General features: G+C 46.1%; 5 non-coding genes and 2 pseudogenes across 5 annotated transcripts; all 7 read left to right on the top strand.

Annotated features, from left to right (window-relative positions):
* The first annotated feature begins 12,886 nt into the window (after positions 1 to 12,886).
* LOC115161546 (uncharacterized) lies at positions 12,887 to 13,066 on the top strand (annotated as a pseudogene).
* A 639-nt stretch (positions 13,067 to 13,705) lies between these two features.
* Positions 13,706 to 13,822, top strand: LOC115161663 (U5 spliceosomal RNA). Its single transcript, XR_003869359.1, has one exon. It is a non-coding gene; the product is annotated as a U5 spliceosomal RNA (small nuclear RNA).
* Positions 13,823 to 19,541: 5,719 nt separating this feature from the next.
* LOC115161585 (uncharacterized) lies at positions 19,542 to 19,709 on the top strand (annotated as a pseudogene).
* A 797-nt stretch (positions 19,710 to 20,506) lies between these two features.
* Positions 20,507 to 20,623, top strand: LOC115161662 (U5 spliceosomal RNA). The gene has a single exon (XR_003869358.1). It is a non-coding gene; the product is annotated as a U5 spliceosomal RNA (small nuclear RNA).
* A 7,108-nt stretch (positions 20,624 to 27,731) lies between these two features.
* LOC115161595 (U2 spliceosomal RNA) lies at positions 27,732 to 27,916 on the top strand. Its single transcript, XR_003869304.1, has one exon. It is a non-coding gene; the product is annotated as a U2 spliceosomal RNA (small nuclear RNA).
* Positions 27,917 to 28,512: 596 nt separating this feature from the next.
* On the top strand, positions 28,513 to 28,629 carry LOC115161660 (U5 spliceosomal RNA). Its single transcript, XR_003869356.1, has one exon. It is a non-coding gene; the product is annotated as a U5 spliceosomal RNA (small nuclear RNA).
* A 6,804-nt stretch (positions 28,630 to 35,433) lies between these two features.
* On the top strand, positions 35,434 to 35,618 carry LOC115161574 (U2 spliceosomal RNA). The gene has a single exon (XR_003869295.1). It is a non-coding gene; the product is annotated as a U2 spliceosomal RNA (small nuclear RNA).
* The last annotated feature ends 21,722 nt before the right edge of the window (positions 35,619 to 57,340 follow it).

Raw genomic sequence — 57,340 nt, 5'->3', positions numbered from 1 at the left:
TAGAGGGTCCCTCGATCAGATGGAACCTACAGTTGATCAGGGACTCCATCGCTTGGGTAGAAGATAGGGGGCTGCCTTTAATGGTAGCAGCGCTAGATCAGGCGAAAGCCTTTGATCGCGTGAATAGATCCTTTCTATTCAGGGTGTTAGGTAGGTTAGGATTTGGGGAGAAGTTTATAGGATGGATCCGTACATTATATGTCGGAGCGGCGTGCCGAGTTAGCGTAAACAGTCACTTAGGTGACGTTTTTGACCTCTCGTCTGGGGTCAGGCAGGGATGCCCGCTCTCGGCTCTCCTCTTCGTTCTGTACATGGAGCCTCTGGGGGCTGCCATTAGGGCAGACACAGGGGTGGAGGGCTTGCTGATCCCTGGAAGTGGCGGTCTCCGTGTCAAGTTGACACAGTACGCCGACGACACATCCTTGCTGCTTTGCAAGGACTCGTGCCTGACAAGGTCCCTTGCATACATGAAGGGACGTCGCGTGCGCCATCCGTATGGTTAGTGAGAAAGTCCATGTTGCAAATGTACCCTCCCTTACTAGACGTCCGACCACGTCCGATAAATCCGCGGACGGCGTCGGGCCGATCGCGGGGGCCGGATCTTCCAGGAAGTCATCGAACGGAGTCTCTCGGACCTTCGGTTTCCGTTTAATTAAATTTTCAAATTTTGGTCATTTTCTTGCAGTCCCGGATTATTCCACGAGAGGGCGTATGGAATCATATTGCAAATGTAACATATATCACCAAATGCGACACGGCTTTTTCTCCTAAACCGAAGACAATTCGAAGACGAAACTCGGTCTGCGTGGGTTTGGCATAATGGGCAGTTGGCCCCGAACAGGATGGAGTCGAGGCCTCGACGCTTTTCGAGTTAAGGCTATTTTTCTGGGATTGAAAGTCAAACAGGAAAATAGAGTGCTGATTTGACCACTTCACATCAAACTACATGAGCCTACGGTGTCAGGAGAAAAGGAACCATGCATTTACCAATGTTCATTTCAGAGAAATTGTACAATGACACATTGGTGATATTCAACAACAAGAGGTTTTTTTTTCAAAAAAGTTACATATCCAGTTGCAGCGTGTTCAGATGAGTCCGTTAAGGCAGGTTTCGGAGCTCTGCGAGATTTCTGTGATTTTCTGTGATTTTCTGAAACAACACACACTTGTTCAACCCTCTGTAAATAAGTCAGTTCTTAACAGAAACACTTAAAACTCAATATTCTATAAGAGCCTAACGTTCAGATTCCTGTGTCAACCAGAAATGCCTTATAATGGTGTCATAGGGGCTGCTTTGAAGGGTTAAAAAGGTCAGATCTTTCCACAACTTCATATGTGTGACTAGGCAACCCTCATGAACTGTAAATCAGTCATTTATCCCATCAGATGTCAAAGAAAAGCTCTCTCAAACACACACACAGCAAGGACGGAGTGACACAGAGCGGTGCTTAAAGACACAAAGAGCCTGCAATGGCATTACCATTATCTCTAGGCTGAGACGAGTTCAATGAGACGCCCCGCTTGACCGTAGCTTGCTCGGTATGAGCGCAGCGACCGTGAGAAAACTAGGCCCAAAATGAGGCCTGCACCAATATGTCAAGTGCTTATGGGTGACAGTGAGAGAACCATTAGGGTTAGAAGCACAATTCAACCTCAGGAGCGTTCCTGAGGTCCTCCCGATCTGTGCAAGCCTAACCTTGACCCTGTGGCATTAACCCTTCACAGTGAAAAGAAGGTGTTTAGATCAAACTGTGTGCAATGACTTCTCTCCCCATAGGAATACATTGACAATTCTCCTAAATTCAACCTGAAGTCTATGTGGGTTATGAATGCCTTATGAACCTGTCTTCTATAACAATCCATCAGGCTACTGTGAGGTCTACCTGTGTCGATTCTAAGGTTCCTGGAGCAACCGGAAAATGTTAAAATCACCCTAGAGCTATTGTCATATAAGCAACCTGCAGATAGTGAAAATCACGCAACTCAACCATCTGTCATTCAGTCAATTCTTAAGGTAGAGACTTCATATTCAGGATTCTGTTTATGTCTACCCCAAAGACAACGTGTGTGAAGCAAGAGCTTCCTGTGACAACCGGAAGTTGTTAAAAACAGCCAAGAGCTATTGTCATATGGTCAACCGGCATATAGTGAAAATCACGCAACTCAACCATCTGTTATTCAGTCAATTCTTAAGGTAGAGACTTCATATTCAGGATTCTGTTTATGTCTAACCCAAAGACAACATGTGTTGAGTAAGAGCTTCCTGTGACAACCGGAAGTTGTTAAAAACAGCAAAGAGCTATTGTCATATGGTCAACCAGCATATAGTGAAAATCACGCAACTCAACCCTATGTCATCCAGCCAATTCTTTAGGTAGAGACTTCATATTGAGGATTCTGTATATGCCTACCCCAAAGACAACGTGTGTCTATTCTTTTTGCAAAAAAAACAAAAACACACACACACAATTTGGCCATAGGGACATAGTGTGGGGCTTAGAGTCTTATACCGCCTTCAATAGTTACTTTTGTTGAAACGATTCAAGAACCGTCAGACCTAGAGCTCCGAAATTTTAGAAACCTGTTCTAGAGCTCAAGTCGATAGTGCACGGTGATTTATGGGGCTCTAGAAGGTTCTCTGACCGAGAAACCACCTCGTACATTTGCAATATTTTCAATTCATTTTCAATATCACGGACATGGCGACATTTAGAAATGTCCCAGAGTCGCAAGACTAGGTGCATTGAAACCGCCTCGGCCCGTAGAGACGGACCCCAATGTCTCTGTCCGATAGCTCATTCAGGGACCCCGTAGTAACGCCCTGAAAAAGTGGATTTTCAGCACCAATTAAGGCCATTGCTTGGGCACCAAATGACCTATCGAGCCGAAACTTAGGATTCGGGGTCGCCTCACATAGGCCTACACATAATGTCAGAACTGGACCCGCAGCTATAACGTAACTATGTGTTTTAGGTTTTTTTATGGTTAAAATTGAAAGCACTGTGAATTATGGGCCTTCTCTGACATATGTGATAGTTGGCTTCTATACGAGTTGGAAAAAGTGGATTTGGTGTCAGATGCTATCAGTTTGGTGTCAGAATGACAACTAATTGACTGATGGACGCTGACTGCTGGGTGACGAGCAATGGAGATTAACCACAGTCACTGCCCGGCCATCCCGAGTTCATCGGGCCAGTCAATTATGCATTTCTGCAGTATTTTTGAGCATGCCTAAATTTGTGATGCTAAATGCCCATTAAATCATATTGCAAACGTAACGCGCTATATTGCAAACGTAACGTGCGTTTGCAATATGATTCAACAGCAGAAAATATCACCAAAGTTGACATGATGAAATCAACACAATGAGCGACAGAGAGGAACCACAGTCACTGCCCGGCCATCCCCAGTTCATCAGGCCAGTCAATTATGCATTTCTGCAGTATTTTTGAGCATGCCACATTTGTGATACTAAATGCCCATTAAATCATATTGCAAACGTAACGCGCTATATTGCAAACGTAACGTGCGTTTGCAATATGACTCAACAGCAAAAATATCACCAAAGTTGACATGATGAAATCAACACAATGAGCGATAGAGAGGAACCACAGTCACTGCCCGGCCATCCCCAGTTCATCGGGACAGTCAATTTTGCATATCTTTAGTGTTTTTGAGCATGCCAAATTCGTGATGTTGAGGCCCATTGAATCATATTGTAAATGCGCATCAGTGCACATGGTGACCCGAAATGGGTTACCAGGAGTAATTTTTTAGAAGGGTTTTAAATGCCTTTAGAGGGTGCAAGGGGTGCACGGTTGGGTAGGGAGCACCTTCCATCAGTGCCCATCCAGTATGGGGCGCCCCTAGTCATTTTGGACATTTTTCAAAAAAATTGCTAAAAAACGACAATCCCACTTCTCTCATGTCACCATCAAGCCATTGAGAGGAACCACAGTCACTGCCCGGCCATCCCCAGTTCATCGGGACAGTCAATTTTGCATATCTTTAGTGTTTTTGAGCATGCCAAATTCGTGATGTTGAGGCCCATTGAATCATATTGCAAATGCGCATCAGTGCACATGGTGACCCGAAATGGGTTACCAGGAGTAATTTTTTAGAATGGTTTTAAATGCCTTTAGAGGGTGCAAGGGGTGCACGGTTGGGTAGGGAGCACCTTCCATCAGTGCCCATCCAGTATGGGGCGCCCCTAGTCATTTTGGACATTTTTCAAAAAAAATTGCTAAAAAACAACAATCCCACTTCTCTCATGTCACCATCAAGCCATGGAGAGGAACCACAGTCACTGCCCGGCCATCACCAGTTCATCGGGACAGTTAATTTTGCATTTCTGCAGTGTTTTTAAGCATGCCAAATTCGTGATGTTGAGGCCCATTGAATCATATTGCAAATGCGCATCAGTGCACATGGTGACCCGAAATGGGTTACCAGGAGTAATTTTTTAGAATGGTTTTAAATGCCTTTAGGGTGGTGCAAGGGGTGCACGGTTGGGTAGTGAGCACCTTCCATCAGTGCCCATCCAGTATGGGGCGCACCTAGTCATTTTGGACATTTTTCAAAAAAATTGCTAAAAAACGACAATCCCACTTCTCTCATGTCACCATCAAGCCATGGAGAGGAACCACAGTCACTGCCCGGCCATCACCAGTTCATCGGGACAGTCAATTATGCATTTCTGCAGTGGTTTTGAGCATGCCAAAGTTGTGATGCTAAATGCCCATTGCATCATATTGCAAACGTAACACGCAATATTGCAAATGTAACGCGCATTTGCAACATGATTCAACAGAAAAAAATATCACCAAAGTTGACATGATGAAATCAACACAACGAGCGATCGAGAGGAACCACAGTCACTGCACGGCCATCCCCAGTTCATCGGGACAGTCAATTATGCATTTCTGCAGTGGTTTTGAGCATGCCACATTTGTGATGCTAAATGCCCATTGAATCATATTGCAAACGTAACATGGAATATTGCAAATGTAATGCGCATTTGCAACATGATTCAACAGCAAAAAACATCACCAAAGTTGACATGATGAAATCAACACAACGAGCGATGGAGAGGAACCACAGTCACTGCACGGCCATCCCCAGTTCATCGGGACAGTCAATTATGCATTTCTGCAGTGGTTTTGAGCATGCCACATTTGTGATGCTAAATGCCCATTGAATCATATTGCAAACGTAACATGGAATATTGCAAATGTAACGCGCATTTGCAACATGATTCAACAGCAAAAAACATCACCAAAGTTGACATGATGAAATCAACACAACGAGCGATGGAGAGGAACCACAGTCACTGCACGGCCATCCCCAGTTCATCGGGACAGTCAATTATGCATTTCTGCAGTGGTTTTGAGCATGCCACATTTGTGATGCTAAATGCCCATTGAATCATATTGCAAACGTAACATGGAATATTGCAAATGTAACGCGCATTTGCAACATGATTCAACAGCAAAAAACATCACCAAAGTTGACATGATGAAATCAACACAACGAGCGATGGAGAGGAACCACAGTCACTGCACGGCCATCCCCAGTTCATCGGGACAGTCAATTATGCATTTCTGCAGTGGTTTTGAGCATGCCAAAGTTGTGATGCTAAATGCCAATTGAATCATATTGCAAATGCGCATCCGTGTATTTGCAATATGATTCAACAGCAAAAAATGTCACCAAAGGTGACATGATGAAATCAACACAACGAGCGATGGAGAGGAACCAGGAGCGTTCCTGAGGTCCTCCCGATCTGTGCAAGCCAACCTTGACCCTGTGGCATTAACCCTTCACAGTGAAAAGAAGGTGTTTAGATCAAACTGTGTGCAATGACTTCTCTCCCCATAGGAACACATAGACTATTCTCCAAAATTCAACCTGAAGCCTATGTGGGTTATGAATGCCTTATGAACCTGTCTTCTACAACAATCCATCAGGCTACTGTGAGGTCTACCTGTGTCGATTCTAAGGTTCCTGTGACAACTGGAAGTGGTTAAAAACACCCAAGAGCTATTGTCATATTAAGTGCGCATAGTGAAAATCACGCAACTCAACCATCTGTTACTCAGTCAATTCTTAAGGTAGAGACTTCTTATTCAGGATTCTGTTTATGTCTACCCCAAAGACAACGTGTGTGAAGCAACAGCTTCCTGTGACAACCGGAAGTGGTTAAAAACACCCAAGAGCTATTGTCATATTGCCACCTGCAGATAGTGAAAATCACGCAACTCAACCATCTGTTACTCAGTCAATTTTTAAGGTAGAGACTTCTTATTCAGGATTCTGTTTATATGTACCCCAAAGACAACGTGTGTGAAGCAAGAGCTTCCTGTGACAACCGGAAGTGGTTAAAATCACCCAAGAGCCATTGTCATATTACGTGCGCATAGTGAAAATCACGCAACTCAACCATCTGTTACTCAGTCAATTCTTAAGGTAGAGACTTCTTATTCAGGATTCTGTTTATATGTACCCCAAGGACAACGTGTGTGAAGCAATAGCTTCCTGTGACAACGGGAAGTGGTTAAAACAGCCTAGAGCTATTGTCATATGGTCAACCTGCATATAGTGAAAATCACGCAACTCAACCATCTGTTTCTCAGTCAATTCTTAAGGTAGAGACTTCTTATTCAGGATTCTGTTTATGTCTACCCCAAAGACAACGTGTGTGAAGCAACAGCTTCCTGTGACAACCGGAAGTGGTTAAAAACACCCAAGAGCTATTGTCATATTGCCACCTGCAGATAGTGAAAATCACGCAACTCAACCATCTTTTACTCAGTCAATTCTTAAGGTAGAGACTTCTTATTCAGGATTCTGTTTATGTCTACCCCAAAGACAACGTGTGTGAAGTAAGAGCTTCCTGTGACAACCGGAAGTTGTTAAAAACAGCCAAGAGCTATTGTCATATGGTCAACCTGCATATAGTGAAAATCACGCAACTCAACCATCTGTTACTCAGTCAATTCTTAAGGTAGAGACTTCTTATTCAGGATTCTGTTTATGTCTACCCCAAAGACAACGTGTGTGAAGTAAGAGCTTCCTGTGACAACCGGAAGTTGTTAAAAACAGCCAAGAGCTATTGTCATATGGTCAACCTGCATATAGTGAAAATCACGCAACTCAACCATCTGTTACTCAGTCAATTCTTAAGGTAGAGACTTCTTATTCAGGATTCTGTTTATGTCTACCCCAAAGACAACGTGTGTTGAGTAAGAACTTCCTGTGACAACGGGAAGTGGTTAAAACAGCCTAGAGCCATTGTCATTTGGTCAACCTGCATATAGTGAAAATCACGCAACTCAACCATCTGTTACTCAGTCAATTCTTAAGGTAGAGACTTCTTATTCATGATTCTGTTTATGTGTACCCCAAAGACAACGTGTGTGAAGCAAGAGCTTCCTGTGACAACCGGAAGTGGTTAAAATCACCCAAGTGCTATTGTCATATTACGTGCGCATAGTGAAAATCATGCAACTCAACCATCTGTTTCTCAGTCAATTCTTAAGGTAGAGACTTCTTATTCAGGATTCTGTTTCTGTCTACCCCAAAGACAACGTGTGTTGAGTAAGAACTTCCTGTGACAACGGGAAGTGGTTAAAACAGCCTAGAGCTATTGTCATATGGACAACCTGCATATAGTGAAAATCACGCAACTCAACCATCTGTTACTCAGTCAATTCTTAAGGTAGAGACTTCTTATTCAGGATTCTGTTTATGTCTACCCCAAAGACAACGTGTGTGAAGCAACAGCTTCCTGTGACAACCGGAAGTGGTTAAAAACACCCAAGAGCTATTGTCATATTGCCACCTGCAGATAGTGAAAATCACGCAACTCAACCATCTGTTTCTCAGTCAATTCTTAAGGTAGAGACTTCTTATTCAGGATTCTGTTTATGTCTACCCCAAAGACAACGTGTGTTGAGTAAGAACTTCCTGTGACAACGGGAAGTGGTTAAAACAGCCTAGAGCTATTGTCATATGGACAACCTGCATATAGTGAAAATCACGCAACTCAACCATCTGTTACTCAGTCAATTCTTAAGGTAGAGACTTCTTATTCAGGATTCCGTTTATGTCTACCCCAAAGACAACGTGTGTGAAGCAAGAGCTTCCTGTGACAACCGGAAGTGGTTAAAATCACCCAAGAGCTATTGTCATATTACGTGCGCATAGTGAAAATCACGCAACTCAACCGTCTGTTTCTCAGTCAATTCTTAAGGTAGAGACTTCTTATTCAGGATTCCGTTTATGTCTACCCCAAAGACAACGTGTGTGAAGCAAGAGCTTCCTGTGACAACCGGAAGTGGTTAAAATCACCCAAGAGCTATTGTCATATTACGTGCGCATAGTGAAAATCACGCAACTCAACCGTCTGTTTCTCAGTCAATTCTTAAGGTAGAGACTTCTTATTCAGGATTCCGTTTATGTCTACCCCAAAGACAACGTGTGTGAAGCAAGAGCTTCCTGTGACAACCGGAAGTGGTTAAAATCACCCAAGAGCTATTGTCATATTACGTGCGCATAGTGAAAATCACGCAACTCAACCGTCTGTTTCTCAGTCAATTCTTAAGGTAGAGACTTCTTATTCAGGATTCCGTTTATGTCTACCCCAAAGACAACGTGTGTGAAGCAAGAGCTTCCTGTGACAACCGGAAGTGGTTTAAAATAGCCTAGAGCTATTGTCATATTGCCACCTGCAGATAGTGAAAATCACGCAACTCAACCATCTGTTTCTCAGTCAATTCTTAAGGTAGAGACTTCTTATTCAGGATTCTGTTTCTGTCTACCCCAACGACAACGTGTGTGAAGCAAGAGCTTCCTGTGACAACCGGAAGTGGTTAAAAACACCCAAGAGCTATTGTCATATTACGTGCGCATAGTGAAAATCATGCAACTCAACCATCTGTTTCTCAGTCAATTCTTAAGGTAGAGACTTCTTATTCAGGATTCTGTTTATTTCTACCCCAAAGACAACGTGTGTGAAGCAACAGCTTCCTGTGACAACCGGAAGTGGTTAAAAACACCCAAGAGCTATTGTCATATTGCCACCTGCAGATAGTGAAAATCACGCAACTCAACCATCTGTTTCTCAGTCAATTCTTAAGGTAGAGACTTCATATTCAGGATTCTGTATATGCCTACCCCAAAGACAACGTGTGTCTATTCTTTTTGCAAAAAAAACAAAAACACACACACAATTTGGCCATAGGTACATAGTATGGGGCTTAGAGGCTTATACCGCCTTCAATAGTTACTTTCGTTCAAACGATTCAAGAACCGTCAGACCTAGAGCTCCGAAATTTTAGAAACCTGTTCTAGAGCTCAAGTCGATAGTGCACGGTGATTTATGGGGCTCTAGAAGGTTCTCTGACCGAGAAACCGCCTCGTACATTTGCAATATTTTCAATTCATTTTGAATATCACGGACATGGCGACATGTAGAAATGTCCCAGAGTCGCAAGACTAGGTGCATTGAAACCGCCTCGGCCCATAGAGACGGACCCCAATGTCTCTGTCCGATAGCTCATTCAGGGGCCCCGTAGTAACGCCCTGAAAAAGTGGATTTTCAGCACCAATTAGGCCATTGCTCGGGCACCGAATGACCTATCGAGCCGAAACTTGGGATTCGGGGTCGCCTCACATAGGCCTACACATAATGTCAGAGCTGGACCCGCAGCTATAACGTAACTATGTGTTTTAGGTTTTTTTATGGTTAAAATTGAAAGCACTGTGAATTATGGGCCTTCTCTGACATATGTGATAGTTGGCTTCTATACGAGTTGGAAAAAGTGGATTTGGTGTCAGATGCTATCAGTTTGGTGTCAAAATGACATCTAATTGACTGATGGACGCTGACTGCTGGGTGACGAGCAATGGAGAGGAACCACAGTCACTGCCCGGCCATCCCGAGTTCATCGAGCCAGTCAATAATGCATTTCTGCAGTATTTTTGAGCATGCCTAAATTTGTGATGCTAAATGCCCATTGAATCATATTGCAAACGTAACGCGCAATATTGCAAATGTAACGCGCATTTGCAAGATGATTCAACAGCAAAAAATATCACCAAAGTTGACATGATGAAATCAACACAACGAGCGATGGAGAGGAACCACAGTCACTGCACGGCCATCCCGAGATCATCGGGCCAGTCAATTATGCATTCTGAGCATGTCAAATTCGTTAAAAATGTTAAAAGCAACAGAGTCCCACTTCTCCCTCATCATACATGACAAGTAGACCATCTGCGTTGATTGATGGCTCAACATAGGGATATATATCATTTGGGCAGTATAAATGCCATTTGGAACATGGTTCACTGACTTTTGGGTTTGGAAACCGACTTCCTATGATCGTACATGGCAAACGGACAAACATACTGATTTGGCACATTCAATACTTTCATACATGTATAATTGACAAAAAAAGAATTGGACATTTAATTTGCACATTTCTAATGGCATTTGGCAAAAAATATAAATATGTGACTTTTGACTTCCTATGAAATCATATTCCAAATGCACAAATCATATGCCTTATGCACAAGCAAATATGTCACTTTTGACTTCCTATGAAATCATATTCCAAATGCACAAAACATATTCCAAATGCCTTATGCACAAGCAAAAACAACCCAAAAAATTATGTCAATAAAATATGTCAAAAGTATGTCCATACAGCTCTTATACATGTGTAATTGACATAAAAATCAAAAAGAATTCGAAAAACGGTCCAGAAACCACTTTTTTAGGGTTGAAAAGTTTTCAAAAAATATGTCATTTTTTCAAAATTTGACACTTGGGACTTGAATTGTGTTACATTTGCAATATGAAAATTCACTGCGGAGAGCTCTAGCTATCTTTTGGATATTTGCTGTAATTTGGCACTTGCAATACTTCCACAAGTGACAAAAAAAAGCATTGGATATGTCATTTTGCAAAAAAAATGAAAAAAAAAAAGTCACTTTTTTCCTATGAAATCATATTCAAAATGCACAAATCATATGCCTTGCGCACAAGCAAAAGCAACCCAAAAAACGACATCAATAAAAAACGTCAGAAGCATGTTCATACAGCTCTTATACATGTGTAATTGACATAACAATCGAAAAAATTTCGAAAAACGGTCCAGAAACCACTTTTTTACAAGATACTACGTTTTCAAAAAAAATATCATTTTATCAAAATCTGAGACTTGGGTAAGAATTGGGTATCATTTGCTGTATGAAAAACCAAGGTGGAGCACGCTCGCCATCTAAAGGAAATTTGGGGTGTTACAATTGGCAATTGCCATCGGAAAATTGCCATATGATTGGCCCGGAGATGGGCCGATTTGGGTGGTTATTTCAATCGTGTGTATGATTCGTGCTATGCCAATATGTTGCCATGTTATTTTGTCCAAATCAGGGGGGTAATCCCTTACCATTATTGGGGACTTCACCCGAGCGTCGGGGGCAGTACTTAACCACGCGAAGTCTTCCGTTAAGTTTTTCGGAAGATGGAGTGGTAGGACGGATGTGCCCGGAGGGTTATCTCTCTGTAACGGGGCCCTGAGGATTCTCGGGGTCCATTTTGAGAACTCCGGCTCAGCGACGCTGAACTGGAACATGGGCATCGCAGTGGTACAGAGGAAGCTAGCGATGTGGAAGGCTAGGTCTTTGTCCTTTTTGGGCAAGGTCCTGGTTCTCAAGGTGGATGTATTGCCATCTCTATTGTACTTGGCGTACATCTACCCATTGCCGGCTTGTATGAGGAGGCATCTAGTGAGGCTGGTGTTTCAGTTCATGTGGGGTGGCAGGTACGAGTGGGTCGCCAGGGCACGCATGATCTGTCCCATCGGGGAGGGAGGTAGGGGGGTACCACATCTCCCCCTCAAGCTGGATGCAATTTTTGTTTCTTTTCTGTTGACGGAGCTTGCTCAGCCAGTACTACACCCGTCCGGTTACCTCCTGCGGGTGTTCTTCTCGTATCAGGCGAGAAGCGTAATGGTGTGGTCTAACACGGGTCCTCGGGCGGAACAGCTGCCGTGGCACTTTGGCCATGCGGCCAAGTGGTTGCGTGCGCACCCCGAGGTTGAAATTGCCCGAGTAGGTTTAGATCACAGGCACCTGTACGAGGAGGTCAGACGGGCAGTAAGTCCGGCACCTGTGGTGGGCATCCCGGCAGTGGTCTGGGAAGGAGTGCAGGCGCGGGGTCTAGACAACAGGCTCAAGGACCTGAATTGGTTGAGCCTCCACAAGTGTTTGCCGGTGCGCTCCACCATGTACCGGCATAGCTTGGCGCGATCCCCCACCTGCCCAAGACCTTCTTGTGGCAGGGAGGAGACTGTGCGTCATGTCTTTTGGGACTGTGCCATTGCCGGAGTAGTATGGGCGAAGGCACGGGTGTTGTTAGGAAGGGTTAGAGGTGATTTTGTATTGACATGGGCTAGGCTAGAGAGAGGAGTAGGGAGAGCGAGGGGGACGGATAGGGATAGGTTTCTGCTCTGGCTTCTCATGAGCCTCTTTAAGCGGGGGCTGTGGGAAGCCAGGCAGAACATGGTCACGACAGGGAGAGATTGGGGGGTGGAAGGAATAGTGAGGAGGGTGGAAGGAGATTTGAGAGGGAGGATGAAGAGGGAGGAGACGAAGTGGGGGCAGCATGCTGCCCGGGAGAGATGGAAGGGGGGATTAGGGCTGGGGTTATTTTAGATTAGGGAAGGGGAGATAGGGAAAGTTAGTGTGTAGGATGACGGGGAGGGACGATGCTCCCCTGAGTTTTTTGTTTTGGATTACATTATAATTTAAAAATGCCAGTATGATTTGAATTTGAATGAATGTATGATTTTGTAAGAATGAATGGCATTGAATGTAATAAATTATTTTTTCTAAAAAAAAAAAAAAATCTGTTCTTATCAGTTTAATATCTGATATGTCCCCCATCGGGGGACTACATATTAAATGGATTTTTCGAACAGGGAGTCGGAAATGGGGCTTGCTCCGTCCGCTCCACGCATCGACCCGGTATTGCAGTACCTCCGGGAACGGTGCAACACTTTTCTCTCATTGTCAAGGAAAAAGAAATACACAAAGCTATGTAAAACAGCTAGCAGAAGAAGAGAAGGAATGAAAAAAGAAGAATCATCCAAACTGAAACAAGGGCGAAGCCCCCTTCATGGGGTCCCCCGTTTTCCCGCCATTTTACTAAAAAAAAAAAAAAAAAAAAACATTGGCCAGGATTGTGTGTGTGTGTGTGTGTGTGTGTGTGTGTGTCTCTGTGTGTGTGTGTGTCTGTCTGTCTGTCTCTGTTTTTGACCCCCCCAAAAAATACAATCACTTCACCAGGATTGTCTGTCTGTCTGTCTGTCTGTCTGTCTCTCTCTGTTTTTGACCCCCCAAAAAATACAATCACTTCACCAGGATTGTCTGTCTGTCTCTCTCTGTTTTTGACCCCCCAAAAAATACAATCACTTCACCAGGATTGTCTGTCTGTCTGTCTGTCTGTCTGTCTGTCTGTCTGTCTGTCTCTGTTTTTGACCCCCCCAAAAAATACAATCACTTCACCAGGATTGTCTGTCTGTCTGTGAATTTTTACCCACAGCCCTCAAACTTGGAAGAGTGGGTTCGGGAACCACCCGCGGGCACCCGGCCTAGAGTGCACAGTGTGTGTCTCGGGCCCCGACCTCTGACTTCCATACGACTCTGGTTTCTCTTCATTACGCACAAGCCTTTCGCCTTTTACTAAAGACTTCCGTGGAGAGGAACACTTACGAGTTCAACATATTTTTGGAAGGGCTTTGCTTCTGGCAGAGCCCGGTATCTTGTTTCAAGAGAAATTGACAGAGATGACGGCGAGACTTTTTGCTCAGGCGTTTGACTTGAAGCCGGCTGACCGACCGACCGACCGACCGGCGTATTTTTCCACTCAAAGTAGTCGCTCGGGCAATTGAGTTCAAGCCCGACGACGACTGACGTGTTTTCCGGGCTTTGAACAAATAGTCGCACTAGGCTTAAAGAGCTAGTGACTTAAAGACGCATTAGCGACTTGTTAAAAAAAAACACCCGCCTGTCACCAGGGAAGCGTCGGGTGGGGAGGAGACAACTTTTGCCAAACCGCTGAGGTCTGCCGAGACCCCCGGGGGCCCGGCGGGTGCAGGGGTCAATTTGTGGGTTATCGCTTCTCGGCCTTTTGGCTCAGATCAAGCTTGGTACCGAGGTGCCCCAAAGCCCGCTGAGCCAGAAGGTCGAAGGAAGGCAGGAGGGAGGAGAATTTTTTTCACACCAGGATTGGGTTTTTTTTCCCGATTTTCTTTTTTGTTGTTTGGCTTCTTTGTGAAGAGAGCTTTTTCCAAGATGGCCCAGCAAAAGCAGACCAGGTCGGTGCCGGGGATTGGTATGGCAAATACCTTGAGATTTGCCTGGAAGGACAAGGACGTGGAGCCATGGGGGAGAGAAACTTTCGGGAGGACCATACTGATGGGGTGCCTCAAGATTGAGGTGAAAGATGTTCTCTGCCTCCAAGGGAATCCGATGGAGAGGGCGTACGACGTGACGTTCCACAAGGAGGAAAAACATGATGGAATTATTAAGAAGGTAAAGGAAGCGGAAGGAACAATACCCCTGTGCCATTACGAGGTGACCAGCCTGGCAAAGAACAATTTCAGGGTGGTCACCGTCACCATGTATAACCCGCATGTGAAGGATGAGGAGGTGAGGGCCTTTCTGGGGAGATATGTGGACAACGTCTCCTCAGTAAGGCACCTCAGGGACTCCCTGGGATTCTGGAACGGGAGGAGAGGGTTCCAGGTCCTTCTCAGGGAGGACCCGAAGGGTTTGGGTGGCTACCTCCATCCTCCGGCGATGTTCTCCCTGGGGGCTGACAGGGGGACATTGTTTTATGCCCGTCAGCTCCGTTCTGCAGGCGTTGTATGGCCTACGGTCATATCCTGGCCTCGTGCAACACCAGAAAATGCAAGTTCTGTGGGTCGGGAGAGCACGAGGCCAAGGATTGTGACGAGCCCAAGGCTTGCCACGGGTGTGGCTCGTCAGCACACCTGTGGCGTGAGTGCCCGGCTCGTCAGAGGTCATACGCGTCTGCAGCTGGAGGGGGAACGGGGGATGGGGGGAGAAAGGAAAGTAAGGGCCCGGATGAAGGTAATGGCACAGGGGAAAAGACTGCACGGAAGGAGAAGGACGGGAGGAAGGAGGCGGCGAGAGGTGAGAGGCAAGGACAAAAGAAGGCTGGAACAAAAGGAGAGGAGGGGAAGGAGGTGGAAGGAGGTGAAGGAGAGGAGAAGAAGGAGACTGGGACAGTAGAGAGAGCGGAGGTGGAGGAGGGAACGGTGACGGAAATGGAGGAGATGGGACCAGAAGAAGGAGCAGAGAAGAGAGGAGGAGTGAAGGAGTGGGGGGACTGTATGTCGAGCGCCCTCATTGAAGAGATGAGGGGGATGGTGGAGGAGCTGGCGGGGAGGGGGAGTGGTGTCTCTCCGCTGCCTCCAACGCCTTCAACGACAAAGAAGAAAGGGAAGAGGGGGGGCCCGGAATGCAGTGAGAGGGAGGGGGGTGTGGAGGGGATGGCCAAGCGTGTGATGGGGGAGGGAGGAAAGGCCTTGTCCTCGCTGTTTTCCTCGGACCCTCAACGTCTGGTGGAGGGTGACTCCCAGGACGTGGCGCTGGGCTGGGAGTCTGAGGGGGGATCTCAACTCCTGCTTGGGGAGATGGGGTCCCCTGCTCTCGACCTCAGTCCAGAAGCCTACAGGGAGAGAGGAACGGAGGGTGTTGGTGGGGAACCCAGGATGCAGGGCACTCCAAGGCCTAACACCATGCCTGCATACTGGGTTGGAGAGATGGAGGACGGGGGGACGTCAGGAGAGGAGAAGACGTCCCCTCCGGATGAGAAGAAGCAGGGGAGCATCGGGTGAGTCTCCTGTTGTTTTGTTATTTTGGGGTTTCAATTCGTTGATGTAGGGTTTTAATTTTAAATGACATTTTCTGTTAATATTTTTAGTTTAAATGTAAGGGGTTTGAGGGATTTTGTTAAGAGGAGGGCGGTTTTTAGTTTTTTGGAGGGGGTGGGTTTTGATGTTTGCTTTTTACAGGAGGTTCACCTGAGGGATGGAGGGGATGTCATCAGGTTTAGTAGGGAGTGGGATAAGGGGGAGTCAGTTTGGGGTATAGGTGGGGTGCATTCTACAGGGGTGGGGATTTTGTTTGGGAATAGGGAGGTGAAGGTGGAGGGATCCTTTGTTGTAATGCAGGGGAGGGTGTTGGGGGTGGATGTCACTTTTAGGGATAGTAGGTATAGGTTAGTGGTGGTGTATGGGCCACAGGTGGCGGCAGACAGGAGGGAGATGGTGGACTGTCTGGCGCCCCTGTGTGTTACAAATAGGCACTTGGTGATAGGTGGGGATTTTAACATAGATTTAGGGTTAGTGAGGGATAGTAGTGCAGGCTCCATCACCGGGCTAATGGCTTGCCATGGTCTGGTTGATGGAGGCCTGCACACTACTCCGACAATGGCTGGTCCCACATGGCGCAACTCCCGGGGGGTTGCGCGGAGGCTCGACTACATTTTTGTATCCAGGTCTTTGGGTCAGTTGTCTGGGCGGCTGTTGCCTGTGTTCTTTTCAGATCACGACGGGGTGCTCCTGCAGGTGGGGTCGCCAGTCTGCCTCTTCGGTAGGGGGTACTGGAAATTAGATCGGGATGTGCTGGAGGAGCAAGCTTTCGTTGACACCTTTTTTGGTTTCTTTCGGGGGCTTGAAGGCCTCCGGTCCATGTGTGAGGGGGTGTTAGAGTGGTGGGATTTAGTTAAGGTAAGGATTAGGGCCTTTATAATAGGATATTGCAGGAGGAAAAAAAGGGAGGAAAGGAGGGAGGTGGATCGTATCCAAAGGTTGCTCGAACTCGAGTACGAGGCAGGCAACCTCGGCGGGTCGATTGACTGGGAGAGATCCACTGACCTGAAGGCGCAGCTCAGGGAGCTGCAGGAGCGGAAGGCTCGAGCTTTCCTGGAGCGGGCGCATAATGGCTTTCTAGAACATAATGAGACTTGTTCCGCTATGTTCTTTAAGTCGGTTAAGGGCAGACAGAGTAGGAAGATAATGCATGGGGTGAGGAAAGAAGATGGTAGCATAGTTAGAAAACCGGAGGAAATGGTCAGGGTAACAACTGATCATTACCGAGGTTTATTTAAAGAGAGGGTAATAGATGTAGAGCAGGGAAATGTGTTTTTAGAACACTTGTCCCGGCGATTGCCGGAGGACATTAGAGATGTGATGGAGGCTCAGATCTCCCTCGAGGAGGTTGAGAGCGCTCTCAGGAGGATGGGAAAAGGGAAGGTGCCTGGGATGGATGGGCTGCCGGCCGAGTTTTACCTCAAGTTTTGGGGTATACTTGGACCAGTGGTCCTCGAAGCCTTGAAGGCCATCCTTGAGACGGGGGTCCCGGGGGGATCAATGGTTGTCGGGGTGCTGTCACTTCTTTATAAGAAGGGGGAAGCAACTGACCTTGGCAACTGGCGGCCGTTGACCATGCTGTGCGTAGATTACAAGCTACTTGCAAAGGTTTTAGCAGACCGGTTGCGCACAGCCCTTCCCTACGTCGTCCATGAGGATCAGACGTGCGGGGTAGAGGGTCGCTCGATCAGATGGAACCTACAGTTGATCAGGGACTCCATCGCTTGGGTAGAAGATAGGGGGCTGCCTTTAATGGTAGCAGCGCTAGATCAGGCGAAAGCCTTTGATCGCGTGAATAGATCCTTTCTATTCAGGGTGTTAGGTAGGTTAGGATTTGGGGAGAAGTTTATAGGATGGATCCGTACATTATATGTCGGAGCGGGGTGCCGAGTTAGCGTAAACAGTCACTTAGGTGACGTTTTTGACCTCTCGTCTGGGGTCAGGCAGGGATGCCCGCTCTCGGCTCTCCTCTTCGTTCTGTACATGGAGCCTCTGGGGGCTGCCATTAGGGCAGACACAGGGGTGGAGGGCTTGCTGATCCCTGGAAGTGGCGGTCTCCGTGTCAAGTTGACACAGTACGCCGACGACACATCCTTGCTGCTTTGCAAGGACTCGTGCCTGACAAGGTCCCTTGCCATTATTGGGGATTTCACCCGAGCGTCGGGGGCGGTTCTTAACCACGCGAAGTCTTCCGTTAAATTTTTCGGAAGATGGAGTGGTAGGACGGATGTGCCCGGAGGGTTATCCCTCTGTAACGGGGCCCTGAGGATACTCGGGGTCCATTTTGAGACCTCCGGCTCAGCGACGCTGAACTGGAACATGGGCATCGCAGTGGTACAGAAGAAGCTGGCGATGTGGAGGGCTAGGTCGTTGTCCTTTTTAGGCAAGGTCCTGGTTCTCAAGGTGGATGTATTGCCATCTCTATTGTACTTGGCGTACATCTATCCATTGCCGGCTTGTCTGAGGAGGCATCTAGTGAGGCTGGTGTTTCAGTTCATGTGGGGTGGCAGGTACGAGTGGGTCGCCAGGGCACGCATGATCTGTCCCATCGGGGAGGGAGGTAGGGGGGTACCACATCTCCCCCTCAAGCTGGACGCCATTTTTGTTTCGTTTCTGTTGACGGAGCTTGCTCAGCCAGTACTACACCCGTCCGGTTACCTCCTGCGGGTGTTCTTCTCGTATCAGGCGAGAAGCGTAATGGTGTGGTCTAACACGGGTCCTCGGGCGGAACAGCTGCCGTGGCACTTTGGCCATGCGGCCAAGTGGCTGCGTGCGCACCCCGAGGTTGAAGTTGCCCGAGTAGGTTTAGATCACAGGCACCTGTACGAGGAGGTCAGACGGGCAGTAAGTCCGGCACCTGTAGTGGGCATCCCGGCGGTGGTCTGGGAAGGAGTGCAGGCGCGGGGTCTAGACAACAGGCTCAAGGACCTGAATTGGTTGAGCCTCCACAAGTGTTTGCCGGTACGCTCCACCATGTACCGGCATAGCTTGGCGCGATCCCCCACCTGCCCAAGACCTTCTTGTGGCAGGGAGGAGACTGTGCGTCATGTCTTTTGGGACTGTGCCATTGCCGGAGTAGTATGGGCAAAGGCACGGGTGTTGTTAGGAAGGGTAAGAGGGGATTTTGTATTGACGTGGGCTAGGCTAGAGAGAGGTGTAGGGAGAGCGAGGGGGACGGATAGGGATAGGTTTCTGCTCTGGCTTCTCATGAGCCTCTTTAAGCGGGGGCTGTGTGAAGCCAGGCAGAACATGGTTAAGACAGGGAGAGATTGTGGGGTGGAAGGCATAGTGAGGAGGGTGGAAGGAGATCTGAGGGGGAGGATGAAGAGGGAGGAGAGGAAGTGGGGGCAGCATGCTGCCCGGGAGAGATGGAAGGGGGGATTAGGGCTGGGGTTATTTTAGATTAGGGACGGGGAGATAGGGAAAGTTAGAGTGTAGGATGACGGGGAGGGATGATGCTCCCCTGAGTTTTGTTTTGGGGTTTTTGTTGTGTTTTATAAATCAAAATACCATTATTTGAGTTTGAAAGGAAAATATGATTTTGTAAAGTATGAATGGTATTGAACGTAATAAATTATTTTTTCTAAATCTGTTCTTATCAGTTTAATATCTGATATGTCCCCCATCGGGGGACTACATATTAAATGGATTTTTCGAACAGGGAGTCGGAAATGGGGCTTGCTCCATCCGCTCCACGCATCGACCCGGTATTGCAGTACCTCCGGGAACGGTGCAACACTTTTCTCTCATTGTCAAGGAAAAAGAAATACACAAAGCTATGTAAAACAGCTAGCAGAAGAAGAGAAGGAATGAAAAAAGAAGAATCATCCAAACTGAAACAAGGGCGAAGCCCCCTTCATGGGGTCCCCCGTTTTCCCGCCATTTTACTTAAAAAAAAAAAAAAAAAACATTGGCCAGGATTGTGTGTGTGTGTGTGTGTGTGTCTGTGTGTGTCTGTGTGTGTGTGTCTCTGTCTGTGTGTGTGTGTGTGTGTGTGTGTGTCTGTGTGTGTGTGTGTGTGTCTCTGTGTGTGTGTGTGTGTGTGTGTGTGTGTGTGTCTGTGTGTGTGTGTGTGTCTGTCTGTCTGTCTCTGTTTTTGACCCCCCCAAAAAATACAATCACTTCACCAGGATTGTCTGTCTGTCTGTCTGTCTGTCTGTCTGTCTGTCTGTCTGTCTGTCTGTCTGTCTGTCTGTCTGTCTCTCTCTGTTTTTGACCCTCCAAAAAATACAATCACTTCACCAGGATTGTCTGTCTGTCTGTCTCTCTCTGTTTTTGACCCCCCAAAAAATACAATCACTTCACCAGGATTGTCTGTCTGTCTGTCTGTCTGTCTGTCTGTCTGTCTGTCTGTCTGTCTGTCTGTCTCTGTTTTTGACCCCCCCAAAAAATACAATCACTTCACCAGGATTGTCTGTCTGTCTGTGAATTTTTACCCACAGCCCTCAAACTTGGAAGAGTGGGTTCGGGAACCACCCGCGGGCACCCGGCCTAGAGTGCACAGTGTGTGTCTCGGGCCCCGACCTCTGACTTCCATACGACTCTGGTTTCTCTTCATTACGCACAAGCCTTTCGCCTTTTACTAAAGACTTCCGTGGAGAGGAACACTTACGAGTTCAACATATTTTTGGAAGGGCTTTGCTTCTGGCAGAGCCCGGTATCTTGTTTCAAGAGAAATTGACAGAGATGACGCCGAGACTTTTTGCTCAGGCGTTTGACTTGAAGCCGGCTGACCGACCGACCGACCGGCGTATTTTTCCACTCAAAGTAGTCGCTCGGGCAATTGAGTTCAAGCCCGACGACGACTGACGTGTTTTCCGGGCTTTGAACAAATAGTCGCACTAGGCTTAAAGAGCTAGTGACTTAAAGACGCATTAGCGACTTGTTAAAAAAAACACCCGCCTGTCACCAGGGAAGCGTCGGGTGGGGAGGAGACAACTTTTGCCAAACCGCTGAGGTCTGCCGAGACCCCCGGGGGCCCGGCGGGTGCAGGGGTCAATTTGTGGGTTATCGCTTCTCGGCCTTTTGGCTCAGATCAAGCTTGGTACCGAGGTGCCCCAGAGCTCGCTGAGTCAAAAGGTCGGAGGTAGGAGGGCGATAAGTTTTTGTTTGGAAATTTTTTTCAAACTTTTTTTTGAAAACACAAGTATCCAAGAGAAGATGGCGCACATTTCATCGAGCAGATCAGTCCCAGGGATGGGACTGGCGAATACTATTCGGTTTGCATGGAGAGACAAGGAGAAGGAGCCGTCTGGGAGAGAGACCTTTGGAAGAACAATCCTAATGGGAGTGTTGAAGCTGTCAGTAAAGGGCGTTTTTTGCCTCCAGGGGAACCCGATGGAAGGAGCATTTGACGTGACCTTCTACACAGAGTTGAAACATGACGAGGTCTTGAAGAGGGTGAGAGAAGTGGGAGGAGATAAACCGATGGCCCATTATGAAGTTTCCAGCCTTGCAAGGAGCAACTTCAGGGTGGTGACAGTAAACATCTACAACCCGCATGTGAAGGATGAGGAGGTGAGGGCATTCCTCGGGAGGTATATGGACAAGGTGTCCTCAGCAAGGCTCCTCAGGGACTCCCTGGGCTTCTGGAATGGGAGGAGGGGATTCCAGGCTTTGCTCAGGGAGGACCCTAAGGGTTTGGGTGGCTTCCTCCATCCTCCTGCAATGTTCTCCCTGGGGGCTGACAGGGGGACGTTATTTTACGCCCGTCAGCCTCCTTTCTGCAGGCGCTGTATGGCCTACGGTCATACCGTGGCCTCGTGCAGCACTAGGAAGTGCAGATTCTGCGGATCGGGTGAGCACGAGGCCAGGGACTGTGACGAGCCCAAGGCGTGCCACGGGTGTGGCTCGTCTGCGCACCTTTGGCGGGAATGCCCGGCTCGTCACAGGTCATACGCGTCTGCAGCTGGAGGGAGAGCAGGGGATGGGGGAAGAGGAGGAAAAGAAAACCAGGAAACCGGAGCGTGCCCAGATGGACAGACACCAAGGGAGGAGACGGCGGCCCCGAGAGGAGAGGGGCAGAGGAGAGAGAAGGTCGGAGAAGATGGGGAGAAGGGGAAGGAAGAGGACGGAGTCAAGGGAGCGGCGAGGAAGGAGACGGCGACAGCAGTGGGAGAGGAGGTGGAGAAGGACAAGAAGGAAGGCCCAGAGGGGGATTTGGAGAGGGGGGAAGGTGGGAAGGAGTGGGGGGACAGTGAAATGTCGAGTGCCCTGGTGGAGTAGATGAGGGGCATGGTAGAGAAGCTGGCGGGGAGGGGGGGCGATGTCTCTCTTTTGCCGCCAACACCGAAGAGGAAAGCGAAGAGGAGCTACAAGGAAGGCAAGAAGGAGAGCGGGGGGGAGGGTGAGGCCAAGAGAGCAATGGGGGAAAAGGGGGGTAAGGCGGGAGATGCCCCAGAAACCTCATTGGCTTCCCTGGACTCTGGTCTGCTGGGGGAACTGGATAACCCAGGTGGGGCTCAGGAGAGGCCGCCTGGGGAGTCGCAGCCCCCTTTCAGTGATACAGGGCCCCTTTTTTTCTGCCCAGTAAGCAGTGGGGAAGGGGAAATGGAGGAGTTGGGTGACCAATCCGGGGTGCAGGGCACTCGGGTGCCCAACACCATTCCCGCATCCTGGATTGGGGAGATGGAGGAAGAGGGGGCGACGCCAGGAGAGGAGAGGACGTCCCCGCTGGATGAGATAGAGCAGGGGAGCATCGGGTGAGCCTCCTCTTTTATTTTTGTGTTTTGGGGGTGAAGGTTTCTTTGTTTTTATTTTATAATGAATATTTCTGTTACTTTTCTTAGTTTAAATGTAAGGGGTTTAAGGGATTTTGTTAAAAGGAGGGCGGTTTTTAGTTATTTAGAGGGTGTGGGGTTTGATTTCTGTTTTTTACAGGAGGTTCACCTGAGGGATGGAGGGGACGTAAATAGATTTAGGAAGGAGTGGGATAAGGGAGAATCGTATTGGGGTATAGGCGGGGTGCACTCAACAGGAGTAGGGATTTTGTGTGGTAATAGGGAGGTTAAAATAGAGAGCACTTTTTGCATAATGCAAGGGAGGGCGTTGGGGTTAGATGTAACATATAGGGAGGGTAGATATAGATTAATTGGGGTGTATGGGCCACAGGTGGCGGCAGACAGGAGGGAGATGGTGGACTGTCTGGCGCCTCTGTGTGTCACAAATAGGCACTTGGTGATAGGAGGGGATTTCAATATAGATTTAGGGTTAGTGGGTGATAGTAGTGCAGGCGCCATCACCGGGCTAATGGCTTGCCATGGTCTGGTTGATGGAGGTCTGCACTCTACTCCGACAATGGCTGGTCCCACATGGCGCAACTCTCGGGGGGTTGCGCGGAGGCTCGACTATATTTTCCTATCTAGGTCTTTGGGTCAGTTGTCTGGGCGGCTGTTGCCTGTGTTCTTCTCAGATCACGACGGGGTGCTCCTGCAGGTGGGGTCGCCAGTTTGCCTCTTCGGTAGGGGGTACTGGAAATTAGATAGGGATGTGCTGGAGGAGCAAGCTTTCGTCGCCGCCTTTTTTGGTTTCTTTCGGGGGCTTGAAGGCCTCCGGTCCATGTGCGAGGGGGTGTTAGAGTGGTGGGATTTAGTTAAAGTAAGGATTAGGGCCTTTATAATAGGATATTGTAAGAGGACTAAAAGGGAGGAAAGGAGGGAGGTGGATCGTATCCAAAGGTTGATTGAACTCGAGTACGAGGCAGGCAACCTCGGCGGGTCGATTGACTGGGAGAGATCCACAGCCCTGAAGGCACAGCTCAGGGAGCTGCAGGAGCGGAAGGCTCGAGCTTTCCTGGAGCGTTCGCATAATGGCTTTTTAGAACATAATGAGACTTGTTCCGCTATGTTCTTTAAGTCGGTTAGGGCCAGACAGAGTAGGAAGATAATGAACGGGGTGAGGAAAGAAGATGGTAGTATAGTGAGAAAACCGGAGGAAATGGTCAGGGTGACAACTGATCATTTCCGAGGTTTATTTAAGGAAAGGGAAATAGATGTAGAGCAGGGAAATGTGTTTTTAGAACACGTGTCCCGGCGATTGCCGGAGGACATTAGAGATGTGATGGAGGCTCAGATCTCCCTAGAGGAGGTTGAGAGTGCTCTCAGGAGGATGGGAAAAGGGAAGGTGCCTGGGATGGATGGGCTGCCGGCCGAGTTTTTACCTCAAGTTTTGGGGTATACTTGGACCAGTGGTCCTCGAAGTCTTGAAGGCCATCCTTGAGACGGGGGTCCCGGGGGGATCAATGGCTGTCGGTGTGCTGTCACTTCTGTATAAGAAGGGGGAAGCAACTGACCTTGGCAACTGGCGGCCGTTGACTATGCTGTGTGTAGACTATAAGCTCTTAGCAAAGGTCTTAGCAGATCGGTTGCGCACAGCCCTTCCCTACGTCGTCCACGAGGATCAGACGTGTGGGGTAGAGGGACGCTCTATTAGGTGGAACCTACAGTTGATCAGGGACTCCATCGCTTGGGTAGAAGATAGGGGGCTGCCTTTAATGGTAGCAGCGCTAGATCAGGCGAAAGCCTTTGATCGCGTGAATAGATCCTTTCTATTCAGGGTGTTAGGTAGATTAGGATTTGGGGAAAAGTTTATAGGATGGATCCGTACTTTATATGTCGGGGCGGGGTGCCGGGTTAGCGTTAACAGTCACTTAGGTGACGTTTTTGACCTCTCGTCTGGGGTCAGGCAGGGATGCCCGCTCTCGGCTCTCCTCTTCGTTCTGTACATGGAGCCTCTGGGGGCTGCCATTAGGGCAGACACAGGGGTGGAGGGCTTGCTGATACCTGGAAGTGGCGGTCTCCGTGTCAAGTTGACACAGTACGCCGACGACACCTCCTTGCTGCTTTGCAAGGACTCGTGCCTGACAAGGTCCCTTGCCATCATTGGGGACTTCACCCGAGCGTCGGGAGCGGTTCTTAACCACGCGAAGTCTTCCGTTAAGTTTTTCGGAAGATGGAGTGGTAGGACGGATGTGCCCGGAGGGTTATCTCTCTGTAACGGGCCCTGAGGATACTTGTGGTCCATTTTGAGACCTCCGGTTCAGCGACGCTGAACTGGAACATGGGCATCGCAGTGGTACAGAGGAAGCTAGCAATGTGGAGGGCTAGGTCTTTCTCCTTTTTGGGCAAGGTCCTGGTTCTCAAGGTGGATGTATTGCCATCTCTATTGTACTTGGCGTACATCTACCCATTGCCGGCTTGTCTGATTAGGCCTCTAGTGAGGCTAGTGTTTCAGTTCATGTGGGGTGGCAGGTACGAGTGGGTCGCCAGGGCACGCATGATCTGTCCCATCGGGGAGGGAGGTAGGGGGTACCACATCTCCCCCTCAAGCTGGACGCAATTTTTGTTTCTTTTCTGTTAGCGGAGCTTGCTCAGCCAGTACTACACCCGTCCGGTTACTTCCTGCGGGTGTTCTTCTCGTATCAGGCGAGAAGCGTAATGGTGTGGTCTAACACGGGTCCTCGGGCGGAACAGCTGCCGTGGCACTTTGGCCATGCGGCCAAGTGGCTGAGTGCGCACCCCGAGGTTGAAGTCGCCCGAGTAGGTTTAGATCACAGGCACCTGTACAAGGAGGTCAGACGGGCAGTAAGTCCAGCACCTGTGGTTGGCATCCCGGCAGTGGTCTGGGAAGGAGTGCAGGCGCGGGGTCTGGACAACAGGCTCAAGGACCTGAATTGGTTGAGCCTCCACAAGTGTTTGCCGGTACGCTCCACCATGTACCGGCATATCTTGGCGCGATCCCCCACCTGCCCAAGACTTTCTTGTGGCATGGAGGAGACTGTGCGCCATGTCTTTTGGGACTGTGCCATTGCCGGAGTAGTATGGGCGAAGGCACGGGTGTTGTTAGGAAGGGTTAGAGGGGATTTTGTTTTGACGTGGGCTAGGTTAGAGAGAGGTGTAAGGGGAGCGAGGGGAACGGATAGGGATAGGTTTCTGCTCTGGCTTCTCATGATCCTCTTTAAGCGGGGGCTGTGGGAAGCCAGGCAGCTAGCCTGTTTGGGCTAGGGGGCAGTATTGAGAATTTTGGAAAAAATATGTGCCCATTTTTACCTGCCTCCTACACCAACTCAGAAGCTAGAATATGCATATTATTGTTCAGGTTTGGATAGAAAACACTCTGAATTTTCTAAAACAGTTTGAATGGTGTCTGTAAGTATAACAAAACTCATATTGCAGGCAAAAACCTGTGAAAAATAGATTTAAAAAAAAATGTGAATTTTGTGACTGTACTATTTAGTGTCATTGTTTTATAGATACCATAGTGAGAAAGGATTCAGTTCGCAACTCCTACGGCTTCCACTAGATGTCAACGATCTTTATAAAGTTGTTTGGATCATCTGTGATGAATACAGACCGAATTAGAATGCAGGGAAGTTGACACGTCATCACTTCATTTTTTGCACCTGCGCATAAATCTGAGAAGAGTGTGTTTGTCATAATCGTTTATCTAGACACTTGATAGGTTGTGTGAAAATATTACTGATGTTTACTGATGTTTCACGTTAAAAATGGACCAAAAGATTAATGCTAAACAACGTTTGACTTGTTTGAACGAACGTAAATAGATTATTTACTCGGTTTTTTTTAGCTTTTCGGCGTGACTTTACACCCCCCCCACCACGTTTTGTGGGAGCCTACTGAACGCTAACTATTTGGTGTTATTTGGACATAAATTATGAACTTTGTCAAAAGAAACCACATTTGTTCTGGACCTGGGATCCCTGGCAGTGCCTTCTGATGGAGATAATCAAAAGGTAAGGGGATATTTACAATGTTATTATCGATATTAGATGATGCTAACTGTATAGCTTAGCTTATTGTTCTTAGCATAGTACCCCGTTTATTTCAAAATGTGATTTCCCAGTAAAGTTATTTTGAGATCTGGCCATTCGGTAGCAATTACGAGATGATAATATATTATTCTTTGAATGACAATATTATAATTTACCAATGTTTTCGAATAGTAATTCCGTGATTTGTAATGCTGGATTCACTGGGAGCATTCGAGCCGAAAAAAATTCTGAATTTCACCGCGACTGTAAATGCTGTTTTTGGATATAAATATGAACTTGATGGAACAAAAAATGCATGTATTGTATAACATAATGTCCTATGAGTGTCATCTGATGCAGATTGTCAAAGGTAAGTGCATAATTCTAGCTAGTTTTCTGTCTGTTGATGCCCTTCTTTGAATTGGCTAAACATTACACACAGCTATTGTCAATGTACTCTCCTAACATAACCTAACTTTATGCATTCTCCGTAAAGCCTCTTTGAAAATCGGACAGCGTGGTTAGATTTAGGAGATGTGTATCTTTCAAATGGAGGAAAATAGTTGATTATTTGAGTATTTGAAATGATTATTCTTGCAGTTTTGAATTACCCGCCATGGTCACATGACAATGAATCCCAATACCGGGATAAGATCGGGATAAGATCCCCAACAGGTTTCAAGACAGGGAATGATTGGGGGGTGGAAGGAATAGTGAGGAGGGTGGAAGGAGATTTGAGAGGGAGGATGAAGAGGGAGGAGAGGAAGTGGGGGCAGCACGCTGCCCGGGAAAGGTGGAAAGGGGGTTTAGGGCTGGGGTTATTTTAGATTAGGGACGGGAAGATAGGGAAAGGTAGTGTTTAGGATGACGGGGAGGGATGATGCTCCCCTGAGTTTTTGTTTGGGTTTTCGTTTGTTTTTAGAACTAAAAATACCATGATTAATTTAGTTTGAATGAAAATTTTGATTTGTATGGTATGAATGGTATTGATTGTAATAAATTCTTTTTTCAAAAAAATCTAAAAAAATCTGTTCTTATCAGTTTAATATCTGATACGTCCCCAATCGGGGGACTACATATTAAATGGATTTTTCGAACAGGGAGTCTGAAATGGGGCATGCTCCGTCCGCTCCACGCATCGACCCGGTATTGCAGTACCTCCGGGAACGGTGCAACACTTTTCTCCCATTGTCAAGGAAAAAGAAATACACAAAGCTATGTAAAACAGCTAGCAGAAGAAGAGAAGGAATGAAAAAAGAAGAATCATCCAAACTGAAACAAGGGCGAAGCCCCCTTCATGGGGTCCCCCGTTTTCCCGCCATTTTACTTAAAAAAAAAAAAAACATTGGCCAGGATTGTGTGTGTGTGTGTGTGTGTGTGTGTGTCTCTGTGTGTGTGTGTGTCTGTCTGTCTGTCTCTGTTTTTGACCCCCCCAAAAAATACAATCACTTCACCAGGATTCTGTCTGTCTGTCTGTCTGTCTGTCTGTCTCTCTCTGTTTTTGACCCCCCAAAAAATACAATCACTTCACCAGGATTGTCTGTCTGTCTGTCTGTCTGTCTGTCTGTCTGTCTGTCTGTCTGTCTGTCTGTCTGTCTGTCTGTCTCTGTTTTTGACCCCCCCAAAAAATACAATCACTTCACCAGGATTGTCTGTCTGTCTGTGAATTTTTACCCACAGCCCTCAAACTTGGAAGAGTGGGTTCGGGAACCACCCGCGGGCACCCGGCCTAGAGTGCACAGTGTGTGTCTCGGGCCCCGACCTCTGACTTCCATACGACTCTGGTTTCTCTTCATTACGCACAAGCCTTTCGCCTTTTACTAAAGACTTCCGTGGAGAGGAACACTTACGAGTTCAACATATTTTTGGAAGGGCTTTGCTTCTGGCAGAGCCCGGTATCTTGTTTCAAGAGAAATTGACAGAGATGACGCCGAGACTTTTTGCTCAGGCGTTTGACTTGAAGCCGGCTGACCGACCGACCGACCGGCGTATTTTTCCACTCAAAGTAGTCGCTCGGGCAATTGAGTTCAAGCCCGACGACGACTGACGTGTTTTCCGGGCTTTGAACAAATAGTCGCACTAGGCTTAAAGAGCTAGTGACTTAAAGACGCATTAGCGACTTGTTAAAAAAAACACCCGCCTGTCACCAGGGAAGCGTCGGGTGGGGAGGAGACAACTTTTGCCAAACCGCTGAGGTCTGCCGAGACCCCCGGGGGCCCGGCGGGTGCAGGGGTCAATTTGTGGGTTATCGCTTCTCGGCCTTTTGGCTCAGATCAAGTGTAGTTACCTTGCCAGTGCTGCACTTGATCAGAGAAGCGATCACAGGCCGGAGGGCGCCCGGGAAAATTGTGCTATTTATTTTTGTTAAATCATCATTTATTGTCATTATTGTTGTTTTTTGTCTCACCTTTGTTTATTCTTTGTCCTGGGTTAGGTGGTGGTCTTGGTGGTGGACTACAGGTGCACCAGCACCTGTAGGGTGAGTTTAAAGGCCCTCTGGTCCTTTTTCTTTAGTTATTAAATTTATTTTGTGTTTTCCCCTGCTTGTCCTGTTTTGCATCTCTCCTCCCCCGTGTATCCTATAGTCCCCTCCTTAGCTCCTCCCATTGTCTTCAGTTGTGTGTTGTCTGCTAGCTGGGGTGGCTTTCTGGCTTGTCGGCCTGCTAGCTTTAGCTTAGCCTGGTCTGCAAGCCTCCTGGCCCCTTAGGCGTGGCAGGCATTGTTTGACTGTTTTTTCTTTGTTCCCATCCACCTTGTACCCTTAGTTTATCCCCCAAATTTCCTTTTGTTCAGTTTCTTGTTGTTTGTGTTGCCAACTGGGGGACATTTTGCTAGCTAGCCTGCTGGCTGGTTAGCCTAGCCTGGCCGGCTGGTGAGGCCTGCTAGCCTTCTTGTCCCTCATGTTTGGTAGGTGTTGTTTAGTCAGTTTGTCCTTTTGTTGTTGTCATCCCTTCACTTCCCTTTTACTTTAATTAATTTGTTTTGTTAGTCTTACCCCCTAGGTTGTCTTCCCTCTTGGTTTGTGTGCCTTGTTGGTTTTTTGTTTTGAGGCCTCTTGGCTGGTGGGCCTGCCAGCTGGTAGGCCTAGCCTGGCCTGCTGGTGTGGCCTGCTAGCATTCTAGCCTTTAGTTTGTTTGTGTGGTTTATTTTTGTCTCTCCCTTTTGTGCCCTCCCCCCTGTGGAAAATATAAAACCAAAAAATTCCCCTCCTAGTGTCCTTTCCCATTGTCAATAAGATTAGTTTGGTGCTGTGCTAGATAGTTTGTTGTGTGTTCCGTGGTGCTGGTAGGCCCTGTTAGCTTAGTCTACCTGAGCCTGCCAGCTCCCTCGGTTGTCTTTCACTCCTTCCCTTTTTCCCAACACCCTCTCCCTCCCCCCGCCCCCCTTCCTTCCTTTCCCCTCCCCTTTTCCCCTTCCCCCCCCCCCCTTTTCACTGGTGTTGGGCTGTAAAGGGAGTGGGCCTCCATCATGTCAGCAGCACAGGTTGGCATGAGGAGGCACCATGCAGTGCGCCTCCTTTTAAAGGAGAAGGGAGGGAAAATAATGGAGTTATCCCGATTGGATTTCTCCAGAAAATTCCTCCAGAAAGAGCTCGGTTTCCACCCCGCGCAGGTAAACTGCATCTTAGCCCTTCCCTATGGGAAGGGCTTCAATGTCAGCTTTGCCAACGCCAGCTTCCTGCGGGAGTTCTGGGGGCAACTCCAGAACTCCCTGAACATCCAGGGGTCCCTCACAGCAATGTTTGCGGTGACCAAGCTGACGGATAATAGCATTAAAACCGTTATTATCCGTATGTATAACGAAACCGTACAGCCGGAGGACGTTGCAGTATGGCTGGGCAGGTACTGCAATGTGAAGGGGCCCTTGGTCCAGGTGAAGGATCCCGATGGGATCTGGACAGGGGCCTGGAGGGTTACTGTCCAGCAGAGGGAGGACCCTGGGGGCTATGGTGGGTTGAAAGCCATCCCATCCACCATAGTCCTCGGAGAGAATAGGGGCCATGTTCACTACCAGGACCAGCCTAAGCTGTGCCGTAAGTGTGGTGAACATGGCTATCTCGCAGAGGCCTGTAAAAAGGTCGTCTGCATGAAGTGCCGGGAGGTGGGCCACCGCTACGAGGAGTGCACGAACGGAAGGTCGTGCAACCTCTGTGGCGAGCGGTCCCACCTCATCCGCGGCTGCCCCTTCTCCTGGGCCAATAAGGTCAGGGCCGAGAGGAGGGAGACGGCGGCCGCGGACCGGGCTTCTGAGCGCCAAGGGGAGGGAACGGCAGTTGCCGAGGAGGTGGTGGTGGAGCCGGTGGTGGTTGAGGAGGTAGTGGTGGAGCCGGTGGTAGTGGAGGGCGCGGAAGGTGCAGTGGTGGAAAAAGTGGGAGGAGAGGACAAACCCCCCTCCCCCCCAATCCCCCTGCCCCAGATTAATGTGACCCCTGAAGGAGAAAGGGCCGAGAAAGACGGCCCCGGAGAGGTCTTGAGTGAGAACTCCCCAAGTGGGTCAGACAGTATGGAGACTGTGTCAGAGAAAGCTGTGGAGACAGCGTCAGGAGATACGGGAGAGGGAGTGGAGATTCTGGAAGAACACCTCCCCCCACGAAAAAGAAATGCTGAGGAGCTCTCCGACCCCGAACAAGGCGATGAAAAAAAGGGCAAATTGGAATGGGAGAGCTCCCAGGGGGAGGAAGAACCCAGAACCTTCCCTCCCAACTCCCCCAACACAATCTCCTTTTTAAGTCCTGTTTTAACCTCCTCTCCCTGCCATCCCCCGTTACCCCGGCGGGAGAGAGAGGAAGCACTAGACAAGTAACCCCCTTTTAACTGTTTAAATGCCTTTTCTTTTAAGCACTGTTTTTACTCACCCCTCTTATGGCTTTTAACATCACCACCATAAATGTGAGAAGCATAAAAACAGAAAGAAGAGCACAGTCGGTTTTATCCTTTTTAGAAAGGTTTAATTCAGATGTGTTTTTATTACAGGAGTGTGGTCTACCCTTTTTATCCTCTTATAGGAAATGGGAGGACAAGTGGCAGCATGGGCCCTCCATTTGGAGTGGCTCAAATTTTAATAAAAACGACGGTGTTGCCATTTTAATCAAGACCCCACAGGTGGTGGTGAGGGGGAGCACGGTGGTGGTAGGTGGGCGTGCTCTTTTAGCCAATTGTACTTTTATGGGGAGAGATTTTAACATGCTAAATGTGTATGGTTTTAACGACAAACATGACCGGTGCGCACTTTTAGAAGACTTGCAGTCCCACCTGCTAGGGAGGGATCCTCTAGTCGTGGGTGGGGATTTTAATTGTGTTTTAAGTAGAGCAGACAGGAGAGGGGCGGGAGAGGATTTTAAGGTAGATAGGTCAAGTGTTTTATTGCAAGGGCTGTGCAGGGATTTTAAACTGACCGACTGTTTTAAAACCCTGCATCCAAGAGAGGAGGGCTTCACCTGGACCAGTGGTGACGGCACCAGAGCCTCTCGCATTGACTATCTGTTTACCCGGGACTGCCCCCCAACTGATGCTAGAATAACCCCTGCCTTTTTCTCAGATCACGTAATGCTGACGTGCACCCTTTCACTAACTTCGGGTGTGACTGTGGGAAGAGGGCCCTGGAAATTGAACTGTTCCCTTTTAGAAGATGATAGAGTAGTTAGCCAGTACAGGGAGCAGTTCAGCCAGTGGCAGACGCTACAGGACTTCTTTGACACACGAGCACAATGGTGGGAAATGGTGAAGGGTAGGACGAGGACTTTCTTTAGAGAGATAGGAAAGAAGAAAAGTAAAGAAAAAGATAGATGCATGGTGGGACTGCAAAAGCGACTGGAAAGGTATTTTAATCTAGGCCAACAGGGCTTTGATTTTAACCACGAAATTAAATTAGTTAAAAAGGAAATGGCACTTTTAGCAGAACAAAAAAGCAAAGGGGTTATTTTAAGAAGCAAGGAAAGGGAACTAGAAGAGGGGGAGAAGTGCACAAGGTACTTTTTTAAGAAAATAGTTAGTAAGGGTAGGTTAATGACAGGTTTAAAAAATAAAGATGGGCTTTTAAAAACAGACACAGAAGGAATGGAAAAAGTAGTCGAGGATTTTTATGGGGAACTGTTTGGGGTAAAAGATGTATGCGAGGAAACAATGGGGGACGTTTTAACATACATTGACAAGACCTTACCCAACACAGACGACCTGACAAAAGACTTGACGAGGACAGAAATTGACCAAGGACTGAAGCATTTTAAGAGGGGTAAGTCACCGGGGGAGGACGGCCTCCCCTTGGAGTTTTATCTGACCTTTTGGGATGTTTTAGCCGACGAACTTTTGACTGTTTTTACTGACTTTGAACACCTTGACAGACTACCTGACAGTTTTAGAGTGGGGATCGTGACTCTTTTATATAAGAAAAACGACAGGACAGACCTAAAGAACTGGAGACCGATAACCCTTTTAAATTTTGATTGTAAACTTTTTACCAAGGTTTTAACACTCAGAATGTCTTCTGTTTTAGGGGAGGTGATCCACCCGGATCAAACCTGTGCCATTCCCGGAAGGAAGATCACGGACAGCCTGATACTGATCCGAGATGCCATCTGTTATGCGAGAGACAGAAATATGCGGCTTGTAGTCCTAAATTTAGATTTTGAAAAAGCCTTTGATCGGGTCTCGCACCAGTACCTCTTTAAGGTACTGCAAAAAATGGGTTTCCCGGACAGGTTTTTAGCTTGGGTGGGACTGCTGTACGGCGACATCACCAGCAAAATCCTTGTAAATGGGCATCTGTCAAAGGCAGTGGGAGTACACTGCGGCGTCCGTCAGGGCTGTCCGTTATCTCCTCTTCTGTTTGTGGCCTGTATTGAACCACTGGCACAGGTCTTGAGAAGGGACCAACGGATCAGTGGGGTGGGTATCCCGGGGAGTGGGGGGATGACCGCCAAGTGCGTATTTTACATGGACGACGTCAACATTTTATGCACCGACCTTTTATCCGTCGACAGGACCCTGGACAGGACTGACTGGTACGGACGAGCCTCTGGGGCGAGACTGAACAGAGACAAGACAGAGGCCCAATTTTTCGGACCGTGGGCAGACCCAGACTTGACCAGACTACCACTGACGGTTAAAACGACGGACATAAGGGTACTGGGGGTAAAGTTTGACCAGGAGGGAGGAGGGAGCGGAAATTGGAGTGGGATCCTGGGGACAGTAAGACAGAGACTGGGTTTTTGGGAACTACGACAGCTGACTTTTGAGGGCAAGGTTTTAATCATTAAAGCAGTGATTTTACCTGTGCTTTTATTAATCAGTTCTGTTTTTATCCCCCCTAGGAGAACTCTTTTAGCCCTGGAGCGGATGCTGTTTTACTTCTTGTGGGGGAGCAAGTGGGAGAGGCTGAGGAGGGAGGTGGTCAAGAGGCCCAGGTCCAAGGGGGGGAAAGGCTTGCCTGACCTCTACTTGTTCCTGGGCAGCCGCTACACAGCGTTACACCTCACTCTGGCCACCTCCCTGGCCACCAATAAGACTCAGGCCCTCGCACGGTTCTGGCTGGGATCTTACCTCAGGACTCTGAGGCTGATCCCAGTCGACCTGCGAGCCCCAGTCTCTTTCCTGCTTCCCACACACTACGCCCAGCTCCAGAAGTTTTTAAGACATTTTAAATTGGAAAAAGAAGCAGTCACAGTTTTAACTAAACATCGCTCTCTTCTCTCTCTTGTGCAGGACCGGGAACCAGTGTGTCCAGTGCGCGGGCTTGCTATAGGCGAGCCCACAACGGTTTGGCGTAATGTGGCCCATCCTGCTCTCCTGAATCAGCACCGGGACCTGTCCTGGATGGTCGCCCACGAGATCCTCCCGGTCAGGGCCGTTATGCACTCCCGGGGCATGGTGAGGACATCCGCATGCCCCCGACCAGGCTGTGGCCAAGAAGAGTCGGTGAGGCACTTGCTCTGGGAGTGCAGAGCCGCTAGGGACCTGTGGAAGGAAGTAGGCCCCCTGATCTCCTCGTGTCTGCCAGCAGGGGAGGACCTAACGCCCCAGCTCGTGCTGTATGGGGTGGGCCGAAGGCCCATTCCATCAAAGGCCTTCACCAAGCTCTGGCCCACCCTCACGTGTCTGAAGGCAGCACTGTGGTCCTCCCGCAACCTGCTGGTAGCGAAACAGGTCGACACCACCCCCCAGGCAGTGGCCATGGTAGCCACAGAGGCCCTGGGGTGGTACAGAAGGAAGGGGGCCTCGACCCCAGGCGAAGGGTCCCCCACAACACCCAAGGTCCCTGCGGCCACGGCCTGACAGCGCTGCGGCGCCTAGGGCGATGCACCTAGGGGAGGCATCTCCTCTGGGCCCCGAAGGACGGGACGATGATTGATTCGGAAGAGCAGGAGGAGGCAAGTTTGATAAGGACTCACCCCGCTCCTGTACAAAGGACCGAAGACAGCCTTTTAGCAAGTGACTTTTTAACATGTTTTTCATGTCTTAAAAATGTTTTACCTTGTTAAATCATTTGTACACATTTTAAATGGCTTTTACAGATTTGATGTTTTCCACAATGAAAAGTACTTTTAATCATGGTTGTTTTTATTGGTTTTAACAACATGTACTTTTTTACAAATTTAAATGTAATCTTCAAATGCTGTGTTTTATGCGTTCATGCCGTTTTTATGTGTATAAAATGATGTACAAATATATGTGAGCTGTCCTTAAAGGAATTGTGATAATAAAAACTTTTCCCCAAAAAAAAAAAAAAAAAAATCTGTTCTTATCAGTTTAATATCTGATACGTCCCCCATCGGGGGACTACATATTAAATGGATTTTTCGAACAGGGAGTCGGAAATGGGGCTTGCTCCGTCCGCTCCACGCATCGACCCGGTATTGCAGTACCTCCGGGAACGGTGCAACACTTTTCTCTCATTGTCAAGGAAAAAGAAATACACAAAGCTATGTAAAACAGCTAGCAGAAGAAGAGAAGGAATGAAAAAAGAAGAATCATCCAAACTGAAACAAGGGCGAAGCCCCCTTCATGGGGTCCCCCGTTTTCCCGCAATTTTACTTGAAATTTTTAAAAAAAAATAAATAAAAATACATTGGTCAGGATTGTGTCCGTGTGTATGTGTGTGTGTCTCTGTGTGTGTGTGTGTGTGTGTGTGTGTGTGTGTCTCTGTGTGTGTGTGTGTGTGTCTCTGTGTGTGTGTGTGTCTGTGTGTGTGTGTGTCTCTGTGTGTGTGTGTGTCTGTCTGTCTGTCTGTCTGTCTGTCTGTCTGTCTGTCTGTCTGTCTGTCTGTCTGTCTGTCTGTCTGTCTGTCTGTCTGTCTGTCTGTGCAATTGAGTTCAAGCCCGACGACGACTGGCGTGTTTTCCGGGCTTTGAACAAATAGTCGCACTAGGCTTAACCTGTTTGGAATAGGGGGCAGTATTGAGAATTTTGGAAAAAATATGTTCCCATTTTTAACTGCCTCCTACACCAACTCAGAAGCTAGAATATGCATATTATTGTTCAGGTTTGGATAGAAAACACTCTGAATTTTCTAAAACTGTTTGAATGGTGTCTGTGAGTATAACAGAACTCCTATGGCAGGCAAAAACCTGACAAGGTTTCAAGCAGGAAGTACCCTGTCTGACAAGGAGTCGTGCGTCTTGCATCTTTTTATTGAAAAGTAAGGATCTTAGCTGTAACGTGACAATTCCCAGGGCTCCAATAGGCTCTCAGAACCCGCGAAAAACCTGAAGGTTTACGAGGGAGCCTCAGGCTGAAACACATTATCACCTTTTGTAAGTGGCTGCTCAGAGGACCTTTGAATGAGGCACGTGCACGATTCGCTCCTGAGGATAAATTTATTCGGCTTTTTAGGCTCAATGCATATTCCCAGTCGGAATATTATCACTTATCTACGAGATAAATGGCATAAAAATTGGTTTTAAACAGCGGTTGACATGCTTCGAAGTACGGTAATGGAATATTTAGACATTTTTTGTCATGCCAATGCGCCATGCGCGACACCGTGATGAAGCATTCTGATAGTGTCTAGAACTCACGAACAAAACGTCGCTGTTTGGATATAACGATGGATTATTTGGGACCAAACCAACATTTGTTATTGAAGTAGAAGTCCTGGCAGTGTATTCTGATGAAGAACAAGCAAGGTAAGAACATTTTTCTTATAGGAAATGTGATTTTGGTGGAGGCTGACATGGGTGGGTATCTAAATAGCTAGCCCTGTGATGCCGGGCTATGTACTTAGATTATTGCAAAATGTGCTTCATCCGAAAAGCTATTTTAAAATCGGACATCGAGTGCATAGAGGAGTAATGTATCTATAATTCTTAAAATAATTGTTATGCTTTTTGTGAACTTTTATCGTGAGTAATTTAGCAAACTGTTAGTAAATTCCCCGGAAGTTTGCGGGGGTTATGCTTTTTCTGAACGTCACATGCTAATGTAAAAAGCTGTTTTTTGATATAAATATGAACTTGATTGAACAGACATGCATGTATTGTATAACACAATGTCCTAGGTGTGTCATCTGATGAAGATCATAAAAGGTTAGTGCTGCATTTAGCTGTGGTTTGGGTTTATGTGACATGATATGCTAGCTTGAAAAATGGGTGTCTGATTTTTTCTGGCTGGGCACTCTGCTGACATAATCTAATGTTTTGCTTTCGTTGTAAAGCCTTTTTGAAATCGGACAGTGGGGTTAGATGAACGAGATTCTTGTCTTTAAATAGCTGTAAAATAGTCATATGTTTGAGAAATTGAAGTAATAGTATTTCTAACGATTCAAAAATCGCGCCACTGGATTTCAGTGGCTGTTACGTAGGTGGGATGAGTTCGTCCCACATACCCTAGAGAGGTTAACAAACTACAGTTTTGGCAAGTCGGTTAGGACATCTACTTTCTGCATGACACAAGTAATTTTTCCAACAATAGTTTACAGACAGATTATTTCACTTATAATTCACTGTACCACAATTCCAGTGGGTCAGAAGTTTACATACACTACGTTGACTGTAGCTTTAAGCGGCTTGGAAAATTCCAGAAAATTATGTCATGACTTTAGAAGATTCTGATATGCTAATTGACATCGTTTGAGTCAATTGGTGGTGTACCTGTGGATGTATTTCAAGGCCTACTTACAATCTTTGCTTGACATCATGGGAAAATTAAAAGAAATCAGCCAAGAACTCAGAAACAAAATTGTAGACCTCCACAAGTCTGGTTCATCCTTGCGAGCAATTTCCAAATGCCTGAAGGTACCACGTTCATCTGTAAAAACACCATGGGACCAAGCAGCCGAGATGAACGTACTTTGGTGCGAAAAGTGCAAATCAATCCCAGATTCTGTAGGAAACAGGTACAAAATCATCTATATCCACAGTAAAACGAGTCCTATATCAACCTAACCTGAAAGGCCGCTCAGCAAGGAAGAAGCCACCACTCCAAAACAGCCATAAAAAAGCTAGACTATGGTTTGCAACTGCACATGGGGACAAAGATTGTAATTTTTTGAGAATTGTCCTCTGGTCTGAAGAAACAAAAATAGAACAGTTTGGCCATAATGACGATCGTTATCTTTGGAGGAAAAAAGGGGGAGGCTTGCAAGCCCAAAGAACACCATCCCAACTGTGAAGCACGGGGGTGGCAGCATCATGTTGTGGGGGTGCTTTGCTGCTTTAGGAATTGGTGCACTTCACAAAATAGATGGCGTCATGAAGAGGAAAATTACTTGGATATATTGAAGCAACAGCTGAAGACATCAGTCAGGAAGTTAAAGCTTGGTCAGAAATGGGTCTTCCAAATGGACAATGACCCCAAGTATAGTTCCAAAGTTGTGGCAAAATGGCTTAAGGACAACAAAGTCAAGGTATTGGAGTGGCCATCACAAAGCCCTCCCCATAATCCTATATAAAATTTGTGGGCAGAACTGAAAAAGCATGTGCGAGCAAGGAGGCCTACAAACCTGACTCAGTTCCACCAGCTCTGTCAGGAGAAATGGGCCAAAATGTACCCAACTTTGTGGGAAGCTTGTGAAAGGCTACCCAAGTTAAACAATTTAAAGGCAATGCTACCAAATACTAATTGAGTGTATGTAAACTTCTGACCCACTGGGAATGTGATGAAAGAAATAAAAGCTGAAATGAATCTATTTTTTCTGACATTTCACATTCTTAAAATAAAGTGGTGATCCTAACTGACCAAAGACAGGCTAGGATTAGGATTAAATGTCAGAAAGTGAAAAACTGGGTTTACATATATTTGCCTAAGTTGTATGTAAACTTCCAACTTCAACTGTACTCATTTGCCAAAACAGCAGCTTCAGATGCAGTCCGTATGATGGAAACAAACATCACACTCCTACTCATGGTGAGCGTTATGTCAATATTAATGAGACTAAGACATATGGAAAAGTTAGACCAGACAGTAAGCCTACTTTAGGCTGTTATTTTATACCTTCAAGAGACACTGGACTGACAGTATGATGGATGGAGTAAGAAAGCGGTGGATGGATTTGCTTTATTTTAATAATGGTAGGGAGAGGACGTGTGGGGTTGCTATTTTAATTAAGCGGGATAGTGTGCAGCATATTAGGGAAGTGCACACGGGTGAGGGTAGGCTTTTGAATGTTTATGCACCTGAGATTGACCGAGCCGTGATTTTTCAGTCACTTGAGCAACATTGTGTGGGTAACTGTATATTGGTTGGGGGATTTTAACGTTCGTTTGACTAAACTGGACACGTCAAGGAGTACATTGTTGTGCTCTGATCTGTCTAGGCTAGTCTTGCTGGAGGTAATGAATGATCATTGAGTGATGTATGTCAGGGTATACATCCAGGTGAGAGCTTTCTCAAGGAGGCAGGTTGTTTTAAAACGGTCTCAGGCAAAGCCGCATTGATTATTGTTTAGCGGCTGTAAATGTGGTGCAATATGTTCACAAGATTTGGTATGATTTACATTTTTTAAGTGATCACCCCTCTCTTGGGTTCCTGCTGGGTCACAGTGTGCCTACTAGAGGGGGTGGTGTACAGTGTTTGAATGCTGAGCTACTAAAAGAAGAAAAATATATTGATATGAACGCCGATTGTATTAAATGTGTTTTTTGGGATTGTGGTGTGAGGGTCTAAACGAGAAGATTAGAGGGTTGACTATTCAAGACAGAGGAATTTTCTTTTAAAAGAGGGAGCGTATAGCTTTGAATTAACGGCTTGACATTGAGCTGGAAAAAGTTGACACGGTGGAGGGTTATGATGTGGCAGGCTTTATGGAACCTCAGGCTGCTGTACATAACTTTGAAAAGAGTGTATGTATGGGGGCAATGATGGCGATCATGGCTGTAGTGAGGTTTTAGGTTTTATTGATGCTAAATTATCTGATGCTGAACGAAAAATGTTGACATAGATATGACGTTGATGGAGATACGGGAGGCTGTCTTGGCCAGTAATAGGAATAAAAGTCCGGGATCAGATGGGCTGAAAAGTGAGTTTTATCATCGATTTGTGGATATTTTAGCACCTGTATTCTTGGACGTGTATGTGTACATGGGACGGGCACAGGTAGTTCCAGAATCATTGTCCACAAGATTGTTAAATATTATAAAACAAATGGAGTAGGGAGAAGCTGGAAAATTTTAGGCCTTTAAGTTTACGGAATACTGATAAGATTTTGGCAAGGGTTTTCGCTAACTGTGTTAATAAAGTGATGGGAGTATCATATCTGATTCAGACGTACAGTGTTCCTGGGAGGGATATTACTTGTACAATAAGGGATGTTGTTCAACATATGACTGAGGGAAGCATAGTGCTTAGCCTAGATTTGAACAAGAAAACTAACTTGTGAAAGTAGGCATGCAATGTAAATGCATGGAGGGAGGCATAGTGCTTAGCCTAGGTTTGAACAAGAAAACTAACTTGTGAAAGTAGGCATGTAATGTAAATACATGGATGAAGGTAAAATGTGTGTAAGTGTTAAAGGTGCACCTAATCAAAAACAATCAACCAGATCATAAAATAAAATGGTGCTTGTGGAGAGAGAGATGCAGGACTGGGAATCAGGACCTTTTATCACCTAGTTGATCCCAAACCCAGGTGCAACTTGTCACCTTAATAACGACCCAATCAGCTCCTCCTGTCCCCAATCTGCAAATATAAACACAAACAGAGGAGGAGGCAGGGAAACCGAGGGGGTGTAACACCCCATCCAATGAAAATCAGGAACTAACAAAGACCTGAAAACAAAACCCACAACCACACAAATACACCTGGTCAAAAACCATAATAATAAAGGTTCAGATACAAAATACTATAAAAACCATAAAGGTAAGAGGCCCACCGGATGCCCATGGTACCAACCCAACCAAATCACCTGACCCCATCCAACCTCAGAAACCACGGTACCTGGAAGCAATTTAAGAGAAAGAAATGGAGACCAAGTGACAGGAGAGTAGAAGCCAGAGCAACAGGAAGGACAAAATAAACCCGGTACAGACCACCAACCAAAAATGAAAACAAACAACGAAGGCGTCCGAAGATCGACTAAATCGGTGCACGGGAAAGCGCATCAGCCACCACATTATCCACACTTTTTACATGTCGCACATCCAAATGGAACGCCTGCAGGAACAAACACCAGCGCATAATCCTGCGATTTGGGCAAAGCATGGTGTGCAGGAAAGTAAGTGGGTTGTGGTTAGTGTAAAGCACAATAGTGACCACACATATGCTGCAACGCCCAGATTAAAGCAAGGGCCTCCTTCTCCCCCACTGAATAATTAAACTGTTTGTTATTTCTCCCGAAAGTTTAACAGCTAACAGGATGTTCAACACCCCCATCTGCTTGAAGCAACACTACACCTGCCCCTAAGTTACTGGCATCCACATAAAGGCTGAAGGCAGTTCCAATCATGGGGCTGCCAACACAGGGTCAGAGCTAAGAAGCAGTTTCACATTTTCAAAAGCACTCTGACAGCAGGAAGACCAGATTAATTCCAAGATGGCGTAGCAGGCAGACGTCTTTGTCTTTTTGTGTGCCTTGTATATATCTTTTTAAAATATTTTCTTAAACCTCAACTTCTAAATACTCTCCTACAACCCTCCTCACCCAATGTTGCGTGGATCTGTTTTTTTCTAAAGTATTTCTATTTACTTCGGATCTGGAATCCCTCAACTGAAGCTAGCCAGCTAATTTATCCACCTACCTGCTATCAGTCAGCAAACCACTGCTAGCGGTCATCAGTTAAACTTTAGCTCGAAAGCTCTCGCCAGTTCGTACAACGTGACTCAAACCAGAGCATAACGGACCTATTTTTTTCTCTCTATATCCACGGATTCCTACCGCAAACTCTCAACATTTTCATCTGGACCTTCGCAACTAGCTAACTGCAATCCCGGGGGAATACTCCTGGCTAGCGTTTCCATCCCGGAGCAAGCACCAATTTGCCTGAAGCTAGCCCGGCTTGGGCTCCTGGGCTACCACTGAAGCTACAATATCCGGACCTCTTCTACTGCCGGTATGGGGCACGGAACCCCGCCGATCCACTACGACTGGAATACCGGCATAATCTGCCCGAGGATTCCAACAGGCCCCTCAGGTGCAATGTCCGCTGAAGACCAGCAGCTACTTGGAACCCTACTAATCCGCACGAAGAGGCAAAAACAGTCTTACCTCCATCGCGACATCCCCCAAAGGCCCTTCTGCTAACTTGCTAGCCCTGGTCAACTAACTGCTAGCTTGTTAGCACCGGCCTGCTGACTGTCTGAATCTCCGTGTCCCCAGCCAGCCCAACCACTCACTGGACCCATATGTTCACTTGGCTATGCATGCCTCTCTCTAATATCAATATGCCTCGTCCATTACTGTCCTGGTTAGTGATAACTGTCTTATTTCACTGTAGAGCCCCTAGTCCTGATCAATATGCCTTAACCAACCATGTTGTTCCACCTCCTACATATGCAATGACATCATCTGGTTTAAAAGTCTCTAGAGACTATATCTCTCTCATCATTACTCCATGCCTAGGTTTACCTCCAATGCACTCACATCCTACCTTACCTTTGTCTGTACACTATGCCTTGAATCTATGCTATTGTTCCTAGAAACCTGCTCCTTTTACTCTCTGTTCCGAACGTGCTAGACGGCCAGTTCGTATAGCCTTTAGCCGTACCCTTATCCTACTTCTCCTCTGTTCCTCTAGTGATGTGGAGGTTAATCCAGGTCCTGCAGTGCCTAGCTCCACTCCCACTCCCCAGGTGCTCTCATTTGTTGACTTCTGTAACCGTAAAAGCCTTGGTTTCATGCATGTTAACATTAGAAGCCTACTCCCTAAGTTTGTTTTATTCACTGCTTTAGCACACTCTGCCAACCTGGATGTCCTAGCTGTGTCTGAATCCTGGCTTAGGAAAACCACCAAAAACCCTGAAATCTCCATCCTTAAATACACTGCTCAAAAAAATAAAGGGAACACTTAAACAACAATGTAACTCCAAGTCAATCACACTTCTGTGAAATCAAACTGTCCACTTAGGAAGCAACACTGATTGACAATAAATTTCACATGCTGTTGTGCAAATGGAATAGACAACAGGTGGAAATTATAGGCAATTAGCAAGACGCCCCCAATAAAGGAGTGGTTCTGCAGGTGGTGACCACTTCTCAGTTCCTATGCTTCCTGGCTGATGTTTTGGTCACTTTTGAATGCTGGCGGTACTTTCACTCTAGTGGTAGCATGAGACGGAGTCTACAACCCACACAAGTGGCTCAGGTAGTGCAGCTCATCCAGGATGGCACATCAATGCGAGCTGTGGAAAGAAAGTTTGCTGTGTCTGTCAGCGTAGTGTCCAGAGCATGGAGGCGCTACCAGGAGACAGGCCAGTACATCAGGAGACGTGGAGGAGGCCGTAGGAGGGCAACAACCCAGCAGCAGGACCGCTACCTCCGCTTTTGTGCAAGGAGGAGCAGGAGGAGCACTGCCAGAGCCCTGCAAAATAACCTCCAGCAGGCCACAAATAAGCATGTGTCTGCTCAAACAGTCAGAAACAGACTCCATGAGGGTGGTATGAGGGCCCGAGGTCCACAGGTGGGGATTGTGCTTACAGCCCAACACCGTGCAGGACGTTTGGCATTTGCCAGAGAACACCAAGATTGGCAAATTTGCCACTGGCGCCGTGTGCGCTTCAGATGAAAGCAGGTTCACACTGAGCACATGTGACAGACGTGACAGAGTCTGGAGACGCCGTGGAGAACGTTCTGCTGCCTGCAACATCCTCCAGCATGACCGGTTTGGCGTGGCATTTCTTTGGGGGGCCGCACAGCCCTCCACGTGCTCGCCAGAGGTAGCCTGATTGCCATTAGGTACCGAGATGAGATCCTCAGACCCCTTGTGAGACCATATGCTGGTGCGGTTGGCCCTGGGTTCCTCCTAATGCAAGACAATGCTAGACCTCATGTGGCTGGAGTGTGTCAGCAGTTCCTGCAAGAGGAAGGCATTGATGCTATGGACTGGCCCGCCCGTTCCCCAGACCTGAATCCAATTGAGCACATCTGGGACATCATGTCTCGCTCCATCCACCAACGCCACGTTGCACCACAGACTGTCCAGGAGTTGGCGGATGCTTTAGTCCAGGTCTGGGAGGAGATCCCTCAGGAGACCATCCGCCACCTCATCAGGAGCATGCCCAGGCATTGTAGGGAGGTCATACAGGCACGTGGAGGCCACACACACACTACTGAGCCTCATTTTGACATGTTTTAAGGACATTACATCAAAGTTGGATCAGCCTGTAGTGTGGTTTCCCACTTTAAGTTTGAGTGTGACTTCAAATACAGACCTTCATGGGTTGATAAATTGGATTTCCATTGATTATTTTTGTGTGATTTTGTTGTCAGCACATTCAACTATGTAAAGAAAAAAGTATTTCATAAGATTATTTCATTCATTCAGATCTAGGATGTGTTATTTTAGTGTTCCCTTTATTTTTTGGAGCAGTGTATAACATTTTCCGCCAAGATAGAACTTTCAAAGGGGGCGGAGTTGCAATCTACTGCAAAGATAGTAAGACAGAACTCTGCAGGCTATCCAGGTCTGTACCCAAACAATTTGAACTTCTACTTTTAAAAATCCACCTCTCTAAAAACAAGTCTCTCACCGTTGCCGCTTGCTATATAGACCACCCTCTGCCCCCAGCTGTGCTCTGGACACCATATGTGAACTGATTGCCCCAAATCAATCTTCAGAACTCATGCTGCTAGGTGACCTAAACTGGGACATGCTTAACACCCCGGCCATCCTTCAATCTAAACTTGATGCCCTCAATCGCACACAAATTATCAATGAACCTACCAGGTACAACCCCAAATCCGCAAACACGGGCACCCTGATAGATATCATCCTAACTAACTCACCCTCCAAATATACATTTACATTTAAGCCATTTAGCAGACGCTCTTATCCAGAGCGACTTACAAATTACACCTCTGCTGTTTTAAAATCAAGATCTCAGCCCTCATTGCCTGCATCCGTAATGGGCCTGCGACCAAACGACCACCCCTCATCACTGTCAAACGCTCCCTAAAACACTTCTGCGAGCAGGCCTTTCTAATCGACCTGGCCGGGGTATCCTGGAATGACATTGACCTCATCCCGTCAGTAGAGGATGCCTGGTTGTTCTTTAAAAGTGCCTTCTTCACCATCTTAAATAAGCATGCCCCATTCAAAAAATGTAGAACCAGGAATAGATATAGTCCTTGGTTCATTCCAGACCTGTCTGCCCTTGACCAGTACAAAAACATCCTGTGGCGTTCTGCAACTTTTCAGGGAAGTTAGGAACAAATATGCTAAGGCTAGCTTTTTCAAACAGAAATTTGCATCCTGTAGTACAAACTCAAAAAAGTTCTGGGACACTAAAGCCCATGGAGAATAAGAGCATCTCCTCCCAGCTGCCCTGAGGCTAGGAAACACTTACCACCGATAAATCCACTATAATTGAGAATTTAAATAAGCATTTCTCTACGGCTGGCCATGCTTTCCACCTGGCTACCCCTACCCCGGTCAACTGCCAGGCACCCTCCACAGCAACCCGCCAAAGCCCCCACCATTTCTCATTCACCCAAATCCAGATAGCTGATGTTCTGAAAGAGCTGCAAGATCTGGACCCCTACAAATCAGCCGGGCTAGAAAATCTGGACCCTCTCTTTCTAAAATGATGTGCTGAAATTGTTGCAACCCCTATTACTAGCCTGTTCAACCTCTTATCATCTGAGATTCCCAAAGACTGGAAAGCTGCCACGGTCATCCCCTTCTTCAAAGGGGGTGACACTAAACCCAAACTGCTACACACCTATATCTATCCTACCCTGTCTTTCTAAGGTCTTCGAAAGCCAAGTTAACAAACAGATTACCGACCATTTCGAATCCCACCGTACCTTCTCCGCTATGCAATTTGGTTTCAGAGCTGGTCATGGGTGCACCTCAGCCACGCTCAAGGTCCTAAACGACATCATAACTGCCATCGATAAGAGACATTACTGTGCAGCCGTATTCATCGACCTGGCCAAGGCTTTCGACTCTGTCAATCACCACATTCTTTTTGGCAGACTCGACAGCTTTGGTTTCTCAAATGATTGCCTCGCCTGGTTTACCAACTACTTCTCTGATAGAGTTCAGTGTGTCAAATCGGAGGGCCTGTTGTCCGGACCTCTGGCAGTCTCTATGGGGGTGCCACAGGGTTCAATTCTCGGGCAGACTCTTCTCTGTATACATCAATGATGTCGTTCTTGCTGCTGGTGATTCTCTAATCCACTTCTACGCAGACGACACCATTCTGTATACTTCTGGCCCCTCTTTGGACACTGTGTTAACTAACCTCCAGACGAGCTTCAACGCCATACAACTCTCCTTCCGTGGCCTCCAACTGCTCTTAAATGCAAGTAAAACTAAATGCATGCTATTCAATCGATCACTGCCCGTCCCTGCCCGCCCGTCCAGCATCGCTACTCTGGACGGCTCTGACTTAGAATACGTGGACAACTACCTAGGTGTCTGGTTAGACTGTAAACTCTTTCCAGACTCACATTAAGCATCTCCAATCCAAAATTGAACCGGCTTCCTATATCGCAACAAAGCATCCTTCACTCATGCTGCCAAACATACCCTCGTAAAACTGACCATCTCGGCGATGTCATCTATAAAATAGCCTCCAACACCCTACTCATCAAATCTGATGCAGTCTATCACAGTGCCATCTGTTTTGTCACCAAAGCCCCATACACTACCCACCACTGCGACCTGTACGCTCTCGTTGGTTGGCCCTCGCTTCATACTCGTCACCAAACCCACTGGCTATAGGTTATCTACAAGTCTCTGCTAGGTAAAGCCCCACCTTATCTCAGTTCACTGGTCACCATAGCAGCAGCACCCACTCGTAGCATGCGCTCCAGCAGGTATATCTCACTGGTCACCCCCAAAGCCAATTCCTACTTTAGTCGCCTTTCCTTCCAGTTCTCTGCTGCCAATGACTGGAACGAACTGCAAAAATCACTGAAGCTGGAGACTCATATCTCCCTCACTAGCTTTAAGCACCAGATGTCAGAGCAGCTCACAGATCACTGCATTTGACAACAGCCCATCTACCTCATCCCCATACTGTATTAATTGATTTATCTTGTTCATTTGCACCACAGTATCTCTACTTGCACATTGATCTTCTGCACATCTACCATTCCAGTGTTTAATTGCTATATTGTAATTACTTCGCCACCATGGCCTATTTACTGCCTTATCCTACCTCATTTGCACTCACTGTATATACTTTTTTTCTACTGTATTATTGACTCCGTTTTGTTTATTCCATGTGTAACTCTGTGTTGTTGTATGTGTCGAATTGCTATGCGTTTATCTTGGCCTGGTCGCAGTTGCAAATGAGAACTTGTTCTCAAATAGCCTACCTGGTTAAATAATGGTGAAATTAAAATGAATGATGCTGCCACTGCGTGCTTCATGGTTGGGATGGTGTTCTTCGGCTTGCTAGCCTACCTCTTTTTTCTCCAAACATAACGATGGTCATTATGGCCAAATAGTTCTATTGTTGTTTCATCAGACCAGAGGACAATTCTCCAAAAGGTACGATCTTTGTCCCCATGTGCAATTGCAAACCGTAGTCTAGCTTTTTTATGGCGGTTTTGGAGCAGTGTCTTCTTCCTTGCTGAGCGGCCTTTCAGGTTATGCCGATATATATGATTTTGTACCTGTTTCCTACAGCATCTTCACAAGGTAATATGCTGTTGTTCTGGGATTGATTTGCACTTTTCGCACCAAAGTACGTTCATCTCGGTTGCGTGGTCCCATGGTGTTTATACAGATGAACGTGGTACCTTCAGGCATTTGGAAATTGCTCCCAAGGATGAACCAGACTTGTGGAGGTCTACAATTTTGTTTCTGAGTTCTTGGCTGATTTCTTTTGATTTTCCCATGATATCAAGCAAAGAGGCACTGAGATTGAAGGCGGGCCTTGAAATACATCCACAGGTACACCACCAATTGACTCAAATGATGTCAATTAGCTTATCAGAATCTTCTAAAGCCATGGTATAATTTTCTGGAATTTTCCAAGCCACTTAAAGCTACAGTCAACGTAGTGTATGTAAACTTCTGACCCACTGGATATGTGATACAGTGAATTATAAGTGAAATAAGATGTCTGTAAACAATTGTTGGAAATATTGTGTCATGCACAAAGTAGATGTCCTAAACGATAGTTTGTTAACAAGACATTTGTGGAGTGGTTGAAAAACGAGTTAATGACTCCAACCTAAGTGTATGTAAACTTCCGACTTCAACTGTACGTACTGACCCACAAAGGCAGTTTTGGAGGATCCCGTATGCGAGATTGGGGGCAGAGGACAGTTCAAGTGGATTTCGGTGAGCAAATTCCTTTGGTTCTGGTAATGACGCATTTCCATCTAGATCCGAACATGGTTCATGTGGACAGAATGATGTAAGTAAAATCTGGAATTATTGTCAAGGTAAAGGCCACTGGAAGAATGAATGTCCTGTTCTTGGTAAAAGGTCAGCAGATTGGCCATCACAAATGTAAAACTTGTTGCGTTAGCTGGGCCTGTTCCTCATGTTAATCCTGTTGTGCAAGCTCAAGAATTGTCCAAACATTTTTAGTACTAATTATTCGCCATTTGTCACAGAGGGTTATGTTTCACTATTGGGAAGTGATGTGCCAGTAAAGATTCTGTGAGACACTGGTGCCTCTGAATTGTTTGTTTTGGAGTCTGTTCTTCCTTTTTCTTTGTAAACAGATACAGGAACCAGTGTCCTGATTCAAGGGATAGGTTTGAATACATTGTCTGTACCCTTGCACAAAGTCAAACTTATATCTGACCTAGTGCAAGGTGAAGTTTCCCTTGGGGTGTGTCCCTTTCTGCCCATTAATGGTGTTAATGTGATTTTGGTAACAACTTTGCCTGTAGTGATGTACCTCCTCTGGTGGTATCTCATACCCCATCCCATGTAGGGATTATCGATGAAAACGTACAGTGAATCCTGGAGGTATTCTCTGCATGCGTTGCTGACACTACGGTCAAAACGGAATTTACACAACACGTAACCGAACAGTTAGGCAATGGATTATCCATGTCCTGTAGTGATCTTGTGATGGAGCAGTCCGCTGATCCTACCTTAAGGTTTATTTGATCAAGTACTTCCGGTTTAGGTAAGGAGTGTTGCCCAGGGTTACAACGTTCAAGATCAGTTGTTGATGAGGAAATGGACACCTCACAGCAAAACTTGTGGGTGATGCTATTGTTCAGATCGTTGTTCCTTTTAAGCTTTGATCTAGTTTTGAAAACATCTCATGATGTTTCTGATCAGTTAGGGGTTAGTAAAACCTATGATCCAATTGTACGTCATTTTTATTGGCCTCGTTTAAAGACATTTCCGCTTACATCAAAACATGCCATGTTTGTCAGCTGACTGGGAAGCCTAATCAGATGTTAAGACCCGTCCCGCTACAACCTTTTACTGTTACAGGCCAGCCATTTTAGCATTTGCTTATTGATTCTGTTGGACCCCTACATGTTTACTGTGGTGTCAGGCTATGAGATCCTGCAGCCTATCCACTTCGCAACATTACCACTAAATCTGTTGTGAAGGCTTTGTCACCGTTCATCTACATTTTTGGAATACCTCAGTTGATTCAGAGCCATCAGGGTTCCAACTTCACTTCGCACATTTTTACAAGTCTTGTGACAATTGTGTTTAAAACATAATCAGGCCAGTGCTTATCATGTGCAGAGTCAAGGGGCCCTTCAGTGTTTATCAGACTTTGAAGTCACTGTTACGTGTGTACTGCACTGAATTAAAACGTGACTGGGAAGAGGGGTTACGCTGGTTGCTACTCGCTGTTAAATTAGTATCACGAGAGCACTAGTTCCAGTCCTAATGACCTTGTTTTTGGTCATACTGTGCATGGCCCTCTTGCTGTATTAAAGAAGGATTGGAAGGTGGTTGAGGCTCCCCCAAATTTGTTGTCATATGTTAGTGTTTCTGACACCAGTTGTATGTAGCTTGTGAAATGGCTAAAGAAAAACTAGCTTCCTGTCAGGTGAGGATGAGAAGGTTGTTTTACCGGCGAGCTGAGCCGCGACAATTTAGTCCTGTTAGTCCAGGGGACCAGGTTCTGCTGCCCATTGTTGGTTCTCCTTTTCAGGCCAAATTCAGCAGCCCATAGACTGTGGTTCGCCAATTGTCCGATCTGATTGCTACCCCTGAGTGCAGAAAGGCGAATCAGCTCTGCTATGTCAATTTGTAATAGCCCTATTATGCTCGTTCGTCTTCTGAATTGACTAAAGCAGAACTATGTGCCTTAACTGACCTGGTTAGTCCTGTTCTTTTGGTGGAATCCGTTGATCTGAGGTCAGTCACTTCACCTTCACATGCAGTGTGATGAACAGGGGGTGCCGGGCCCTGATGGTGGTATTTTGCAGGGTAGGTTGAATTCAGAGTCCCTTGCAAACTTGGAGAGTTTGTTGGGTCTCATTGTCAAGCAGAGTTGACTGATTTGATCACTGATTTTCAGTCTTGTTTTGCTGACACATAGATATAGTAGGAGAAAATCCAAAGGAAAACAAACTTGAATCTAATTTTTTTTGAGAGCCCATGCTCTTACAATGGAAAGCATAGGGGCATATCCAATTCCAGCTCCCGTATGGCTTCCGCTAGGTGTCAAGTCTTTGTTCAAGGCTTCAGGCATGTAACTTGAATAACGAGTAATAAATATGAGTTTTAGTACAACTACACTAGTTTGGAAATCCTTTTTACACGTGCTTTGAAAAGGACGCGAACATACTTCTTTCCGTATGAAATATTAGTTACATTTTAGGGTACCTGAGGACTAAATTGAAATGTGTTTAGCTGCAGATTTTGGGATTTCTTTCTCTGCATGTTGAACGAGTGGATTACTCAAATCGATGGCGCCAACTAAATCGACTTTTTGTGATATGAAGAAGGATTTTATCTAACAGAATGACCGTACATGTTATAGCTGGGACCCTTTGGATGACAAAACAGAGGAAGATTTACAAAAAGTGAATATTTAATTGCTGTTTGATATTTATGAAACCTGTGGCGGTGGAAAAATGTTGATGTGGGGCGCCGTCCTCAATCGCATGGCATGCTTTCACTGTAAAGCCTACTGTAAATCTGACAGTGCAGTTAGATTAACACGAATTTAAGCTTTCAACCAATATAAGACACTTGTATGTACCTAAATGTTTAATATCCATAATTTAAGATTATTTATTTGAATTGTGAGCCCTTCAGTTTCAGCGGAAGTTGTCCCGCTAGCGGGACGCCAAGTTTGAAGTTAAGTACATTCTGGTTAATGATATTGATGGTGCACCGATCTCCAGTTGGGCCTCCCCGTGTCTCTTGGTGAGCAAGCCAGATGGTTCTCCTAGATTTTGTACTGACTACCGGAAGGTTAGTGTGAATAAAACGGACTGTTATCCACTGCCACGGATGGAAGATTGTGTTTACCAGGTTGGTTTTATCAGGTTGGCTGCCCAGTTTTTCGGCAAGTTTCATTTGCTGAAGGGTTACTGGCAGGTGCCTTTGTCATCAGGAGCTCGTGAAATATCTGCTTTTATTATTCCTTCAGGTCTTTTCTCCTATACGGTCAGGAGTTAAGGCCTACGCAACCCTCCTGCTATTTTTCAGCGTCTTATGAATAGGGTGATATCTGACCTTGAAGGCTGTGCTGTTTATCTAGATGTGGTTGTTTTATAGTGTCACTTGGGAGCGCTATCTGGTGCAGATACGGACTCTGTTTAAAAGTTTGACTGAGGCCTGTCTCAGCCAAATGTGAGTTTGCCCAGGCAACAGTGACCTACCTCGGCAGAGTGGTCGGGCAGGGTCGTGTCCTCCCGGTGCGGGCTAAAGTGGCCGCTATCGATCTGTTTCCACCGCCCACCACCAAGGAGGAGCTGCAACGCTTCCTAGGTATGGTTGAGTACTATTGGCGGTTTTGCTTCAACTTCTCCATGGTTGTTGCACCTCTGACTGATCTGTTGAAGGAGAGGGCTGATTTTATTGTTAATTAAAAAAAAAAATCCATTAGAAAATTTGTGGGCAGAACTTAGAAAGCATATGGGAGCAAAGAGGCCAACAAACCTGATTCAGTTACACCAGCTCGGTCAGGAGGAATGGGCCAAAATGTACCCAACTTTGTGGGAAGCTTGTGAAAGGCTACCCAAGTTAACTTCTTTGGGATAGAGGGCAGTATTTTCACAGCCGGATAAAAACGTACCCGATTTAATCTGGTTACTACTCCTGCCCAGAAACTAGAATATGCATATAATTAGTAGATTTGGATAGAAAACACTAAGGTTTCTACAACTGTTTGAATGGTGTCTGTGAGTATAACAGAACTCATATGGCAGGCCAAAACCTGAGAAGATTCCATACAGGAAGTGCCCTGTCTGACAATTTGTCGTCCTTCTGTTGCATCTCTATCGACATTACAGCATCTGTGCTGTAACGTAACACTTTCTAAGGCTTCCATTGGCTCTCTAAAGCCACCAGAAAGTAGAATGGGGTGTCTGCTGTCTCTGGGCAAAGTACTACAGCTCTTTTTGTAAGTGGTCAGCCTGGGGACAGTGAGACTGAGATGCACATTCACGAGACTTCATTGTTTTTCTTTCAGACTTTGAATGAATACAACGTTGCCCGGTTGGAATATTATCGCTATTTTACGAGAAAAATAGCATAAAAATTGATTTTAAACAGCGTTTGACATGCTTCTAAGTACGGTAATGGAATATTTTAAAACATTTTGTCACGAAATGTGCTCGCGTGTAACCCTTCGGCTAGTGACCTGAACGCACGAACAAAACAGCGGTATTTGGATATAACTATGGATTATTTGGAACCAAAACAACATTTGTTGTTGAAGTAGAAGTCCTGGGAGTAATCCAATTTTTCTAATAGTAATTCTGAGTTTAGTGAGCCCCAAACTTGGTGGGTGTCAAATTAGCTAGCCTGTGATGGCCGAGCTATGTACTCAGAATATTGCAAAATGTGCTTTCGCCGAAAATATATTTTAAAATCGGACATAGCGATTGCATAAAGGAGTTCTGTATCTATAATTCTTAAAATAATTGTTAGGTATTTTGTCAACGTTTATCGTGAGTAATTGAGTAAATTCACCGGAAGTTTTCGGTGGGTATGCTAGTTCTGAACATCACATGCTAATGTAAAAAGCAGGTTTTTGATATAAATATGAATTTGATTGAACAAATCATGCATGTATTCTATAACATAATGTCCTAGGAGTGTCATCTGATGAAGATCAAAGGTTAGTGCTACATTTAGCTGTGGTTTGGGTTTATGTGACATATATGCTTGCTTGGAAAATGGCTGTGTGATTATTTGTGTCTATGTACTCTCCTAACATAATCTAATGTTTTGCTTTCGCTGTAAAGCCTTTTTGAAATCAGACAATGTGGTTAGATTAACGAGAGTCTTATCTTTAAAATGGTGTAAAATAATTGATTGTTTGAGAAAATTGAATTGTGGTATTTTAGTTGGTTTTGTATTTCGCGCCGTGCGATGCCATTGGCTGTTGGCTAGGGACTCCGCAGGCGGAACGGGGTTCCGCTAGCGGAACATTTGTCCTCAACAGGTTAATCAATTTTAAGCTACCAAACACTAATTTAGTGTATGTAAACTTCTAACCCACTGGGAATGTGATGAAAGAAATAAAAGCTGAAATGAATCTGTACTATTTTTTCTGACATTTCACATTCTTAAAATAAAGTGGTGATTCTAACTGACCAAAGACATTTTTACTAGGATTAAATGTCAGAAATGGTGAAAAACTGGGTTTACATGCATTTGCCTAAGGTGTATGTAAACTTCCGACTTCAACTGTACTCATCTGCCAAAACAGCAGCTTCAGATGCAGTCTGTATGATGGAAACAATAAACATCATACTCCTACTCATGGTGAGCGTTATCTGTCAATATTAATGAGACTACGACATATGGAAAAGTTAGACCAGACAGTAAGCCTACTTCAGACTGGTATTTTATGTCTTCAAGAGACACTGGACTGACAGTATGATGGATGGAGTAAGAAAGCGGTGGATGGATTTGCTTTATTTTAATAATGGTAGGGAGAGGACGTGTCGGGTTGCTATTTAATTAAGCGGGATAGTGTGCAGAATATTAGGGAAGTGCACACGGGTAAGGTAGGCTTTTGAATGTTTATGCACCTAATAATGAGATTGACCGAGCCGTGATTTTTCAGTCACTTGAGCAACATTGTGTGGGTAACTGTATATTGGTTGGGGGATTTTAACGTTCGTTTGACTAAACTGGACACGTCAAGGAGTACATTGTTGTGCTCTGATCCGTCTAGGCTAGTCTTGCTGGGGGTAATGAAGGATCATTGATTGATGCATGTCGGGGTATACATCCAGGTGAGAGCTTTCTCAAGTCGGCAGGTTGTTTTAAAACGGTCTCAGGCAAAGCCGCATTGTTTAGCGGCTGTAAATGTGGTGCAATATGTTCACAAGGTTTTGTATGATTTACATTTATTAAGTGATCACCTCTCTCTTGGATTCCTGCTGGGTCATATTGTGCCTACTAGAAGGGGTGGTGTACGGTGTTTGAATGCTGAGCTACTAAAAGAAGAAAAATATATTAATATGATTGCCGATTGTTTTAAACGTGTTTATATTGGATTGTGGTGGGAGGGTCTAAACGAGAAGATTAGAGGGTTGAGTGTTGACTATTCAAGACAGAGAAATTTTATTTTAAAGAGGGAGCGTATAGCTTTGAATAAACGACTTGACATTGAGCTGGAAAATGTTGACACGGTGGAGGGTTATGATGTGGCAGGCTTTATGGAAGCTCAGGCTGCTGTACATAACTTTGAAAATAGTGCATGTATGGGGGCAATGGGGGGTGGCGTTCAAGGCTGTAGTGTGGATGTTTTAGGTTTTATTGATGCTAAATTATCTGATGCTGAACGAAAAATGTATGACAAAGATATGACGGTGATTGAGATACGGGAGGCTGTGTTGGCCAGGAATAAAAGTCTGGGATCAGATGGGCTGAAAAGTGAGTTTTATCATCATTTTGTGGATAATTTAGCACCTGTATTGTTGGATGTGTACATGGGACGGGCACAGGTAGTTCCAGAATTATTGTCCACAAGATCGTTAAATATTATAAAACAAATGGAGCAGGGAGAAGCTGGAAAATTTTAGGCCTTTAAGTTTACGGAATACTGATAATATTTTGGCAAGGGTTTTCGCCAACCGTGTTAATAAAGTGATGGGAGTATCATATCTGATTCAGACGTACAGTGTTCCTGGGAGGGATATTACTTGTACAATAAGGGATGTTGTTCAACATATGACTGAGGGAGGCATAGTGCTTAGCCTAGATTTGAACAAGAAAACTAACTTGTGAAGTGTGAAAGTAGGCATGTAATGGAAATGCATGGATGAAGGTAAAATGTGTGTAAGTGTTAAAGGTGCACCTAATCAAAAACAATCAACCAGATCACAAAACAAAATGGTGCTGGTGGAGAGAGAGAAGCAGGACTGGGCATCAGGACCTTTTATCACCTAGTTGATCCCAAACCCAGGTGCAACTTGTCACCTTAATAACGACCCAATCAGCTCCACCTGTCCCCAATCTACAAATATAAACACAAACAGAGGAGGAGGCAGGGAAACGGAGGGGGTGTAACACCCCATCCTATGAAAATCAGGAACTAACAAAGCCCTGAAAACATACCACACAAATACGCCAATACAACTGGTCAAAAACCATAACTAATAAAGGTTCAGACACAAAATACTATACAAACCATAAAGGTAGGAGGCCCACCGGATGCCCATGATACCAACCCAAACAATTTACCTGACCCCATCCAACCTCAGCAACCACGGTACCTGGGAGCAACAATTTCAGAGAAAGAAATGGAGACCAAGCGACAGGAGAGCAGTAGCCAGAGCAACAGGAAAGACAAAAATAAACCCTGTACAGACCACCAACCGAAAAAAAACAACAAAGGTGTCCCAAGATCGACTAAATCGGTGAACGGGAAAGCGCATCAGCCACCACATTATCAACACTTTTTACATGTCGTACATCCAAATGGAACGCCTGCAGGAACAATCACCAGCGCAGCATGGTTTGCAGGAAAGTAAGTGGGTTGTGGTCAGTGTAAACCACAGTAGGGACCACACATATGCTGCAACGCCCAGATTAAAGCAAGGGCCTCCTTCTCCCCCACTGAATAATTCAACTGATAGCTGTTAAACTTTCGGGAGAAATAACTAACAGGATGTTCAACACACCCTTCTGCTTGAAGCAACACTACACCTGCCCCTAAGTTACTGGCATCCACATATAGGCTGAAGGCAGTTCCAATCAAGGGGCAGCCAACACAGGGTCAAAGCTAAGGAGCAGTTTCACATTTTCAAAAGCACTCTGAAAGCAGGAAGACCAGATTAAAATCAGCTGTCGTGTCTTTGGGCACCATTAACTTGAATACATGTTTATCAAATAACTCCCTGTAATTATTATCACACGATTAAACTGATTAATCGTTTAATTGTATATAACTAGGAGATCGGGGCACCAAGGAACATTTTCAGATTACAAAGTTATATTTTTCCTAATATAACTTTCCTATATTATAACATTATATATTATATTATAGGCCGATTATCTTCTGGTTTAAATCGTGTATTTTACCTCGCGTCCAGTCTCATTCCAAACGTCGTAAATTGTTGTATCTGCATGAATCCAGCCTTTGCTAAAAGTCATCCATACATCAATTGTCTTAAAATCATTTATTTACTTAACTAAGTAATTCACAGAAAGCCTACAAACAGTAATTATCGTCACAAAGAATTGGGAGAGTAATGTGCCCTAGTGGGCTAAACAGGCATGGCTGGTGTCTTGTTAAAACAAAGGGTCATAAAGGAGCTGAGAAGGCACACAGAGTTTATTAATATTAACAATTGATATGCTAATCCTTTGCACATGAACGCTCACTCATTCGGGAACAATTGCAATCAATATATATTTACGCTCAGTGTGTGTCGGGAACCT

This window comes from Salmo trutta, chromosome 24, assembly GCF_901001165.1.
Source record: "Salmo trutta chromosome 24, fSalTru1.1, whole genome shotgun sequence".
Classification (NCBI taxonomy): Eukaryota; Metazoa; Chordata; class Actinopteri; order Salmoniformes; family Salmonidae; genus Salmo; species Salmo trutta.
Note: the sequence above shows the minus strand (reverse complement) of the source record. Positions and strands in the feature narration are given on the sequence as shown.